At 41.6% G+C, this 62,183-nt stretch overlaps 2 protein-coding genes and 1 pseudogene across 14 annotated transcripts; all 3 read right to left on the reverse strand.

The window, feature by feature from the left end:
- Positions 1-4,062, reverse strand: part of LOC118937793 — a 9,120-nt pseudogene extending 5,058 nt beyond the window's left edge.
- A 4,035-nt stretch (positions 4,063-8,097) lies between these two features.
- On the reverse strand, positions 8,098-17,764 carry LOC110513423 (zinc finger protein 664). Of its 2 annotated transcripts, none has more exons than XM_036939293.1 (3): positions 16,733-17,742; positions 10,114-10,291; positions 8,098-9,713 (listed from the first exon to the last, which is right to left on the reverse strand). In XM_036939293.1, the coding sequence occupies exons 1-3, from the start codon at positions 16,739-16,741 to the stop codon at positions 8,443-8,445; spliced, it is 1,458 nt and encodes a 485-aa protein (XP_036795188.1). In that variant the 5' UTR covers positions 16,742-17,742; the 3' UTR covers positions 8,098-8,442. The 2 variants fall into 2 exon arrangements, with proteins under 2 accessions (XP_036795188.1, XP_036795189.1); XM_036939294.1 differs by having other exon boundaries at positions 9,272-9,685; positions 16,733-17,764.
- Positions 17,765-20,568: 2,804 nt separating this feature from the next.
- Positions 20,569-60,380, reverse strand: LOC110485288 (zinc finger protein 239). Of its 12 annotated transcripts, XM_036939286.1 has the most exons (5): positions 37,518-38,743; positions 29,237-29,417; positions 28,212-28,840; positions 25,768-25,821; positions 20,569-22,297 (listed from the first exon to the last, which is right to left on the reverse strand). In XM_036939286.1, exons 1-5 carry the CDS (start codon positions 37,557-37,559, stop codon positions 22,160-22,162), a joined length of 1,044 nt encoding a protein of 347 aa, XP_036795181.1. In that variant the 5' UTR covers positions 37,560-38,743; the 3' UTR covers positions 20,569-22,159. The 12 variants fall into 12 exon arrangements, with proteins under 12 accessions (XP_036795181.1, XP_036795182.1, XP_036795175.1 ...); XM_036939287.1 differs by lacking the exon at positions 25,768-25,821 and having other exon boundaries at positions 20,570-22,297; positions 37,518-38,742; XM_036939280.1 differs by lacking the exons at positions 20,569-22,297; positions 25,768-25,821; positions 29,237-29,417; positions 37,518-38,743 and adding exons at positions 53,586-53,763; positions 60,228-60,380 and having other exon boundaries at positions 27,380-28,840.
- Positions 60,381-62,183: the final 1,803 nt, after the last annotated feature.

A 62,183-nucleotide genomic window follows, 5' to 3' on the forward strand; every position in this document is an offset into this window, starting at 1 on the left:
AGATCCTAATGGTGACAAGACCCTTGCTTTGACCCTTCACTCAGCTTAATGCGTTCTCCTGTTTGTGTGTTATCTAGGGTCAGCAGACTATGTGTCTCTTCTGTTTTTAGCATGCTCAGCTATACTAAAAATACTATACATTCCCCTTTCCTGTGGCCTGTGTTCATACCCTGTAATTAACTCCATGTGTCCCTTTTGGTGTCTTTCATCTCCTTTAGCTTTAGGGTGCCTAGCTGTTCTGGTCGCCTTCTCTTCATATGGTTGTCTAAGATCAAACAGACTTGTCTCCTGTGATGTGATTGATGTCTGTAATCCATCAATTGGTCCTTTGGCTGAACCCCCCGTCCTTAGATAACCTCTGATCTTTGTATGTCCAGCTGCCCTAGGTATTGCCCTCTCCCATGGCCCCACTCTGGCTTCCTGTCCTATACAATAGACAATGTACCTTACCAGAATGGCAAATGCATCCCTCTTTTATATAGGACAGTATATTTATCCATATATGTACCTAATTTCTCCCACACCAGTTACTCACTTATTGACATGGATCTGTGTGGAAGTACTGAGCTAGCCCTCCCTCTGACACCCAACCTTCCTCCATTGTCTGGTTTATCTCCAGAGGTTGTAGTCTTACAACTTCAAGGTGACATCCTTGATATTCGTCGGACTCAACAACATCTCCAAACTCTTATCCACCATAATTTCAAATGTCTGAGGGAAGAGCAACAGAGTGCCATGGAATTCAGAAACTCACTGAGCACTCTAACCCACATGCTGACAGAGCTCAGTGAGAGTGGAAGACGGGAAATGACTGGTGCCATGGACAGGCAGTTTGACTACCAACGAAACCAACTCACTGCCACTCTCCAATGGCGCCTGCAACATCATCACACTGAGGTCCTCAAGGACGTTAATTCTGTTTTTTTCTCCCATGGTTAACACTGTAGACCACTTGCAGACAGAACTCTCTAATTGTGTTAAAATGTTGGATGACGTGTCTGTGGACATGGCCTCCATTAGGCACAACTCCTTACACAGAGTTTCTCTGGTGTCCACTTCAGTTCAGACCACTGAGGGCCAAGCTGGCACCTCTGAACAGCCAAGACCAGGCCATGCTGCAGCCACCCCTTGCAGGATGCAATCCACCATGCATCCTGGTGTTCATTTTCATTGTCCGATAACGCCCCCCCCCCCCTACTTCCTCAATCCCTCCTAGCTCGTTTGTTCATGGTGAATTGAGTAGACGTCATGTGGGGGCGATGCCCATTAAATTGCAATTTCCCACCTTTGGGGAAAAAAAGATGACAGTCCTGAACCGCTAATGTATCTAGAAAGATGTCGAGACTTTCTTGCCCTCAATCCCTTGGCTGACGAAGAACTCCTTGCCACATTGAGGACTGTGTTGCATGGGACAGCTCGACTGGTGGGATGTGGCACGTCTCACCACTACCTCCTGGGCTGACTTTGAGGCCAAGTTTTCCTCTGCATTTCTGTCTGAGGACTACACAGATGAGCTGGCAGACAGAGTCAGGAATCGAGTGCAAAGCGAGAAAGAGTATCCGTGACTTTGCATACGGTTACCACTCCCTGTGCAGAAGGTGGAAACCTGGCATTGAGGAGGAAGAGGTTCTTCAAGATCAATTTAATGACATCAACCCACTACTAGCCAGTCAACTCCGAGAACGAGTCACCACTGTCGATGGACTGGTTCGCTTGGGACAGCAGTTTGAGAAGGACAGAGAATGCCAACAGCAATATGACCAGAGAAAGAAACAGACACCCTAACAGTTACCCAAGACAGACTATCAACAACAGCTAGAGTCTCCAGCCAAGACCCCTCTCATGTTCTGTTGGAGATGTAGCCAAAAGGGACATTCTTCAGCTACATGTCCAAGACCGTATCAAGTAAACCCTTCCAGAAACCAGAAATCACAACAGGCCAACACACCTAACTATTTTCACAGGAATCACCATCCTACTCTGGGTGCTTTAACCAGAGCTGAAACCCCAAGAGTCACTGCCTACGCCCCCCCCCCCCCATCGACATCCCCTTCCTTTCAGTTAATACCGCACCAACTGGTGTTACCCCTGTCCATAGGCCCATGGACAGGAAGAGCCATCTTGGATACCGGGTCATCCTACACACTGCTCAATGAGAAACTGTGGAAGGAGGTTAAAGGCCCACAATACAACTTGAAGCCGTGGACAGAAGGTCCACTCTCTGGCTGATGGTGAGGCTAGACGACCACTTGGATGGAGTGAGGTAGAGTTCCGCCTGTGTAACCGCTCCTATGTGATTCCTTTGGTTATCCTACAAACCAAGAACCTTGCTTTTCCTGACGTGTTGGGAATTGATTTCATGTACTTCAGTGGTGTCCAGATTGATATAGTGGAGGAAGCACCTGTTTCCTTTTCGACTTGCGGTAACTCTAAATCAATAGCTGTTTAGTATTCAGAAAACATTCACTTGCTCGACCATTCTGAAGGTCATGCAACTGTTACATGCAACATTTTTTGTGAATTTAACAGGACAGATGTTGCTCTCTAGTTTTATGATGTAACAAAGGTCTGGTTGAATGTATTCTGCCACTGTCTTCTTGTCTCAGCTGAGTCAAGGCATATGAACTAACAGGTTATAACAACGCAATGATCACAACATGTAATATGGCTATTTTTCTGGCTTTCTTCCCTGGTGATTTTTACCTACACACCACTACTGCAAGTTGTAGCTTTGCCCTTATTATTTCTCCATGGTTCTGACTTTACCTGCTCGTTGCGCATTGTCTTGTGTCAATCTGTGTGCTTTAGGCTAGTAGGCTACTTTGCTGAAGGACAAAATATCCCACGTGTTTATTACCACCATTGTTTATGAAACAGTATAACTTTAGACCGTCCCTCGCCCATACCCGGGCGCGAACCAGGGACTCTCTGCACACCCACGAAGCATCGTTACCCACAAAAGCCGCGGCCCTAGCAGAGCAAGGGGAACCACTACTTCAATGTCTCAGAGCAAGTGACGTCACCGATTGAAACGCTATTTGGCGCACACACCGCTAACTAAGCTAGCCGTTTCACATCCGTTACATTTATTTTGTTCAAATGGAACGAATGGATATGGAAGATCAAAGATGATTAAACTAGACATGTTATACACCACAGTAGGAAAACTGTTAATAAGTCGACATAACTTACCCGATCCATCGTTGAAGCCGTTCTTTCTTCAAAGTTTCTTCAAATAAAAAACGTGACAGTAAATCTGTAGCTAGCCTACACTAGTTACTTTATTTGTTACCGCGTTCAGATAAAGCTAGACCAGAACAAACGTAAATATAAATATCAACACTCGACTAACGTTGTGACAAATATATGTCTGATGTAGCCTAATCTTACTCCAGAAATATCCTGGATATGATTTGAATCTATTAAAGTAAATAAAACGTCCAACACCCTATTCACCAAAAATACTGTTGTTGTCTACCTCTACCCCAGAGTCTGTTGGAACAACGTCCTCTTCCGAGATTCCAGATAGTTTTAATTGTCTGAGGCCCAGTAAGTGTGGCCTAAAAAATACCAAATTACAAGCTATACGTGCTGCGAACCATGCAGCATTTACAGCAATGCAACCTCCGAAGTAGTCAGTGTGTTACAAGCATTTCGCTACACCCGCTATAACATCTGCTAAACACAAGTATGTGACCAATAAAATTGGATTGATTTATAATTCTTCCGCTTTACAGACCAGATCCAGAGATGTTGAGAAGGAAGTGGTCTTCTTCTTCTTTAGTGTTATGGCGGTCCGCAAAACAATGACTATTGGTGCACTTCCCCACCTAGTGTATTGGCTGTGTATCAGCCTACTATTCTGTAGTATGAATTCATTACACTTTGTGAAAAACCAACTAACCCTACACCCATTAAAACCTCATCATTATTCCACTACTTTGGCCCTCTAATTCAACACCAGGCCAGCATCCTGGGAGGACAGGATATTATCCTTCAAAACACCTTGTAAATATGCAGTAAAATATTATACACCCAAGTACTTCTCAACAGCTGCCACCACAACATCTAACCACTGTGTTTTACATTCTATTACTGTGGTACAGTTGACAACCATGGCCATGAACTTGGCCAAAACTTACTGAAGCATGTTATTCCTGTCACTCTCTATTGACCTCGGCCTAATTACAGAGACCCTCTCAGGATCCCTCACCCTGGACCCATCTCACTCTATTGACCTCGGCCTAATTACAGGGATCCTCTCAGGATCCCTCACCCTGGACCCATCTCACTCTATTGACCTCGGCCTAATTACAGAGACCCTCTCAGGATCCTTCACCCTGGACCCATCTCACTCTATTGACCTCGGCCTAATTACAGAGATGCTCTCAGGATCCCTCACCCTGGACCCATCTTCCTCTAGTGACCTCAGCCTAATCACAGAGATGCCCTCAGGATCCCTCACCCTGGACCCATCTTCCTCTACTACTTTCTTCACTGCATCAGCATACAACACCTTCTACACTACTGTGATCCTGGTAACCTCAACCTGTCTTTCTCTCACTGGACACATCTGATCTCCAGCACCATGTGTACCCCTACAGTTTATACACACAACTTTTTACATCAATACTACACATTCCTTTCTCTCAGGTTCTCCTGCACACTTCTCACATCTAGGAATGTCCCTGATACACACTGCTGGAAGGAAGTTGTCAAGGAAGGGAGTTTGTGTTTATACGGGAAGCACCGATACACTTACCGTCAACCAATCATGTCAATGTCGATTTAATACAGAGCTTTAAAGCTTGCCAGCTTGTAGTCTTGAAACTCGGACATTAGTTACCTTTGGCTCGTTCAGCCATCCCAATGGGAAAAATTAATGGGGGAAAATGAAGATTTTGGAACACCAAAAATAAGGTCAGCACAGGCTAAGGAGATCTTATACAGTACATTTTGTTCTATGAGATAATAGCAGACAGTTAATGTGAATTTTATGAATTATGAAGCCTTTGCAATTGTTGTGCTTTTTTATTACATGAATACTTCAAAATTCACAAGAAGTGATGTTAGCTGATACAGATTGTAGAACAAAACGCATAACATCTAAACCTGTGTTTTCAACAGACCTTCCGGCGCCTACAGAGATGGCCGCCTCGCTTTGCATTGCTAGGAAACTATGCAGTATCACAAGCATTTCGCTACACTCGCATTAACATCTGCTAACCATGTGTATGTGACAAATAACATTTGATTTGCTTATAGAGATGGCTCATTCATCACAAAGCCCACTGATATTGCAAACCACTTGAATTACTTTTTCATTGGCAAGATAAGAAAACTAAGGGATGACATGTCAGCAACAAACACTGACACGACACATCCAAGTATATTGGACCAAATTATGACAGACAAGAATTGTACTTTAGAATTCCATAAAATCAGTGTGGAAGAAGTGAATAAATGATTGTCTATCAACAATGACAAGCCACCGGGGTCTGACAATCTAGATGGAAAATTACTGAGGATAATAGCAGACGATATTGCCACTCCTATTTGCCACATCTTCAATTTAACCCTACTAGAGAGCGTGTGCCCTCAGGCCTGGAGAGAAGCCAAAGTCATTCTGCTACCCAAGAAGAGTAAAGCCCCTTTACTGGCTCAAATAGCCGACCAATCAGGCTGTTACCAACCCTTAGAAAAAATTGTGTTTGACCAGATACAATGCTATTTTACAGTAAACAAATTGACAACAGAATTTTAAGATATTAGCTCTTGTCACTTAGTATTTTAATGAATGCATAATGGTAAACCTAGACACTTGCCTCTTATAGTATTCTGAGTGGTGACTGAAGGCTCTCTACCTTGGCTAGATTCATTGATACAATTATGGGCTTGTAACATTAACATCATATTGGAGTCAGAGTCTAAATGTTCTTCACTCTTCACCTTCTTCTGGCAACGGTCCATACTTGATCCCTTACTCTTTTTAATTTGCTTCAATGATCTTCATCTTTTCCAAATGTATATTTTGGTCCTGTTTCATCCATCTGATAAATACATGACATTATCAAAGTATGTTTGTCTATTTTATGTTTCTATCTGAAAAGTCCTCTGAGGCGTGTAATGACTTCTCGGAGAAGTGGTGATCAGGGTGGAGGTGGTAGCACATGATGGCGTGGGGGTACGGTCGGGGGGCTCCCCACACGAAGCCTGGTCACTTTTTCAAGGTCATTTTTATGATGTTTCAGAACTACTTGTCAAAACAAGTTACAAATGTATAATTTTCTTTAAAAATAAATAACAGGTCATTCTGATGTGTATGATAGAACACATTTTCAACTCCAAGGACAAAACAAATCACTGAGACATTTTCACCCCAAGTGAGACAACCGAGCACCCTGGCTCATTGACTATAAGGTCTACAGATTCATTAAGTTTATTTTTTATCAATGTGTCTGTGTGTATATATATATATATATATATATATTTGATTGTACAGGTGTGTATATTTCAAGAATTCTAATCTTTTACTTTTAGATGTGTGTGTATTGTTGTATATTACTGCACTGTTGGAGCTAGGAACACAAGCATTTCTACACCCGCAATAACATCTGCTAAATATGTGTATGTGACCAATGATTAGAGTGTGTGTTTGTGTACGAGTACAAGGGCATAGGATTGTGTGTGTAGGTTTGTAATTGGTGGAGGGTGGTATGTGCATTAACATTAGTGAGGTAACACATAAAACATTGGTTTAGGTGTTATTACATTATTCATTAAAGTTGTATCTCACCTGATAAAGTAACTTATTACATTAAATGGAAAAAGTTATACTACAACAATTCAACATTTTATCATATTAACCAACAAGATATTACACATACCAGTTTTATTACATTATAAATCTATTACATTTACCGTTGTTACAAGACAGTATGCATAGTTATTACCTTGAACTCCTTGGAAATTATCCAATGTATTATTGATTAGATTTAGGATCATTTTAATCAATTTAGATATATAAAATACACCATTTAAGTGATAACTTCTTGTTTAGAAGATAATGGATTGAATGTATTGATCAATTGAATACATGAATATGTACCTATTGTTGAAACATTATTCTACATTATCCCCCCCCCCCCTTTTTTTGCAGCAATTACAGCTGCAAGTCTCTTGGGGTGTCTCTATTTTTGCTCATTCTTCAAGGCAAAACTGCTCCAGCTCCTTCAAGTTGGTTGGATTCCACTGGTATACATCAATCTTTAAGTCATACCACAGATTCTCAATTGGATTGCGGTCTGGGCTTTGACTAGGCCATTCCAAGACATTTAAATGTTTCCCCCTTAAACCACTCGAGTGTTGCTTTAGCAGTATGCTTAGGGCCATTTCCATTTTTTATGGATTTACTGGTGCTCCGTTGGATGTTCAAAGTTTCAGATATAATTTTTACAACTCAACCCTGATCTGTACTTCTCCACAACTTCGTCCCGGACCTGTTTGGAAAGCTCCTTCATCTTCATAGTGCTGCTTGTTTTGTGGTGCCCCTTGCTTAGTGGTGTTGCAGACTCTGGGGCCTTTCAGAACAGGTGTGTATATATATATACAGTGGGGAGAACAAGTATTTGATACACTGCCGATTTTGCAGGTTTTCCTACTCACAAAGCATGTAGAGGTCTGTAACTTTTTATCATAGGTGCACTTCAACTGTGAGAGACGGAATCTAAAACAAAAATCCAGAAAATCACATTGTATGATTTTTAAGTAATTAATTAGCATTTTATTGCCTGACATAAGTATTTGATCACCTACCAACTAGTAAGATTTCCAGCTCTCACAGACCAGTTTTAATTTAAGAAGCCCCCCCTGTTCTCCACTGATTACATGTATTAACTGCACCTGTTTGAACTCATTACCTGTATAAAAGACACTTAGATTGCACACAGGTGTACTTCATTTAGCTAATTATGTGACTTCTGAAGGTAATTGGTTGTACCAGATCATATTTAGAGGCTTCATAACAAAGGGGGTGAATACATAAGCACACACCACTTTTGTTTAATTTATTAGATTTTTTTTAAACAAGTAATATTTTTCATTTCACTTCACCAATTTGGACTATTTTGTGTATGCCCATTACATGAAATCCAAATAAAAATCAATTTAAATTACAGGTTGTAATACAACAAAATAGGAAAAATGCCAAAGGGCAGTGATACAATTATCAACATCCTCACAGGTTCACTATAACATTTCCTATGAGAACATTTATCCATTTAGATCAATGTGTGATATTACAGACACAGGGGAGACTTGATGCTAGATCAGAGCTGCATATTATGCTCCATAGAGGTTACCATGGTGATCAGACTAAATCAACTGTTTAAGAATGGGAGATGGATATGACTGTTCACTAGATATTTCCTATTGATCCTTTATTTAGTGTACTGGAACCGGTGACAGATAGGAGGGAGAGGAAATATGGCACATTTTTGTCTTCTGGTGTTTTTTCAATTGCCCTAAATAAGCAAAGCGCTTCCTACATAGACAAACATAGGGTTTCACTCCAGTGTGTGTTCGCTGGTGTGAATTTAGGGTCCCTGATTGACTGAAGCTCTTCCCACACTGATCACACCTATAAGGCTTCTCTCCTGTGTGTATGCGCTGGTGTATAGTAAGTTTTTCTGACACAGCAAAGCTCTTCCCACACTGATCACATCTAAAAGGTTTCTCTCCTGTGTGTTGTCTCTGGTGTATATTCAGGTGTACTGATTGAGCAAAGCTCTTGCCACACTGAGCACATCTATAAGGTTTCTCTCCAGTGTGTGTTCGCTGGTGTGAATTTAGTGTCCCTGATTGACTGAAGCTCTTGCCACACTTAACACAGGTAAAAGGTTTCTCTCTAGTGTGTGTTCGATGGTGTCTAGTCAGGGAGGAAGCTATAGCAAAGCTCTTCCCACACTGATCACATCTAAAAGGCTTCTCTCCAGTGTGTGTTAGCTGGTGTGTATTCAGGGTGGAAGCTAGAGCAAAGCTCTTCCCACATAGACAGACATAAGGTCTCTCTCCAGTGTGTGTTCGATGGTGTCTAGTCAGGGAGGAAGCTAGAGCAAAGTTCTTCCCACACTGATCACAGCTATAAGGTTTCTCTCCAGTGTGTGTTCGCTGGTGTGAATTTAGGGGCCCTGATTGACTGAAGCCCTTCCCACACTGATCACAGATATAAGATTTCTCTCCTGTGTGTATGCACTGGTGTATAGTTAGGGCATCTGATACAGCATAGCTCTTCCCACATTGATCACAGCTATAAGGCTTCACCCCAGTGTGTGTTAGCTTGTGTATGTTTAGGGCTCCCAAATATGAAAAGTTTTTCCCACAATCAAGGCAGGGGTAAGGCTTCTCCCCTGTATGAATTCTCAGATGATATTTTAAGGTGTTAGAAGCAGCGAAGCTCTTCCCACACTGTGAGCAGCAGTACGGTTTTTCTCCGGTGTGAATCCGCTGGTGAATAATGAAGTCACTCCGGTTTGTGAAACTCTTCCCACAGTCAGAGCAGCAGTGGTGAGGTTTCTTCCCTGTACGCCTCTGCTGATGTTTCTTGAGATGTTCTGATCTGGAAAGACACTTCGCTGTCTCGTTGGCAACATGTGGTTGAGGATCCCCAGAAGATAAGCACCTGCCACTGAGAGAACGACGGTTAGGGGTGTCCCCTGTGAAACAAAGACATTGAATAACTAGGTTTTGGAAACATGGGTCCATAAACAAACACTATAAAACATTTTTTAGTGTTATTTAGCAGACGATGTTATCCAGAGTGATTTACAGGAGCAATTAGGGTTTAGTATCTTGCTCAAGGGCACAGACAGATTTTCTACCAAGTCGGCTCAGAGATCCAAACAAGCAACCTTTCAATTTGTGGCCCAACGCTCTTAAAACACAAGACTACCTGCCTCTGTTATCATCAATATACACCCAGTTTATTAGGTACCCTCCATTCATGAAATTCTATTGACAATTAACTAGCCCCTGAGCGTTTTACTGTTTATAAATCAATAAACAGAAGTTGCAGAAGCAGATTGTGGTCTCATCCACACACCCCATTGTTCTTACTTGATGAAATCAAATCTCCATCCTCGTGTCCTTCTCTCACAGTTCGACTCTGCCCTGTTGTTTTCCTGCAGTCGACCAGCCGCACAAACACCCTCTTCAGATCCAGCAGTAAGGCGCTACCAGGAGAGTTGTGACCAGGGGACTCCGGCAGGGTGGAGGGGGACGGACTAGCTCTGTCCTGGTGACCACAGGAAGTATTGTACATAGAATATCATTAGACCAAACATTTGATTAGTCTAAATCTCTGATTGGTGCATCCTTATAAATACCTCCTTTCTCCTGAAGTGTGTAACTGTTCACTACTTTCCACAAATGTACAGTTTTCAAATCACTTTGGGACATTTCTCAAATGGAAGTGGTATATATTTTTTTACTAATGTAAAAACGTATAACACTTGTAATGCCCCTCTGTCTTATGTTCAGAACCTTTGAGTATTCATTGGAGTTGAACACATCTTTCACCCCTGAGTTAATCTAGGTTAACCCAGAACTAATGTCTCACGTAATTGGTCAGCCGCACAATTTAGTTCTGAGTTCATACGTGTTAGGATGAGAGCTTAACAGATGCTAGAATGAAGAGCTCCACCCTTCCCTCTCCAAAAAGTCGGCCAACACCTGCAAAATCGTTATTCGTCAAAATAACCAGAGGAAAAAGCAAAACACCTGAACTACTGCTGCTCATTATGATGTAGTATTTAGAGCCAATTCCATCAATTATTTGGTTTTACCTTCCACCCTAAATTAAATGAATGTAAATTTATACAGTTATCCCCATGTACAATAGAGCCACGTCTCTCTGGTGCCTTTAACAGCCTGTTTCTAGTCTAAAGTGTTGCAGAGTTATGCATCCTATACATTTATATAATCAGGGTTTGGGGGGCATTAGCCCCTCACCCACCCCAAGCTCCACTCCACTGGAATGAACGTAGATAAATATCCAACACAGGGCTGGTCCACCATCCAGATCAGAGCTGTAAATACAATCAAGCCTGTCTAATGGCAGAGTTGTTAGTTTGGCACTGTTGATAAGCACAGATTTGGCATGACCCTCTCCTTAGGACCATCTGGCAGAACGGCCAGAATATGTTCTATAAGTTAAGACAGGAGGCGGTGCCAGACACATGCTGGAACCAACCCTATGAACTATGACTATGTAACCTGTCTGTAACCAGTATATAAGAGATGTAGTGATACTGCCCTGAGGGAGCTACCTTCAGAACGGTACTTTATACTTCTAAGTTTGACCTCACCAGCATGCTGATAAAAAAAACTTCATTTAAGATTGAATTTGAGTGTCCCTGTGGTGAATTTCCACGAGAATCCCATCACATACACTACATTCCCAAAAGTATGTGGACACGTGCTCGTTGAACATCTCATTCCAAAATCATGAGCATTAATATGGAGTTGGTCTCCCCTTTGCTGCTATACAGCCTCCACTTCCGGGAAGTCTTTCCACTAGATGTTGGAACATTGCTGCGGGAACTTGCTTCAATTCAGCCACAAGTGCATTAGTGAGATAGGGCACTGATGTTGGGCAATTAGGCCTGGCTTGCGGTCTGCGTTCCAATTCATCCCAAAGGTGTTCGATGGGGTTGAGGTCAGGAGTCTCTGTGCAGGCCAGTCAAGTTCTTCCACACCAATCTCAACAAACTATTTATGTATGGACCTGGCTTTGTGCACGGGGCATTGTCATGCTGAAACAGGAAAGGGCGTTCCCCAAACTTAACACAAAGTTGGAAGCACAGAATCGTCTAAAATGTCATTGCATGCTGTAGCGTTAAGAATTCCCTTCACTGGAACTAAGGGACCTAGCCCGAACCATGAAAAACATCCCCAGACAAGTATTCCTCCTCCACCAAAACTTTACAGTTGGCACTGTGCATTGGAGCAGGTAGCTTTTCCTGGCATCTGCCAAACCCAGATTTGTCATTCGGGCGGTGAGCCTTACACCACTCCAGCCGACGCTTGGCATTGCGCATAGTGACCTTAGGCTTGTGTGCAGCTGCTCAGCTATTGAAAGCCATTTTCATGAAACTCCAGACGAACAGTTATTGTGCTGACGTTGCGTCTAGAGGCAGTTTGGAACTAGGTTGGGAGTGTGGCAACTGAGGACAGACAATTGTTATGCGCTACGTGCTTCAGTACTCGGTGGTCCCGTTCTGTGATCTTGTGTGTGGTTTACCACTTCTCAATTGAGCTGTTGTTGCTCCTAGACATTTCTACGTCACAATAACACCACTTACAGTTGACTGGTGAAATCGCTAGCAGGGCAGAAATTTGACATACTGACTTGTTGGAAAGGTGGCATCTTTGATGTTACCATGTTGAAAGTCACTGATCTCTTCAGTAAGGCCATTCTACTGCCAATGTGTGTCTATGGAGGTTGAATGGCTGTATGCTCAATTTTATACACCTGTCAGCAACGGGTGTGGCTGAAATAGCCAAATCCAATCATTTGAAGGGGTGTCCACATACTTATGAATGTACTGTATTTATAATCTGGACTAATATTAACAGATTTCTGAATTCCATTATGTTATTGTTGTGAATTATTAGATATTACGGCACTGTTGGAACTAGGAACACAATCAATTCACTCCACCCTCAATAAGATCTGATAAGTATGTGTATGGACCAATACAATTTGATTTGTTTTCTCAGCTAGTTTGAGTTGTGTCCTGTCTGACAGTGAAATATGGCTAGCGTTTACCGCAGCTTGGACTATGGAGTAGCTAGCTAGCGTTTACCATAGCTTGGACTATGGAGTAGCTAGCTAGCGTTTACCGCAGCTTGGACTATGGAGTAGCCTAGCTAGCGTTTACCGCAGCTTGGACTATGGAGTAGCTAGCTAGCGTTTACCATAGCTTGGACTATGGAGTAGCTAGCTAGCGTTTACCGCAGCTTGGACTATGGAGTAGCCTAGCTAGCGTTTACCGCAGCTTGGACTATGGAGTAGCTAGCTAGCATATTTTGTTTTGAACTGATGTAGTTAATGTAGTTCAATGCTGTGGCGCTTCCAGGCAGCTGCTCGACAGTAACGTGTTACAATGTTTGAGATGCTTGTTGGTGTTGTTTTTTCATTGTTTTGTGTCACACTGCATACTGTTCCTTGCTCTTTTAACGGATTAAGCATGGTTTTGACAACGATGAATTGTACAAACGTTGTTGAATACTCATCACATTTTCTACGGATTTACAAAAAATATGCACCTCCACTGGCACCGCATATCCGACACAAACTTCAGTGCCTCGGGATAATGCGCGTAAGAAGCAGGGTGAGATGGACTATATTCTAACTGAATTATGTGACGTCACAAATACGTCCCAGGATGCCCCAAGGACCCCGAATGTGCTGGTTTGTAATTCAAGATCATTGATGAACAAAGTGGATGAATTTGATCTGCTTCTTCATTGCAGTAAATGCAGACATTGGATGCGTCACTTAAACTTGGGCCCACGAAAATATCCCAGATGAATCTCTTTTCATATACAACTATCAGCTGTTCAGAAATGACAGGTCCAGAGAGAAGATGATGAGAGGAGGGGGTGTGGCTATGTACGTGAACCACAGTATGCAGGCAAAGAGAAGAACTGACCAGGAGAAAGAGGAATTTGAGTGTATGTGGCTTCAGCTCCACCCTAAACGACTCCCCAGCTCATTTTCAACTCTGTTCGTGGGACTACTCTATCATCCACCATGGGCAAATGAGAAAACACTTCGGTAGAACACAGTGTTATCTCATCAACACTGTCCATGTGATCAGGATGTCCTATACCTAAAGTGTCAAACCCATGTACAACGAGTGACTGGAGGCCCATCTCTCTAACGTCATGCCTTGGAAAAATCCTTCATTAAAAGAAAACTCAAGCCAACAGTTTTATCTGAGTGTACAAATCAGTAAGCCTACCTCTCAAACTCCAGCGATACTACCGCCCTTGTGAAAGCCACACACTCCTGGCTGACAACTACAGACTCCAAACATACCAACAATGGTGAGGGTGTTACTTGCTGATATGTCCAAAAGCCTTTGATCGAGTAGATCACACAAAGCTCCTGCAACATCTGTTTGACATTGAACTGTGTCCAAGGTTACTAGCCTGGCTCAGCAGCTACACCACAGGAAGAAGACAGAGGGTGATGGTTACTAGCCTGGCTCAGCAGCTACACCACAGGAAGAAGGCAGAGGGTGATGGTTACTAGCCTGGCTCCACAGCTACACCACAGGAAGAAGGCAGAGGGTGATGGTTACTAGCCTGGCTCCACAGCTACACCACAGGAAGAAGGCAGAGGGTGATGGTTACTAGCCTGGCTCCACAGCTACACCACAGGAAGAAGGCAGAGGGTGATGGTTACTAGCCTGGCTCCACAGCTACACCACAGGTAGCTGATAGCAGTGGGTATAAGAGTGGGGGGGGGGGGCGGACAAAAAAGCAATTTCAGAATGTGTGGGGGGGGGGGGGGGGGGGTCGTCATGTCACCCCGCCCCCAGTGAAAGTTGCGCTCCTGATTGTTTGTATATTTTAGTTGTCACTGTAGTAGACTAAGTATAGGTGATTAGAAAAAATATCAAGACTGTTTCAAGGACAGCTTTTTTTCCATCTACGTAACATCGCACAAAATCTGAAACTTTCTGTCCAAAAATGATGCAGAAAAATGTATCCATGCTTTTGTCACTTCTAGATTAGACTACTGCAATGCTCTACTTTCCGGCTACCCGGATAAAGCACTTAATAAACTTCAGTTAGTGCTAAACACGGCTGCTAGAATCCTGACTAGAACCAAAAGATGTGATCATATTACTCCAGTGCTAGCCTCCACACTGGCTTCCTGTCAAGGCAAGGGCTGATTTCAAGGTTTTACTGCTAACCTACAACGTATTACATGGGCTTGCTCCTATCCATCTTTCCGAATTCGTCCTGCCGTACATACCTACATGTACGCTCCGGTCACAAGACGCAGGCCTCCTTAGTGTCCCAAGAATTTCTAAGCAAACAGCTGGAGGCAGGGCTTTCTCCAAAAGAGCTCCATTTTTATGGAATGGTCTGCCTACCCATGTGAGAGACGCAGACTCGGTCATGACCTTTTTAAGTCTTTACTGAAGACTCATCTCTTCAGTGGGTCATATGATTGAGTGTAGTCTGGACAAGGGGTGTGAAGGTGAACAGAAAGGAGCGACGAATCGCCCTTGCTGTCTCTGCCTGGCCAGTTCCCCTTTCCACTGGGATTCTCTGCCTCTAACCCTATTACCTGAGCCACTGGCTTACTGGTGTTCTTCCATGCCTTCCCTAGGAGGGGTGCGTCACTTGAGTGGATTGAGTCACTGATGTGATCTTCCTGTCCGGGTTGGCGCCCCCCTCGGGTTCGCGCTGTGGGGGAGATCTTCGTGGGCTATGCAAGGCCTTGTCTCAGAGTAGTAGGATGGTGGCGGAAGATAGCCATCTAGTGGTGTGGGGGCTGTGCTTTGGTAAAGTGGGTGGGGTTAAATCCTGCCTGTTTGGCCCTGTCTGGGGGTATCGTCGGATGGGGTCACAGTGTCTCCTGACCCCTCCTATCTCAGACTCCAGTATTTATGCTGCAACAGTATATGTGTCAGGGGGCTAAGAGTCAGTTTGTTAGATCTGGAGTATTTCTTCTGTTTTATCCCGTGTGAATTTAAGTTCTCTCTGCCCTAAGACCATGCCTCAGGTCTCTCTCTCTCTCATTTACTCCTGAGGTGCTTGACCTGTTGCACCCGCTACAACCACTGTGATTATTATTATTTGTCCCTGCTGGTCATCTATAAACATTTGAACATCTTGGCCATGTACTGTTATAATATCCACCTGGCACAGCCAGAAGAGGACTGGCCACCCCTCAGAGCCTGGTTCCTCTCTAGGTTTCTACCTAGGTTCCTGCCTTTGTAGAGAGTGTTTTCTAGCCACCGTGCTTCTACATCTGCATTAATTGCGGTTTGGGGTTTTAGGCTGGGTTTCTGTACAGCACTTTGTGACATCGGCTGATATAAAAAAGGCTTTATAAATACATTTGATTGAATGATTAGATTATGTTGAAATGGTGCTTGAATAGTGGAGGCAAGGGATGATTTCAAGGTTTTATTGCTAACCTACAAAGTATTACATGGGCTTGCTCCGATCCATCTTTCCGAACTCGTCCTGCCGTACATACCTACATGTACGCTCCGGTCACAAGACGCAGGCCTCCTTAGTGTCCCAAGAATCAGCCCTTGTTTTCTTTGCGTTAACAATAATTCAATAGTTGTTGAGTAGTCTGAAAGCATCCGAAACATTCACTTGCTTGACCATTCTGTAGGTCATGTAACTGTTAGTTACATGCAACATATTTGGTTAACTTCACCGGAAAGACGTTGCACTCCGGTTTTATGATTACACAAAAAGGTGTGGCTGAATTTATTCTGCCACTGTCTACTTGTCACGGCTGTGTCAAGGCATATGAACGAACAGGTTAGAGCAAACAAAATATCCCAAGTTTTTAATTACCATCATAGTTTAATTTGTCCAGCTGTTCAAATGTAAATGGATGATCAAAGATGACGAAAATAGGCCTAGACATGTTATACACCACAGTAAGCATACTGTAAAATAAAACTAAACTTACCCGATCCATCGTTGAAGCTATTTTTTCTTCAACATTTCTTCAAATAAAAAAAACGTGACAGTAAATCTGTAGCTAGCCCCCACTATAGTTACTTTCTTTGTTACAGCGTTCAGATAAAGAAACAGCTATACCAGAGCCATCAAACGTCCTTTTAAATATCAAAACTAGATTTAATTTGTGACAATAAAATGTCTGATGTAGGCTAACCTAACTTCAGAAAGATCCTGGATAAGATCTTACCTGATCTATTAAAGTCAGGAAAACGTTCAACACCCTATTCACCAAGAATCATGCTGTCTGTTATCGTCTAACTCTATACGAGTCTGTTGGAACAACGTCCTCTTCGGGAGTCCAGATAGTTTTAAATGTCTGAGGCCCAGTAAGGGAAGCCTATATAATACCAGACTGATTACCGCTGCGCTATCCGTGCAGCGAACCAGTAAAACCCAAAGTATGTTCAATCCGAAGTCTGCAGTTGTCATGCAGCACTTAACAGCAATGCAATCTCCGCAGTTGTCAATGTACTTATACTTCCGTTTCACCGAGCAGCCTCGAAGCAGTTGAGAAGGAAGTGGTCTTCTTCTTCTTTGGTATTATGGCGGTCCGCCATAAACAATTGTTATAGGTTCATACCTCCAGCAAGTGTATTGGCTGTGTATCAGTCTACTATTCTGTAGTATTAATTCATTGCACTTTGTGAAAAACCAACTAAACCTACACCCATTAAAACGTAATTATTCCACTACTTTGGCCCTCTGATTCAACACCAGGCCAGCAGCCTGGGAGGACAGGATAGTATCGTTCAAAACACATTATAACTCTGCAGTAAAATATTGTACACCCAAGTACTTCTCTACAGCTGCCATCACAACATCTATCCACTGTGTTTTACATTCTACACCTGCGGTACAGTTGACAACCATGGCTATGAACGCCCAAAAATTGTTGGTGTTTTTTCTTTTCTTTTTTGTGTCGCACTGCATACTGTTCCTTGCTCTTTTAACGGATTAATTAAGCATGGCTTTGACAACGATGAATTGTACAAACATTGTAGAATACTCATCACTGCTGGAAGGAAGTAGTCAAGAGACGACGTTTGTGTTTATACAGGAAGTACCGCCCCCACTTACCGTCAACCAATCATGTCAATGTTGAGCTAAACAGAGCTTCAGATCTCGCCAGCTTGTAGAATTATAACAATGAAATTAGTTACCTTTGGCTCGTTCAGCCATCCTAATGGGAAAAATAGGGTCAGCACAGGCTAAGGAGATCTTATACGTTTGTTCTATGAGATAATAGCAGTCAGTTAGTATTACCTTTATTAATAATGAAGCCTTTATGTGATGTAAATCCTTTTTTTTTATTGCATAATTGACATTAGCTAATAAAGATTGATGAACAAAACGAACAAGATCTACTAAACCTGTGTTTACAACAGTCCTTATTTTCAGCATTTATCCAAAACCATGCAAAACCGCCATTAATTTTCCCCATAGTCTTTGTCCAGCGAACCATGGCAAAATTAGTGCCTATAGAAAGGTGCCATTACTATTTCTCTCTATAGAGCCCCACAGTGGACGAGTCATAATACCCTTAAAACCAAATGGTCAAACTAGGAAATGGTTCCAATTGCTTTCCACCATTTCACTTTACCCATAGGGGATTTTCATAGATTTACCCTGGAGAGACATTTTGAGAATCATTTCAATCTCTCTCGGACAAGGTGACTTTTATCAATATAATCGTCTCTATTTACACTCATATTTCGTAAACGCTAATTAGGATAAAAGTAGACATCATGCAAAACTACAAACCCTTAAAAGCTCCTGCACATCATCTCCAGCTGACACCTTTGCTAACCTTTGCTAGCTATTGTCATTTCAAATCTTGCCCATGACAGGTCACAGAATTGTCCATTTTAAAAAGGTCATTGATTGCAAGATATTAGCTGTTGTCCCTTAGTCTTTTAATGAATGCATAACGGTAAACCTAGACACTTGCCTCTTATAGTATTCTGAGGGGTGACTCATGGCTTGCTACCTTGGTTAGATTCATTGATACAATTATGGGCTTGTAGCATTAACATCATATTGGAGTCAGAGTCAAAATGTTCTTCACATTCTTCTGGCAACAGTCCATACTTGATCCCTTACTCTTTTTAATTTGCTTCAATGATCTTCTCCTTTTCCTAATGTGTATTTTGGTCCTGTTTCATCCAACTGACAACACATTACATTATCAAAGTATTTTTGTCTATTTTATGTTTCTGTCTGAACATATTTTTCACTCATACAGTCTTCTGACGTTGACAACAAGTCCTCTGAGGCGTGGGGTGGGGGTCCGGTCAGGGGTTCTCCCCGCCCGAGGCCTGGACACTTTTTTGAAAGGTAATTTATGACGTTTCAGAATCAATTGTCAAACAAAGTTTAAATGTATAATTTTGTTTTAAAAGCTATGACAGCTCATTTTGATATGTATACTAGAGGTCAAATATCAACTTTCTGTCAATCTGAACATTCTGAAGATGTGTGTGATGGACAGCTATGAATCTAATATTCCCAATGATATATGATTAAAGGGTAAACATGAGTAATAACCTGATGTACTGTATGCTGACGTTGTCATAGGGGTTTTACCCTATGGGAAAACTGAAAGGGATGGAGGGATGAATAGAAATAGTGATAAACACACAAAGGTACCATTGCTGCTGTGATAGAATACATGTTCAACTCCAGGGACATGGCCCTTCCAAAAAAACCCTATGAGACATGTTCAACCCGAGGTGAGCCCCACCGAGCACCCTGGCTCATTGACTATAAGGCCTGCAGATTCATTCAGATTATTTTTTGATCAATGTGTGTGTATGAATGTATATGTGTGTACATTTTAAGAATTCCATTATTTTACTTTTGTGTTTGTGAGTATTGTTGTATTTTGTTAGATATAACTGCACTGTTGGAGCTAGGAACACAAGCATTTCTACACACGCAATAACATCTGCTAAACATGTGTATGTGACAAAGACAAGAGTGTGTGTTTGTGTGAGTACAGGTGCATAGGTTTGTGTGTGAGTACAGGTGCATAGGTTTGTGTGTGAGTACAGGTGCATAGGTTTGTGTGTGAGTACAGGTGCATAGGTTTGTGTGTGAGTACAGGTGCATAGGTTTGTGTGTGAGTACAGGTGCATAGGTTTGTGTGTGAGTGCAGGTGCATAGGTTTGTGTGTGAGTACAGGTGCATAGGTTTGTGTGTGAGTACAGGTGCATAGGTTTGTGTGTGAGTACAGGTGCATAGGTTTGTGTGTGAGTACAGGTGTATAGGTTTGTGTGTGAGTACAGGTGCATAGGTTTGTGTGTGAGTACAGGTGCATAGGTTTGTGTGTGAGTACAGGTGCATAGGTTTGTGTGTGAGTACAGGTGCATAGGTTTGTGTGTGAGTGCAGGTGCATAGGTTTGTGTGTGTGAGTACAGGTGCATAGGTTTGTGTGTGTGAGTACAGGTGCATAGGTTTGTGTGTGAGTACAGGTGCATAGGTTTGTGTGTGAGTGCAGGTGCATAGGTTTGTGTGTGAGTGCAGGTGCATAGGTTTGTGTGTGAGTACAGGTGCATAGGTTTGTGTGTGAGTACAGGTGCATAGGTTTGTGTGTGAGTACAGGTGCATAGGTTTGTGTGAGTACAGGTGCATAGGTTTGTGTGTGAGTACAGGTGCATAGGTTTGTGTGTGAGTACATGTGCATAGGTTTGTGTGTGAGTGCAGGTGCATAGGTTTGTGTGTGAGTGCAGGTGCATAGGTTTGTGTGTGAGTACAGGTGCATAGGTTTGTGTGTGAGTACAGGTGCATAGGTTTGTGTGTGAGTGCAGGTGCATAGGTTTGTGTGTGAGTACAGGTGCATAGGTTTGTGTGTGAGTACAGGTGCATAGGTTTGTGTGTGAGTACAAGTGCATAGGTTTGTGTGTGAGTACAGGTGCATAGGTTTGTGTGTGAGTACAGGTGCATAGGTTTGTGTGTGAGTACAGGTGCATAGGTTTGTGTGTGAGTACAGGTGCATAGGTTTGTGTGTGAGTACAGGTGCATAGGTTTGTGTGTTAGTACAGGTGCATAGGTTTGTAATTGGTGGAGGGTGGTATGTGCATTAACATTGGCGAAGTAACACATAAAACATTGGTTTAGGTGTTATTACATTATTATTATTTAGGTGTTATTACATTATTCACATTATTCAAGTTGTAACTCACCTGATAATGTAACTTATTACATTAAATGGAGTAATTTATTACTACAATTCAACATGTTATCATATTAACCAACAAGACATTACATTTACCAGTTTTATTACATAAATCTAAAAGTTATTATATTAACCATTGTTACAAGAGACAGTATGCATAGTTATTACCTGGACCTCATGGATATTATTATCCAATGTATTATTGATCATTTTAAAGGAGCATTTTAATCAATTTAGATATTATTATAAAAATATAAAGTCATAACATCTTGTTCAGAAGATAATGGATTGAATGTATTGATTAATTGAATACATGAACATACACCTATTGTTGAAACATTATTCTACATAATGTCATTTAATAATAGTATCATGAGTATATGAAAGAAGATAATTATCACCCCCCCCTCCAACACACAGGTTCACTATAACATTTTCTATGATAACATTTATCCATTTAGATCAATGTGTGATATTACATAGACACAGGGGAGACCTGATCCTAGATCAGAGCTGCATATTATGCTGCACAGAGGTTACCATGGTGATCAGACTAAAGCAACTGTTTAAGAATGGGAGATGGATATGACTGTTCACTAGATGTTTTCTATAGATACTTTATTTAGGGATCTGAAACTGGTGTTGGATAGATGGGAGATGAAATAAGCCATGTTTGTGCTTTTTGGTGTTGTCTCATTGGTCCTAAATTAACAAAGCTCTTCCCACATATATCCAAGGTGTCTCTCCAGTGTGGTGTCTATTCAGGATGGAAGCTACAGCATAAGTCTTCCCACACTTATCACAGCTATAAGGCTTCTCCTGTGTGTCTCCTGTGTGTGTCAGGTGGCCTGACTGATTGAAGCTCTTCCCACACTGATCACAGCTATAAGGCTTCACTCCAGTGTGTAAGCAAAGCTTTTCCCACAATCAAGGCAAGGCCTCTCCCCTGTTTGAATTCTCAGATGCAATTTTAAGGTTTGAGAAGCAGGGAAACTCTTCCCACACTCTGAGCATCTGTAAGGCTTCTCTCCTGTACGGATTCTTTGTTGTACTTTAAGACTTCCTGGACAGGTGAAACTCTCCCAGACTGAGAGCAGCAGTACGATTTCTCTCGGGTGTGAATACGCTGGTGAATAATGAAGCCACTCTGGCTTGTGAAACTCTTCCCACAGTCAGAGCAGCAGTGGTGAGGTTTCTTCCCTATACGTCTCTGCTGGTGTTTCTTGAGGTGTTCTGATCTGGAGACACTCTTCTCTGTCTCGTCAACAACATGATGTGGTTGAAGCGCCCCAGATGATAAGCCCCTCCCACTGAGAGCGCGACGGTTAGGAGAGTCCCCTGTGAAACAAAGACATTGAATAGATGTGGGTCCATAAACAAATACGATAACACGTTTTTTAACTGTTTTGTTATTTAGCAGAAGCTCTTATTCAGAGCTACTTACAGGAGCAATTAGGGTTATTAAGTACCTTGCTCAAGGTGCACAGACAGATTTTTCACCTAGTCGGCTCAAAGATTCGAACCAGCAACCTTTCGATTAGTGGCCCAACGCTCTTAACCACTAGACTACCTGCCACCCTTATCAATCTACACTCAGTGGCCAGTTTATTAGGTAAACAGATGGTTTAACAGATGGTAGAACAAGGAGAAGATCCGTAACGAGGAGCTCGACCCGCTCTTTCATGATACGGGCTGAATGTCCCCTTCCAACGTGTGAAAGATGGTAACACCTGCTAAATCATGACTTGTTCAAATAACCAGTGATGAAAAACCTAAACACCAGAACTACTGCTGCTAGTTATCCCACTTGGAGCATGTTGAGAAAAATGTCAGTCTCATAGTTTCAGTATCCATATACAGTACATACATAGAATAAACCATCAGTTATGGGGGTATTGTAACATGTAGTAGAAGACTACAGTAAAAGGTATGGATGTAGCCTGGTGCAATTTCTGCCCCATGCAACATTGCTCAAGATTCACTTGTCAATGTGACTTGTTACTGTAACAGCATCCTCATCTAAAATCATCAGTTTACAGTGTTTTCAATCTCAAGGCCATCAGACTGCTAAACAGCAATCACTAACTCCGAGAGGCTGCTGCCTACATTGAGACCCAATCACTAGTCACTTTAAACAATGCCACTTTAAACAATGCCACTTTAATAAATGTTTACATATCTTACATTACTCCTATCACGTGTGTATACTGTATTTTATACCATCTATTGCACCTTACCTATGCCGCTTGGCCATTGCTCATCTATACATTTATATGTACATATTCTCATTCACCCCTTTAGAATTGTGTGTGTTAGGTAGTTGTTGGGGAATTGTTAGATTACTTGTTAGATGTTACTGCACTGTCAGAACTAGAAGCACAAGCATTTCTCTACACTCGCATTAACATCTGCCAACCATGTGTATGTGACCAATAAAATGTGATTTTTAGTGGAGAGAGGAAGAGAGGAAAGTGGAGAGAGGAAGAGAGGAAAGTGGAGAGAGAGGAAGAGAGGAAAGTGGAGAGAGAGGAAAGTGGAGAGAGGTGAAAACAACACACTGGAGACGATAAATTATTTTAACTACAGAAACAATTAACGTTAATAAATGGGATTATAGATATACAGATGGTAGCAAGCAAGGTTAGCTAAACAGGTGAGTGGGTCCAGCATTTGATACACGGGATTGGAAATAATCATAAAACGAATGACTGTGGTGTTTGTTTTGAAGCCAGAAAGACATCCACTAAAAAAAATCTAATTTGTCAATGTGGGGTCAGGGGGAAAATGGAGTCCCTAGAGAAAGTACAAGATGGGTGTCAGGGATGGAGCGGCAGTATTATCATAAGGTGTACTTGGAAAATGGAGGAGGAATGGAGGGAAAAAGAGAGGGAGAAAGAGGTCTAAGAGAGTGAGGGAAGAGGGTGAGCTCGAGTTGGATAAAAACGGTGGGGAAAAAGAGAGGGAGAAGAGGTCTAAGAGTGAGGGAAGAGGGTGAGCTCGAGTCAGAAAAATGGTGGGGGGAAAAGGGAGATGGTTTGTCAAAGAAGAATGGTAGAAAGTGTAAGCAGAGGGAGCTGAAGACAGAAGAAATGGAAGTGAATGAGGGTGAAGTATCGGAAGTGGAAGGAGCAGTAAAGTTATCGGAGACCGAGGATGAGGAAGAGTCTGACAGTAGGAGTGAAGTTTATGGAAAAAGTGGACTCTTGCCTTTTGGCTGATCCATTTGTGGTTTCACAGTGGGTGAAAAAAGAGTTGGGTCATGTGGAATCGGAGGGGGTAACTAGAAGTTGTCTAGTGATAATTGTTTGTACTACTTTTGGGCAGAAAGGTGTTCCTATGTGGCAGCAGTGTGTAGTAGGGAGGGTCCAAGGTGTTCCTATGTGGCAGTAGTGTGTAGGAGGGAGGTTCCAAGGTGTTCCTATGTGGCAGTAGTGTGCAGGAGGGAGGGTCCAAGGTGTTCCTATGTGGCAGCAGTTTGTAGTAGGGAGGGTCCAAGGTGTTCCTATGTGGCAGTAGTGTGTAGGAGGGAGGGTCCAAGGTGTTCCTATGTGGCAGCAGTTTGTAGTAGGGAGGGTCCAAGGTGTTCCTATGTGGCAGTAGTGTGTAGTAGGGAGGGTCCAAGGTGTTCCTATGTGGCAGTAGTGTGTAGGAGGGAGGGTCCAAGGTGTTCCTATGTGGCAGCAGTGTGTAGTAGGGAGGGTCCAAGGTGTTCCTATGTGGCAGCAGTTTGTAGTAGGGAGGGTCCAAGGTGTGAGAAGTGTGCAGAAGGGCATGAGACAAAGGAATGTGTAGCATTGGGGAAAGTAGTGGAATGTGTTAATTGTAGGGGTGCCCATGGAGCTGGGGATCAGAAATGTCCCGTGCGAGAGAGGCGGGTTGAGGTTTCCAGGGTTAGAGTAGAGCAGAAGTTGTCATATGCTGAGGCAGTGAAGAAAGTAAAGGAAGATGGGTTAAGGGGGAGGAGTGGTGAGAGTAGAGATATACCAGTACAGAGGGATAGGCCAAAAAGTGGATACTTTACTCTACAGTAGTAGGTGTTTTCAATCACGTAACATGTGACACACACATTTAATTGCACCACCAACCAACTCTACCATTATTTCAGAATATATATATTTTTTATATATATATATATATATATTTTGACATCTCAAAACATCTATTAACTCTTCTGCAGTAAAATCTTGTACACCCAGGTACTTTTCAGCAGCTGCCCCTACTTTTCAGCAGCTGCCCCTACACACGACCCCAAAACACACGACCCCATGTCAGTTCATGCTGCAAGAGGTCTGATAGGTTGGAGGACGTCCTCCAGAAGTTGTAATAATTACTGTGTAAGTCTATGGATGGGGGTGAGAACCATGAGCCTCCTAGGTTTTGTATTGAAGTCATTGTACCCAGAGGAGGACGGAGCTAGCTGTCTTCCAGCTACACCATGGTGCTACCCTACAGAGTGCTGATGAGGCTACTGTAGACCTTCATTGCAAAATAGTATGTTTTAATACATTACTTGGTAACATGATTATATTTAGTATAGTTTTTTATCTAAAAAGGATAACTTAAAATGTTTTTAATTTTTTTTTTCTGAAAAGTCACTGAGGATGATGCTTCTCTCCCCCCCCCCCACACCAGTCAGTCACCCACATAATCCCCTCCTTACTAATACCTAACGAGCTTGCAAAGTTACAAATCACATAGCCAGATAACAGCTGGCTAATTACATTGATATGCTTTGGAATGTCTAGCCAGTGTATCAGGAAAGCTAGCTAGATATTGGTTTAGATATACAAATGTAGTTCGTTAGGTACCTCAGATTGTCCTCTTTTCTGCTGTGCTGATGTTAGCTGACTGGATGCCTTCATCTTTGAGATGAAAGAGAGGAAAAAAATAATTTGATAGAATAGAATCACTTTTCAACGTTCACCCGACATGGCAACCCCAAGAGTTGAGAATTCAGTTCTGTTTCAAAATCCTCTAGTTGAAAGTGATGGCTACAAACATACATTTTTCTCACATCAACTGGATAAACCTTCACAGGGCGGTTCTCCAAGTCCTGAAATCGCTATGAATTCTGGATATTGTGATTTGCTTACAACCAGAAAATGTAGCAAGCCCGTTTCTACAAGTGAGATACAGAAACACTCATAGTTACATGTAGTGAGGAATTTCAACATTTTTATGACACAATATATTCATAACATATTAATGGACATACACTGAGTGGACAAAACATTAGGAACACCTGCTCTTTCCATGACATAGACTGAACAGGTGAATCCAAGTGAAAGATGTGATCACTTATGGATGTCACTTGTTAAAGCCACTTCAAATCAATGTAGATGAAGGGGAGGAGACAGGTTAAAAATGGATTTTTAAGCCTCGAGACAAATGAGATTAAGGCAGTTTATACAATTAAAAAAATTATTACAAAATATTAACAGATTTCACAACACACTGTGTGCCATCAGGGCCCTACTCCACCACTGCCACATATCTACAGTACTAAATCCGTGTGTATGTTATCGTGTGTGTATGTTATCGTGTGTGTATGTTATCGCCTGTGTGTGTTATCGCGTGTCTGTGTTATCGCGTGTCTGTGTTATCGCGTGTCTGTGTTATCGCGTGTCTGTTATCGTGTGTGTATGTTATCGCCTGTGTGTGTTATTGCGTGTCTGTGTTATTGCGTGTCTGTGTTATCGCGTGTCTGTGTTATCGCGTGTCTGTTATCGTGTGTGTGTATGTTATCGCGTGTCTGTGTTATCGCGTGTCTGTGTTATCGCGTGTCTGTGTTATCGCGTGTCTGTGTTTTCGCGTGTGTATTTATCGCGTGTCTGTGTTATCGCGTGTCTGTGTTATCGTGTGTGTATGTTATCGCGTGTCTGTGTTATCGTGTGTGTGTTATCGTGTGTCTGTGTTGCTTTAATCTGCTTTTTAAATCTAATTTTACTGCATCAGTTATTTGATGTGGAATAGAGTTCTATGTAGTCATGGCTCTATGTAGTACTGTGGAATAGAGTTCTATGTAGTCATGGCTCTATGTAGTACTGTGGAATAGAGTTCTATGTAGTCATGGCTCTATGTAGTACTGTGGAATAGAGTTCTATGTAGTCATGGCTCTATGTAGTACTGTGGAATAGAGTTCTATGTAGTCATGGCTCTATGTAGTACTGTGCGCTTCCCATAGTCTGTTCTGGACTTGCGGACTGTGAAGAGACCTCCTGTGGCATGTCTTGTAAGGTATGCATGGGTGTCCGAGCTGTGTGCCAGTAGTTCAAACAGACAGCTCGGTGCATTTAACATGTTAATACCTCTCATAAATACAAGCAGTGAGGAAGTCAATCTCTCCTCCACTTTGAGCAAGGAGAGATTGATATGCATATTATTAATATTATCTCTCTGTGTACATCTAAGGGTCAGCCGTGCTGCCCTGTTCTGAGCCAAATGCAATTTTCCTAAGTCCTTTTTAGTGGCATCTCACCACACGACTGAACAGTGGTCAAGGTGCGACAAAACTAGGGCCTGTAGGACCTGCCTTGTTCAGTGTTAAGAAAGCAGAGCAAGAAAGAGATGGATATGACTGTTCAATATATGTTTTCTATTGATCCTTTATTTAGGGATCTGGAACCGGTGTCAGATAGGAGGGAGAGGAAATATGGCACATTTTAGCTTTCTGATGTTTTTTCATTGGCCCTAAATGAGCAAAGCTCTTCCCACAAAAACAGACATGGGGTTTCTCTCCAGTGTGTGTTCGCTGGTGTGAATTTAGGCTCCCTGATTGACTGAAACTCTTTCCACAATGCTCACAGCTGTAAGGTTTCTCTCCTGTGTGTGTTCGCTGGTGTGAATTCAGGTGTACTGATTGACTGAAGCTCTTCCCACACTGATCACAGCTATAAGGATTCTCTCCTGTGTGTGTTCGCTGGTGTGTATTCAGGTGTACTGATTGACTGAAGCTCTTCCCACACTGATCACAGCTATAAGGCTTTTCTCCTGTGTGTGTTCGCTGGTGTATAGTTAGTTTTTCTGATACAGCAAAGCTCTTCCCACACTGATCACAGCTATAAGGCTTTTCTCCAGTATGTGTTCGCTGATGTGTAGTCAGGGTGGAAGCTAGAGCAAAGCTCTTCCCACATAGACAGACAAAAGTTCTCTCTCCAGTGTGTGTTGCCTGGTGTCTAATCAGGGAGGAAACTACAGAGAAGCTCTTCCCACAGTGATCACAGCTATAAGGCTTAACTCCTGTGTGTGTTACCTGGTGTCTATTCAGTGTGGAAGCTACAGCAAAGCTCTTCCCACACTGATCACAGCTGTAAGGCTTCACTCCAGTGTGTGCTAGCTTGTGTGTGGTCAGGTGGACTGCCTGATTGAAGCTCTTCCCACACTGATCACAGCTATAAGGCTTCACTCCAGTGTGTGTTAGCTTGTGTGTCGTCAGGTTGCATGACTGGTTGAAGCTCTTTCCACAATCAAGGCAGGGGTAAGGCCGCTCCCCTGTATGAATTCGCAAATGATATTTGAAGGCGTTAGAAGCAGTAAAACACTTCCCACATTCTGGGCAGCTGTAAGGCTTCTCTCCAGTATGGATTCTTTGGTGTACTTTAAGACCTCCTGCACAGGTGAAACACTTCCCACACTGAGAGCAGCAGTACGGTTTCTCTCGGGTGTGAATCCGCTGGTGCATAATGAAGCCACTCTGGCTTGTGAAACTCTTTCCACAGTCAGAGCAGTAGTGGTGAGGTTTCTTCCCTCTACATCTCTGCTGGTGTTTCTTGAGGTGTTCTGATCTGGAGAGACTCTTCTCTGTCACGTCAGTAACATGTTGTTGAGGCTCCCCAGATGATAAGCTCCTCCCACTGAGAGAATGACGGTTAGGGGTGTCACCTGTGAAACAAAGACACTGAATAATAGGTTTTGGAAATATGGGCCATAAACACTTTCTTTTTGTTATTTAGCAGACGCTTTTCTCTAGAGCGACTTTACAGGAGCATTTAGGGTTTTGTACCTTTCTCAAGGGCACACAGACAGATTTTTTTACCTAGTTGGCTCAGAGATTTTAACAAGCAACTTTTCGATTAGTGGCCCAATGCTTTTAACTACTAGACAACCTGCTGTCTTTATCATCAATATACACTCATTGGTCAGTTTATTAGGTACACCCCCTCCATTCACAAAACGATCGATAATTTACTGGCCACTGAGTGTTTACTGTTTATGAATGAATTAACAGAAGTTGCAGAATCAGATTGTAGTTTCATCCACACACCCCATTGTTCTTACTTGATGAAATCAAATCTCCCTCCTCCTCGTGTCCTTCTCTCACAGTTCCACTCTGCCCTGCTGTTTTCCTGCAGTCGACCAGCCACACAGACACCCTCTTCAGATCCAGCAGTAAGGCGCTACCAGGAGAGTTGTGACCAGGGGACTCCGGCAGGTTGGAGGGGGACGGACTAGCTTTGTCCTGGTGACCACAGGAAGTATTGTACATGGAATATCATTAGACCAAACATTTTATTACTTTAGTCTGAATCTCTGATTGATTGGTGCATACTTGTAATATCGCATTTCTCCTGAAGGGCATCACTGATCACTACTTTCCACAACATTTTCAATCACTTTGGCAGATTTTTCATATGGAAGTGGTATATATACAGTGGGGCAAAAAAGTATTTAGTCAGCCACCAATTGTGCAAGCTCTCCCACTTAAAAAGGGGCCTGTAATTTTCATCATAGGTACACTTCAACTATGACAGACAAAATGAGGGGAAAAAAATCCAGAAAATCACATTGTAGGATTTTTTATGAATTTATTTGCAAATTATGGTGGAAAATAAGTATTTGGTCACCTACAAACAAGCAAGATTTCCATCCACACAGACAGTGTGGTGAAGAAGACTGAACAGCACCTCTTCAACCTCAGGAGGCTGAAGAAATTCAGCTTGGCCCCTAAGACCCACAAACTTTTACAGATGCACCATTGAGAGCATCTTGTCTGGCTGAATCACCGCCTGGTATGGTAACTGCACCATTCACAACTTCAGGGCTCTCCAGAGGGTGGTGCGGTCTGCCCAATGCATCACCGGGGCACAATGCCTGCCCTCCAAGACACTGACAGCACCCAATGTCACAGGTTGGCCAAAAAGATCATCACGTTCATCAACCACCCGAGCCACCGCCTGTTCACACCACTATCATCCAGAAGGCGAGGTCAGTACAGCTTCTCTCTCAAGGCCATCAAACTGTTATATAGCCATCACTAGCCGGCCTCCACCCAGTACCCTGCCCTGAACTTGTCACTAGCTGACTACCACCCGGTTGCGCTACCATGCACCTTAGAGACTGCTGCGATTTGTACATAGACATGGAACACTGGTCACTTTAATAATGTTTACATCCTGTTTTACCCACTTCATATGTATATACTGTATTCTAGTCAGGTCCATCCTATTCAACTAGTCCTGTATATACTGTATTCTAGTCAAGTCCATCCTATTCAACTAGTCCTGTATATACTGTATTCTAGTCCATCCTATTCAACTAGTCCTGTATATACTGTATTCTAGTCAAGTCCATCCTATTCAACTAGTCCTGTATATACTGTATTCTAGTCAAGTCCATCCTATTCAACTAGTCCTGTATATACTGTATTCTAGTCAAGTCCATCCTATTCAACTAGTCCTGTATATACTGTATTCTAGTGAAGTCCATCCTATTCAACTAGTCCTGTATATACTGTATTCTAGTCAAGTCCATCCTATTCAACTATAGCTGTATATACTGTATTCTAGTCCATCCTATTCAACTAGTCCTGTATATACTGTATTCTAGTCAAGTCCATCCTATTCAACCAGTCCTGTATTCTAGTCAAGTCCATCCTATTCAACTAGTCCTGTATATACTGTATTCTAGTCAAGTCCATCCTATTCAACCAGTCCTGTATTCTAGTCAAGTCCATCCTATTCAACTAGTCCTGTATATACTGTATTCTAGTCAAGTCCATCCTATTCAACTAGTCCTGTATATACTGTATTCTAGTCCATCCTATTCAACTAGTCCTGCATTCTAGTCAAGGCCATCCTATTCAACTAGTCCTGTATTCTAGTCAAGGCCATCCTATTCAACTAGTCCTGTATTCTAGTCAAGTCCATCCTATTCAACTAGTCCTGTATATACTGTATTCTAGTCAAGGCCATCCTATTCAACTAGTCCTGTATATACTGCATTCTAGTCAAGGCCATCCTATTCAACTAGTCCTGTATTCTAGTCAAGGCCATCCTATTCAACTAGTCCTGTATATACTGTATTCTAGTCAAGGCCATCCTATTCAACCAGTCCTGTATATACTGTATTCTAGTCAAGTCCATCCTATTCAACTAGTCCTGTATTCTAGTCAAGTCCATCCTATTCAACTAGTCCTGTATATACTGTATTCTAGTCAAGTCCATCCTATTCAACTAGTCCTGTATATACTGTATTCTAGTGAAGTCCATCCTATTCAACTAGTCCTGTATATACTGTATTCTAGTCCATCCTATTCAACTAGTCCTGTATATACTGTATTCTAGTCCATCCTATTCAACTAGTCCTGTATATACTGTATTCTAGTCCATCCTATTCAACTAGTCCTGTATATACTGTATTCTAGTCCATCCTATTCAACTAGTCCTGTATTCTAGTCAAGTCCATCCTATTCAACTAGTCCTGTATTCTAGTCAAGTCCATCCTATTCAACTAGTCCTGTATTCTAGTCAAGTCCATCCTATTCAACTAGTCCTGTATATATACTGTGCTGTGAAAAAGTATTTGCCCCCTTCCTGATTTCTTATTTTTTTGTCACACTTAAATGTTTCAGATCAAACTAATTGTAATATTATACAAAGATAACCCAAGTAAACACAAAATTCAGTTTAAGTGATCATTTTATTTACTAAGGGAAAAAAGCTATCCGAACTCTCATGGCTCTATGTGACAAAGTAATTGCCCCCATTAGTTACATCATGAATTAACTGTGGTTAATCACATTGGAAAGCTGAGTTAAATTTCACGAGCCACACCCAGGCCTGATTACTGCCAGACCTGTTGAATCAATAAATCACTTCAATAGAACCTGTCTGACAAAGTGAAGTAGGTCAAAAGATCTCAAAAAGTAAGACATCATGCCGCGATCCAAAGAAATTCAGGAACAGATGAGAAACAAAGTCATTGACATCTATCAGTCTGGAAAGGGTTACAAAGCCATTTCTAAAGCTGTGGGACTCCAGCGAACCACGGTGAGAGACATTATTCACACATGGAGAATTTGGAACAGTGGTGTACCTTCCCAGGAGTGGCCAGCCTTCCAAAATTACCCCAAGAGCGCAGCGACGACTCATCCAAGAGGTCACAAAAGGACCCACATCAACATCTAAAAGAACTGCAGGCCTCACTTTCCTCAGTTATGGTTGAGTCATGAACACTGACCTTAAGAAAGACACTGGGCAAAAATAGCATCCATGGCAGTGTCATGACTTTGCCCTCTTTGGACACAGCTCTGCACCATCCCCCTAACAGCACCATCCCCCTGCCAGCACCACCCCCCCTGCCAGCACCACCCCCCCTGCCAGCACCACCCCCCCTGCCAGCACCACCCCCCCTGCCAGCACCACCCCCCCTGCCAGCACCACCCCCCTGCCAGCACCACCCCCTTGCCAGCACCACCCCCCCTGCCAGCACCACCCCCCCTGCCAGCACCACCCCCCTGCCAGCACCACCCCCCCTGCCAGCACCACCCCCCCTGCCAGCACCACCCCCCTGCCAGCACCACCCCCCCTGCCAGCACCACCCCCCCTGCCAGCACCACCCCCTTGCCAGCACCACCCCCTTGCCAGCACCACCCCCCTGCCAGCACCACCCCCCTGCCAGCACCACCCCCCCTGCCAGCACCACCCCCCCTGCCAGCACCATCCCCCTGCCAGCACCATCCCCCTGCCAGCACCATCCCCCTCTCTCTGTCTCCTACAACTAGGCTGCTGTGGTCAGAGAGGTCGTAAATTCCTGGAGGAGATTATCTTCTCATGGCCACAGTATAGAGAGAGAGAGTGAATTTTCATAGAGAGAACAAAGGAATTTCTTTTGTATAAAGAATATAAAAGATCGGTGAAGAATCCAGCTACGAACTGGTCCATAATGGTACAATTTTGTGAAACAATACGGCCACATTACCATAACGCTGTTTATACAATAGCCTCAGATATGAGACTTACATCTAATTGTTGTATAAGATGAATGAGTGAGGATGATACTGTTTGTGAAATTGTGTAATGTGATTTTGGACTGTTTAATGAAGGAAACTCCAAATCCCTTTGGAGTTTAACTAAATCAGAGGAAGTCCATCTCTGAATGGCTTAAAAAAACAAAAATGAAGGTTTTGGAGTGGCCCACTCAAAGTCCGGACTTGAATCCGATTGAGATGCTGTGGCGTGACCTTAAATGCGGTTCATGCTAAAAAACCCTCCAATGTGGCTGAATTAAAACAATTCTGCAAAGAAGAGTAGGCCAAAATTCCTCCACAACGATGTGAAAGACTCATTGCCAGTTATCTCAAATGCTTGATTGCAGTTGTTGCTGCCGAGGGTGGCATAACCAATTATTAGGTTTAGGGGGCAATTGCTTTTTCACATAAGCCATGAAGGTTCGCATAGCTTTTTTCCCTTAATAAATGAAATCATCACTTAAAATGCATTTTGTGTTTACTTGGGTTATTTGTGTAATATTTAAAGTTGTTTGATGATCTGAAACATTTAAGTGTGACAAATGTGCAAAAAAATAAGAAATCAGGAAGGGGGCAAATACGTTTTCACAGCACTGCGCACACACACACTATTAGATCCTACGTATTCTACAGATATAGTAAATATTCCATCCACATAATGTCTCTACGTCCTGTGATGGAAAATGTTATCATGTGAAGAGAAAATGTTCATATTTTCTAAATGTTAAATAATCCTTGGTTCCTGCCAATTATTCCTCCTCCACCAAACTTCACAGTTGGCAATATGTATTACAGCAGGCAGCATTCTCCCCCCTGCCAAACCCAGATTTGTCGTTCGGCGGTGAGCCTTACACCACTCCAGCCGACGCTTGGCATTGCGCATGGTGATTTTAGGCTTGTGTGCAGCTGCTCAGCTATGGAAAGCCATTTCATGAAACTCCAGACGAACAGTTATTGTGCTGACGTTGCGTCCAGAGGCAGTTTGGAACTCGGTAGGGAGGGTTGCAAAAGAGATGATTTTTACAGGCTATGCGCTTTAGTCCTCGGCGGTCAGACTCAGATATTGTGTGGCGTACCAGTTCTCCATGGAGCCAGTGTTAATCCTCGATGTTTCTACGTCACAATAACAGCACTTACAGTTAACCGGGGAAGCTCTAGCAGGGCAGAAATTTGGCATACTGACATGTTGGACAGGTGGCATCCTATGGTGATGCCACGTTGAAAGTCACCGAGGTCTTCAGTAAGGCCATTCTACTGCCAATATTTGTCTATGGAGATTGCATGGCTGTGTGCTCAATTTTATTCACCTGTCAGCAACGGGTGTGGCTGAAATAGCCAAATCCAATAATTTGAAGGGGTGTCCACATACTTATGAATGTACTGTATTTATACTCTGGACTGATATTTATATATTTCTGAATTCCATTCCTTTAGATGTGTAACGTTATTGTTGTGAATTGTTAGATGTTACTGCACTGTTGGAACTAGGAACACAAGGATTTAACTACACCCTCAATAAGATCTGATAAGTATGTGCATGGACCAATACAATCTGACTTGATTTGTTTTCTCAGCTACAGTTTGAGTTATGTCCTGTCTGACAGTGAAAAATGGCAAGATCTTACCATAGCTTGGACTATGGAGTAGCTAGCTAGCGTTTACCATAGCTTGGACTATGGAGTAGCTAGCTAGTGTTTGTGGTATAAATTACAACATTGTTATTCAAATGACCTTTTATTAGAATATTCTTCAATTAGTACTTTCACACTGTCTGTTGGCCTGAGAGGAGCCTCTGAGGCTTAATGCTGGCAGTTGATTTATGATGCCTTGGTGATAAGACCTAAAGACTACATTCCACTGCATGATTGGTGTCTGTGTGAAATGCTGGTCTGCCAGGGCCAGGGGAACTCTCCCTCCAGTTTCTCTTCCACATCGCAAATGGACACTGGACTTCATCTGTTGTGGGAAGGACCCAGTGTCCCATGTTTATACATAAATTATAATACGACAAGCAGTAAATGACCGAGACAGACATTTGGCGCCATGTAAATCTTGCTGTCTGTTACTGTCTGTACCCTTGTGTAATTTCACAAATCTGTTACTTATGAGGACTCAGGAGGACTATAAAAAGTAGTAACCTAACCCTGCTTATTTGGGCTTTTTGCTCTATACCATCTGGTGACCCTTAACCCTCCATTACTGCAGTAATTATTAATAAAGTTGGATGTTTTTGTAGAAATATAAAAGTCTCTCCTTTTGATTAGAATAATTACCACGACATGTTGAAAAAGTCCATGGAATGCATTATAAGGTAGCTGCATGACAATTTTGTTTAACTGATGTAGCTAGCTAATTATGTTTTGTGGAGAAAAAAAATGTAACGTTAGGACTGCCGTTTAGACATGAACTAGCTATTGTTGTCACCAGTTCTTGTCTGCTGGCTAACTAATGGCTGAAGTCATTTGTGTAACAAACCTTCAATAAACAATTACAGTTAGTTACCTTTCTTTGCCTGTTCGTTAGCTACAGAGGCTAGCTGCTGGACTTTGGACAAGAAAGCTAACGTTTGCTAATAGCAGCTGTATTGTTACCAAGCAACCAAGTTGCTGACCCTTTAGATAGAACTGAGATATTACTAATTTATTTTCAGCTACATCAGAAATGCTACAAAAAGGGTAGCACAACGTAACCAAGACTAAAGAGATGATTGTGGACTACAGGAAAAGGAGGACCGAGCACGTCCCCATTCTCATCGACGGGGCTGTAGTGGAGCAGGTTGAGAGCTTCAAGTTCCTTGGTGTCCACATCAACAAACTAGAATGGTCCAAACACACCAAGACAGTCGTGAAGAGGGCACGACAAAGCCTATTTCCCCTCAGCAAACTAAAGATTTGGCATGGGTCCTCAGATCCTCAAAAGGTTCTACAGCTGCAACATCGAGAGTATCCTGACAGGTTGCATCACTGCCTGGCACGGCAATTGCTCGGCCTCCGACCGCAAGGCACTACAGAGGATAGTGCATACGGCCCAGTACATCATTGGGGCAAAGCTGCCTGCCATCCAGGACCTCTACACCAGGCAGTGTCAGAAAAAGGCCATAAAAATAGTCAAAGACCCCAGCCACCCCAGTCATAGAGTGTTCTCTCTGCTACCGCATGGCAAGCAGTACCGGAGTGCCAAGTCTACGACAAAAAGGCTTCTCAACAGTTTTTACCCAAAAGCCAATAGACTCCTGAACAGGTAATCAAATGGCAACCTGGACTATTTACATTGTGTGCCCCCAACCCCTCTTTTACGCTGCTGCTACTCTGTTTATCTTATATGCATAGTCACTTGAACTATACATTCATGTACATACGACCTCAATTGGCCTGACCAACCAGTGCTCCCGCACATTGGCTACCCAGACTATCTGCATTGTGTCCCTCCACCCACCAACCCCTCCTTTACGCTACTGCCACTCTCTGTTCATCATATCTGCATAGCCACTTAACCATATCTACATGAACATTCTACCTCAAATCAGCCTGACTAACCAGTGTCTGTATATAGCCTTGCTACTGTTATTTTCAACTGTCTTTTTACTGTTGTTTTATTTACCTATTGTTCACCTAATATTTTGGCTAGAGCCTGTAAGTAAGCATTTCATTGTATTGTCTACACCTGTTGTATTTGGCGCACGTGACAAATAAACTTTGATTTGACATCATTGGTTCGTAATGGACAGAAATGTGCACCTGAGGTAGTGCAGGCAGCCCGTTTTCTTTGTGACTTGCGGTAACTAAATCAATAGTTATTTAGTAGTTCGAAAATGTCGGAAACATTAATTGGCTTGACCATGCTGTAGGTCATGCAACTGTTTGTTAAATACAAAATGTTTTGTGGGTTTCACCGGTTTTATGATTGAAAAGGTTGTGGTTGAATTTATTCTGCCACTGTATTCTTGTCTCGGCTGTGTCAAGGCATATGAACTAACAGGTTATAGAGCAAACACAATTATCACAACACACAGGTTGTAATATGGCTATTTTTCTGCCTTGGCTTCCCGGTGACTTTACCCACACACCGTTACTGCAAGATGTAGGCTCATTTCTCCATGGTTCTGACTTAACCTGCCATTGCCTTGTATCAATCTGTGTGCTTTAGGCTAAGACAAAATATCCCTCGTTTTCCACAATTTCCACAATTGTTTATTTTGTCCAGCTGTTCAAATGAAACACATGGATTTGGAAGGTCAGAAGATGACAACTAGGCCTAGACATGTTATACACCACAGTAAGCAAATTGTTAATAAAAGTAAACCAAACTTACCCGATCCATCGTGGAAGCTATTCTTTCTTCAAATAAAAACATGACAGTAAATCTGTAGCTAGCCTACACTACAGTTACTTTCTTTGTTGCAGAATTCAGATTTTTTAAAAAAAAACAGCCAGATCAGAGCGATCAGACGTCCTTTTCAATATCAAAACTTTAGTGGTGACAAATAAATGTGATGTAGGCTAATCTCACATAGATTTGACCTGATCTATTAAAGTAAAAACGTTTAAAGCCCTATTCACCAAGAATCCTGTTATCTGTTATCGTCTAACTCTACCCGAGAGTCTGTTGGAACAACGTCCTCTTCAAGAGTCCAGATAGACAATTAAAACTAAGGTCCAGTAAAGGAAGCCTATAAAATACCAGACTGATTACAGCAGCGCTATCCGTGCAGCGAACCAGTAAAACCCAATGTATGTTCAATCCGACGTCCTCAGTGGAATTTTACAGCAATGCAACCGTGCTAGATGTTAGGGCATTCACACTTCCTGCGAGAAGGGCTGTTGAAAAGCAACAAAACGTCTTCTTCTTCGGTATTATGGCGGTTTGCATACAATTATTATTGGTGCATGCTGCCACCTACTGATTTGTCTTTTTTATCAGCTTACTATTTTCATTACACTTCGTGACAAATTGCCCAGCCAACTAACCCTACACCCATTAAAACTTCATAATTATTCCACATCTTTGGCCCTCTGATCCTACACCAGGCCAACAGCCTGGGAGGATGGGATATTATCCTTCAAAACACCTTGTAACTCTGCAGTAAAATATTGTACACCCAAGTACTTCTCAACAGCTGCCACCACAACATCTATCCACTCTGTTTTACATTCTATTACTGTGGTACAGTTGACAACCATGGCTATTAAAACAAAACAACCTTTCTGTAGCATGTCATTCCTATCACTCTCTATTGACCTCCGCCTAATCACAGGTATCCTCTCAGGATCCTTCACCCTGGACCCATCTTCCTCTGCTACTCTCTTCACTGCCTCAGCATACAACACCTTCTACACTACTGTGATCCTGGTAACCTCAACCTGTCTTTCTCTCACCGGACACATCTGATCTCCAGCACCATGTGTACCCCTACAGTTTATACACACAACTTTTTACATCAATACTACACATTCCTTTCTCTCAGGTCCTCCTGCACACTTCTCACATCTAGGAATGTCCCTGATACACACTGCTGGAAGGAAGTAGTCAAGGAAGGGAGCTTGTGTTTATACGGGAAGTACCTCCCCCCATCAAATGCTAACTAGCATAACAGCAGACATCATGCAAGACAACAACTCCTTAAAAGCTCCTGCACATCATCTCCAGCTGACAGGTATTGTCATTTCAAATCTTGCCCATGACAGGTCACAGAATTGTCAATTTAAAGAAATGTAGCCAATTTATTCATTACTACAATTAGCTAATATTAGATAGTTAATCCAGAGATTCTTACCTTTAATGCTAGATTATTGATTGCAAGATATTAGCTCTTGTCCCTTTAGTCTTTTAATAAATGCATAATGGTAAACCTAGACACTTGCATATTATAGTATTCTGAGTGGTGACTCAAGGCTTGTTACCTTGACTAGATTCATTGATACAATTATGGGTCTTTAGCATCACGTAATATTGGAGTCAGAGTCAAAATGTTCTTCACTCTTCACATTCTTCTGGCAACAGTCCATACTTGATCCCTTACTCTTTTTAATTTGCTTCAATGATCTTCTCATTTTCCAAATGTGTATTTTTGTCTTGTTTCGTCAATCTGATAAATACATTACATTATCAAAGTATGTTTGTCTATTTGAATCTTTTTCTCGCTCTTATGTTGACATCAAAGTCCTGAGGCATGGAGTGACCTCTGAAGAGTGGAGATCAGGGTGGAGGTGGTAGCCAATGATGGGGTGGGGGTGCGGTTTGGGGTTCTCCCCGTCCGAGGCCTGGCCACTTTTTAAAGGTAATTTTTATGGCGTTTCAGAACCACTTGTCAAATCAAGTTAAAAATGTATCATTTTTATTTTTAAAGCAATGACAGGCAATTCTGATATGCATCCTAGATTTAAAAGTTCACATTTCTGTTGATTTGAACATTCTGAAGATGTGTCTGATGGACAGCTATGAATCTAATATTTCTAATGATATATGATTAAAGGGTAAACATGAGTAATAACCTGATGTACTGTATGCTGACGTTGTCATAGGGGTTTTACCCTATGGGCAAACTGAGGGATGGAGGGATGAATAGAAATAGTGATAAACACACAGAAAAGGTACCATTGCTGCAATGATAGAACACATTTTACACTCCAGGGACACAGTGATTCATTTTATTTTAAGGTCTATGAGACATTTTCACCCCGACTGAGCCCCCTGGCTCATTGACCATAAGGCCTACAGATTAATTCAGTAAAAATAAAAGATAATTGTGTGTGATTGTGATTGTGCAGTTGTGTACATTTCAATAACTCCTTTCTTTTAATTTTAGATGTGTGTATTTTTGTGTATTGTTAGATATAACTGCAATGTTGGAGCTAGGGACACAAGCATTCATACATCTGCAATAACATCTGCTAAATATGTGTATGTGACCAATAACATCTGCTAAATATGTGCATGTGACCAATACAACTTGATGATGAAACTGTGTATTTGTGTGTGAGTACAGGTGCATAGGTTTGTGTGTGTGGGTTTGTAATTGGTGGAGGGTGGTATGTGTATAGTATACACATTAGTGAAGTAACACATTAAACATTGGTTTAGGTGTTATTACATGATCGGTTGAAGTTATTACATTTTTCATATAAAGTACATTAAATAGAAAAGTTATTACTATAACAATTTAACATTGTATCATATTAACCAACAAGATGTTACATTTACCGGTTTTATTACATTATAAATCTAAAAGTTATTACATTAACCGTTGTCACAAGACACAGTACACATAGATCTTACCTGGACCTCATGAATATTATTATTCAATGCGTCATTGATTAGTTTTAGGAGTACGTAAACACACACGTTGACTATGACATTCTATGATAACATTTATCCATTCAAATCCCAATGTGCGATATTACAGACACAGGGGAGACCTGATCCGAGATCAGAGTTGCATATTATGCTCCAGAGGTTACCATGGTGATCAGACTAAGGCAACTGTCTAAGAATAGGAGATGGATATGACTGTTCACTAGATGTTTTCTATTGATCCTTTATTTAGTGATCTGGATCCAGTGTCAGATAGGAGGGAGAGGAAATATGGCACATTTCTGCTTTCTGGTGTTTTTTCATTGGCCCTAAATGAGCAAAGCTCTTTCCACATAGACAGACATAAGGTTTCTCTCCGGTGTGTGTTCGTTGGTGTGTATTTAGGGTCCATGATAGACTGAAACTCTTCCCACACTGATCACAGCTATAAGGTTTCTCTCCAGTGTGTGTTCGCTGGTGTCTATTCAGGTGTTCTGATAGCGCAAAGCTCTTCCCACACTGATCACAGCTATAAGGTTTCTCTCCAGTGTGTGTTCGCTGGTGTCTATTCAGGTGTCCTGATAGAGCAAAGCTCTTCCCACATAGACAGACATAAGGCTTCTCTCCAGTGTGTGTTACCAGGTGTGTAGTCAGCTCTCCTGACCGAGCAAAGCTCTTCCCACACTGATTACAGCTATAAGGCTTCTCTCCAGTGTGTACACGCTGGTGTATGGTTAGAATTCCCGTGTTAGCAAAGCTTTTACCACAATCAAGGCAGGGGTAAGGCTTCTCCCCTGTATGCATTCTCAGATGAGATTTGAACGTGCTAGAAGCAGCAAAACTCTTCCCACACTGTGAGCATATGTAAGGTTTCTCTCCTGTATGAATTCTCAGATGAGATTTGAAGGCGTTAGAAGCAGCAAAACTCTTCCCACACTGAGAGCAGCAGTACGGTTTCTCTCCGGTGTGACTCCGTTGGTGCATTATGAAACCACTCCTGCTAGTGAAACTCTTCCCACAGTCAGAGCAGCAGTGGTGAGGTTTCTTCCCTGTATGTCTGTGCTTTTTGAGGTGTTCTGATCGGGAGAGACTCTTCTCTATCTTGTCACAAACATGTTGTTGAGGCTCCCCAAATAAGTCCCTACCATTGAGAGAGCGATAGTTTAGGGTGTCCCCTGCAAAACAAAGACATTGAATGAATAGTTTTTGGAAATATGGGTCCATAAACATATCACCATCAATCTACACTCAGTAGCCAGTTTATTAGGTACACTACCCCGTTCATGAAAATAGACCAATCCTAGAGACAGTGTCACGCGGCTGTGGCTTGCTATATAAAGCAGGTAGACAGGCATTCAGTTCCTGTTTGATTGAACATTAGAATTGGCAAAACAAGTGACGTAAGCGACCTGAGTGTCGATGCCAAGTGAGCTGGATCCAGAATCTCAGAAACGTCCGACCTCCTGGACTTTTCACGCACGACAGTGTCTAGGGTTTACCAAGAACGGTGCCACAAACAAAAAACATCCAGTCAGAGGTAGTGCTGTGGGGGAAAACAGCTCGTTGACGAGAGAGGTCGAAGGAGAATGGCAAGAATTGTGCAAAAAAATAACGGCGCAGTACAACCGTGGTGTGCATCTTGGAACGCACAACTCATCGATCCTCGTCACTGATGAGCTATTTCAGCAGACGACTACACTGTTCCACTACTATCAGCTAAAAACAAGAAGAAGCTACTCCAGTAAGAACGCAATCACCAACACTGGACAATTAAGGAGTGTAAAAACATTACCTGGTCCGGCGAATCCCAGTTCCTGTTGTGTCATGCTGATAAGAGTCAGGACTGGGTGTAATCAGGATGAGTTCATGGCACAGCCGGTTGTCAATGATACAGGATGTTGGTGATGGTGTACTGGTGTGGGGAATGTTTTTCCTGGCACAAGTTAGGTCCCTTGATACCAATTCAGCAACATTTTAACGCCACAGTGCTGACTAAACCCAATAGAGTATCTTTGGGATGAGATGGAACGGACTGTTGGCAGCACGAATGTGCCACCGTCCAATCTGCAGCAACTGTGTGATTCCATTGCGTCAGCATGGACCAATATCACCGGGGAATGTTTCCGACACCTTGTAGAATCCATACCCTGAAGAATTCAGGATGTTCTGGAGGAAAAGGGGGGTCCGATCAGGTACTAGATAAATAAACTATAATAAACTGGCCAATGAGTATATATTGTTTATCAATCAATTAACAGAAGTTGCAGAAACAGATTGCAGTCTAATCCACACACACCATTGTTCTTACTCGGTGAAATGAAGTCTTCCTCCTCGTGCCCCCCTCTCAAAGTTCCACTCTGCCCTGGTGTTTTCCTGCAGTCGACCAGCCGCACAGACAGGCTCTTCAGACCCAGCAGTAAGGCGATATCAGGAGAGTTGCGACCAGGGGACTCCGGCAGGCTGGAGGGGGACGGGCTAGCTCTGTCCTGGTGACCACAGGAAGAATTGTACATAGAATATCATTAGACCAAACATTTGATTAGTTTAGTCTAAATCTCTGATTGGTGCATCGTTATATCTCCTTTCTCTTTTAGTGTGTAATTGTTCACTACTTTCCACAAATGTACAGATGTTTTCAAACGGAAGTGGTTTATATATATTTTTTTACTCTTAGTACAAATGCCAAAACTGATGACACTTGGAATTCCCCATTTTATGTTCAGAACCTTGATTGAGCATTCATTGGAGTTGAACACATCTTTCACCCCTGAGTTAGTCTTGGTTAACCCAGAACTAAAGTCTCACGTAAATGGTCAGCCGCTCTATTCAGTTCTGGGTTCATACACGATAGGAGAGATTAGGAGATGTTAGAACGAGGAGTGGAACCGGAATGAGGAGCTCCCCAGTCTCTCTCAAGAATGTCCCCTCCCCTTCCGAAATGTGAAAGATGGTAACACCTGCTAAATCATGGTTTGTTCAAATAACCAGTGATGAAAAACCTAAACACCAGAACTACTGCTGCTAGTTATCCCACTTGGAGCATATTGAGAAAAATGTCAGTCTCATAGTTTCAGTATCCTTATACAGTACATACATAGAAGAAACCATCAGATATGGGGGTATTGTAACATGTAGTAGACACCTACAGTAAAAAGGTATTGTGTAGCCTGGTGAAATTTCTGCCCCATGCAACATTGTTCAAGATCCACTTTTCTATGTGACTTGTTACTGTAACAGCATCCTCATCTAAAATTGTTGGTTTACAGCGTATCAACAACATTCAGATAATGTCTTAACAAACAACAGGAAGATATTTTCAAAAGTAATCAACTGAAAATGGCCTAAGAGTTTTGAAACAGATTTTTGTGCTTAGAGTTGTGAAAATGTACCACATACTTGTGAAAATTGCACCAAAGACAATTGGCAGAGTCATGTGCTAGGGGGGAGTTTCCACCATATGTTTTATAACATACATTTCCTTTCAAATCAGTGAAGGAAAGTGAACAAGTACACAGTTAGGGAGGAAGGAAAGATAACTAGGGATTCCTTAACATATTATGTAGGTAGAAGTGGAGCTAGCGTGAGGGCCATGTAGGACTGTTCCTGCAGATACAAAGAAACCATTATTTAACACTATAAAATATTTATAGTGTTACATATAAAATATGATGTAACACTATAAAACATGTAACACTATGTGCCTTGTCAGCTCGGGGATTCGAACTTGCAACCTTTCGGTTACTAGTCCATCGCTCTAACCACTAGGCTACCCTGCCGCCCCCAAAAAATGACACTGAACAAGTACATAACGCCATTTCAAATATTTTAGTACACATGAGGTAATGATTCAGTTGAAATAACTTCATTAGGCCCTAATCTATGGATCCCACACGACTGAGAATACAAACATGCATCTGTTGGTTACAGCTACCTTAAAAAAAAAGGTCTTCACAATGGGCCTAAAGATCTCATCGCTGTATTTTTGTGCATTCAAATTGACAATCGATTAAATGCAATGGTGTTTGTTGTCCGTAGATAAGGCTGCCCATAACATAACCCCACCGCCACCATGGGGCACTCTGTTCACAATGTTGACATCAGCACGCCGCTCACCCGCAAAATACACATGGTCTGCAATTGTCAGGCCTGGTTGGAGGTACTGCCAAATTCTCTAAAACAACGTTAGAGGCGGCATATGGTAGAAATTAACAGTACATTTTCTGCCAACAGCGCTGCTCGACATTCTTGCAGTCAGCATGCCAATTACACGCTCACTCAAAACTAGGAGACATCTGTGGCATTGTTTTGTGTGACAAAACCGCACATTTTAGAGTGGCCTTTTATAACAACTTCTTGATATGCCACACCTGTCAAGTGGATGGATTATCTTGTAAAGGAGAAAGGCTCACTAACCGAGATGTAAACACATTTCTGCAAAAAAAAAAAAAAAAGAGAAATAAGCTTTTTGTGGGATCTTTTGTTTCAGCTCATGAAACATGGGACCAACACTTTACATGTTGCATTTATATTTTTGTTCAGTGTTTATGAAAGCAAGACCATCATGATTCATTGACCGGGCGTTTTTTTTCTTGTAGAAATGTGGAGCCTGCCTGTATTTCCTTAAACCTTTCGAGCAATACATGTCATTCAGAAGAAAAACAAATATTTCATAACATATTTTCTTGCCCTCATTAGCGCCTCACCACTAGAACGGCAGTGCAAATATCCAACACGTGGGCTAGTCCACCATCCAGATCAGAGTTGGAAAAATAATCAAGCCGGTCAAATGGCAGTTGTTCGTTTGGCACTGTTGATCTACACAGATGTGGATTAAAATGTCAGGAAGACGAGAGAAGGAGCATAATAGAATCTATTCTGGATGTTCGGAACTGGTGAGTTTGTCCTGATGTTAGCAGGCAAGCATTTGCTCACTGCAGTGGACAACATGCTCTTTGCATTCGTATTGTTTTCTCAGCTACAGTTTGACTTGTGTCCTGTCTGACAGTGAAATATGGCAAGATCTTACCGTAGCTTGGACTACAGAGTAGCTAGCTAGTGTTGTAAAAGCCAAATTGCATTGCAAGGTAGTATGGCTGAAGTTATTTGTGTAACAAATCTTCCGTAAACAAATATAGCTAGATACATTTATTTGCCTGTTCATTAGCTAGCTTTCAGCTGTTAGCTATTTGCAGAGGCTAGCTGTTGGACTTTGGACAAGCAAGCTAATGTTAGCTAATAGCAGCTGTGTTTTTGCAGAACAACAGTTTCTGACTCGTTCAGATAGAACTCTGAGATTCGGCTGAAATATGTCAGCATTGTCAAATGCTATAAAAAAAGGAGCTCATTGTTGGTTCCTAATGGACAGAATTATGCTTGTGAGAGCGATTATTTATAAAATGTAATAAAATCTGTTGAACCTACACATTTAGTCAATCCGACATTTTTTAAATGACATGGTCACTTTATGGTAGCTATATGCTTGTTTTAAATCTGACTTCTAGACTTGAGGCATGTGGGCGTAGAAAATACTCTGAAAACTCAATTGCTAAAGACCCTACTAGAAATCCGGTATATGGTACTCCGTAACGGCTGGACAGATCATGATGAGGTGGGGAGTGTGTTGTGTTTATCCAATCAAGCTAATTTGCGAGATTTCATCGACATTGGCGTCATAATGGCTTTGATATGATGGTAGGGAAATTGTACTTTATCATTGAGCTTCAACCAATGCATACTCAGCGTGACTACAACATAATGGAATAGAACTAAATAATATGAAAAATGTTGCAAAAGTGAGACGTAACATGCATCATTGGTGTAGCCTCTCAATGGCCAATACATATCATCAGCAATACAGAGTTTATATAAATCACTGGTGTAGCCTCTCAATGGCCAATACATTTCATCAGCAATACAGAGTTTATATAAATCACTGGTGTAGCCTCTCAATGGCCAATACATTTCATCAGCAATACAGAGTTTATATAAATCACTGGTGTAGCCTCTCAATGGCCAATACATAGCATCAGCAATACAGAGTTTATATAAATCACTGGTGTAGCCTCTCAATGGCCAATACATATCATCAGCAATACAGAGTTTATATAAATCACTGGTGTAGTCTATGCTTAATTATTTCTCCATGGTTCTGACTTAACCTGCTAAACATTGCTTGTATCATCAATGTGTGCGCGATTGACTAGTGGGCTACTTTGCTGAAATAACCACCCTGATTTATGTTGTCTAGACGTTCAACGGGAACGCATAGATGTGGAAGGTCAAAGGAAACGAGACCTAGACGTTGTATACACCACAGTAAGGACACTGTTGATAACAGTCAACCAAACTTACCCGATCCATTTTGGAAGCGATTCTTTCTTCAAATAAAAAAACATGAAAGTAAAGGTGTACGGTAGAGTTACGTTCCTTATCAAAGCGTTCAGATAAAGAACAGCGCAATCAAACGTCCTTTTAAATATCAAAACTGGATTTAAGTTGTCACAAACAAACGTCTCATTGAAACTAATTTTTACATCAGAACGACCCCGTGGAATTTTATTTGGTTTGAAAACTCGATAGACGGTAACAAAGTACTTCCTGTTGATGCTTTTCAGCTTCTTCTGTGGTGTTTGAGGTGCCGCCACCTACTGTACATAGTCAACACTTTCCTTCAAGCGGGTGAGGCGGTTCAGGGAGTATAATTTATTGCTAGAAAATAACTGTTTGTATTCCCTCATATATAGTATGTTAAATCAATGACAAATGTAGACTTTGTAGATTTTTGGTATAATCAGTATGTAATTAATCTATTTAAACTGTAAATTATTAGATGCATCACTTGGTCAATGATAGTAAATGCATTTTGTCCACGTGTGGTCTTATTGTTGGCAAATACAATAAAAATCACAAATCCTAAGGTATTTATATAAACAACTAAAATAGCTTGCAGCCTCTGACTGGCTGTGGTTTGCTGGAAGGTGGCAGGCTGAATATGAGATTAGAGAAATTCCTTGTTATTGTCTTTCAAACGGCAAGATGGCTTTCTATGGTTTATTTATTATGGATCCCCATTACTTCCTGCCAAGGCAGCAGCTACTCTTCCTGGGGTAAAGCAACATTAAGGCAGTTATATACAATTTAAAATATTACATGACAATTCATACCACTTTTCACAACACATTGTGTTCCCTCAGGCCACTTCTCTACTATCACATATCTATAATGCAAAATCAATGTGTACGTGTGTGTAGAGTGCGTGTTTAATGTGTATGTGCGTCTGTGCCTGTGTGTCTCTTCACAGTCCCTGCTGTTCCATAAGGTTTATTTGTATCTGTTTTTTTTATCTGATTCTACTGCTTGTATCAGTTACCTGATGTGGAATAGAGTTCCATGTAGCCAATGCTCTATGTAGTACTGTGCCACTCCAATAAGCTGTTCTGGACTTGGGGACTGTGAAGAGACCTTTGGTGGCATGTGTAGTGGGTTATGTGGTACATTCAGCTTGTCAAAACTTCTTACAAAACAAGTAGTGATGAAGACAATCTCTCCTCCACTTTGAGCCATGAGAGATTGACATGCATATTAATGTTAGCTCTCCATGTACATCTAAGGGCCAGCCATGCTGCCCTGTTCTGAGCCAATTTAAATTTTCCGAGGTCCCTACTAAACAGTAGTCCAGGTGTGACAGAACTAGAGCCTGTAGGACCTGCCACTATGATGTGATTTTCAATTGCATTTGATGTCAAACACTTATCATCAAGACAGTATCATGCTTTTAAAACTCACTTCACTGTGAAAATACATTTGAAGAAAGAAATTCAACAGCAGGTTGTTTCAAAGCCCAACACAACAAAATGGACAGCCTTTAAGGTGATGATTATTTCAAAACATCTATATGCATATTAGAGTTATGAGTCCAAGCCAACCCCCCCCCCCCACCCCCCCAAAAAAACGGTATAAAATGATGATTGTGCCTTTATACAATACTTAGCCTACCACATATTACACACGGCAGACAAACGTGAAAATAAATGTTAAAAATAAACATTTAAGATCTCTTGTGTGTTTGAGTGTGGATTGTATTATTATGCATACTAGATGAACTGATTACCTTTTGCTACATTCCAACATCTGTGAGGAAATGTATAGACCTAGGCGATGCGGTTGGTTCATTGATAGTGCAGGGCGGCTTACAGTTAGCCTACAATTATAGTGAATTTGTTTTTAGTAGGGACTTTTTTCTATTCATATTTTTATTTAATAGGATGACACATTGTATTTACCTCGCCACCATGGCCTTTTTGCCTTTACCTCCCTTATCTCACCTCATTTGCTCACATCGTATATAGACTTGTTTCTACTGTATTATTGACTGTATGTTTGTTTTACTCCATGTGTAACTCTGTGTCGTTGCATGTGTCGAACTGCTTTGCTTTATCTTGGCCAGGTCGCAATTGTAAATGAGAACTTGTTCTCAACTAGCCTACCTGGTTAAATAAAGGTGAAATAAAAAAATAAAATAAAAATTCCCTTTAGCTATTCAGAATATCTCAGTCCCATATGTTTCCATCTCCTCCTCTCTCTTTATTTATTTCCTGAGCGCCTTCGTCCTTCTTGATGTTCCCCAACAGATTTCACTTGTTTTCCCAAATGAAGCATTGGGTAGCTACAGGAACAGGGTTGGAGAGCCCATGGCATACAGTGTTTGGGGGGGGGGGGGGGGGGGGGGGTATAACTCCTGTTGCGCAGAGAGCACATGCTCCTCAAACAGTGGTTGATGTGTGGAGTGAAATAAGTGTTTTTATATGTATTTCTCAGCTGCTCATATTAAGCACATGCTCTGCAAAAAAGAAAGAAAGTAGCCTATCTGGTCGGTGTGCTGCCACCATTTGCTATTCAAGTGCGTAAGGATGACATGTCTGTTTCCCCTGTTCCTGTTCATTTGATAATGGGCCATTCTAAATCAGAACCAATTTTACACATTAGTAAAGAAAATATTAAATTGAGAATAGTCTGATGGGTGAAAATCTGACCACTTGATGTAAGACCAGCTGTGCAGCCTGAGGCAAGGAACAGAGCACAAGCTTCTTTTTTTTTTGTAACTTCCCAAAATCATCAATAGGCTACAATCGCATCATGCAGCCCATATAGAATGTCTTTGAAATCATAACATAAGGTTTATCATTTACAACTAAAGTTGCCAAATAACTCTAAAAGTAGTGTATAGGACCTTTTTTCAAATGATCACTTTTACATTCAACAAAGCCACTTCATATTCGCTCTGGAATGGGAAAAATATCCTATTTTATTCAGCTAAGATCAATTGTATTCTTCTTACTATGAAAATAATTTAATATAAAATAACGACATGGGCCTTATAAGCCTCTTTTGTCAGCTAAATGAACAAGCCTACAGCCTTTGCAGGAAGCATACCAGCCTGCATCCCACTGCTGGCTGGCTTCTGAAGCTAAGCAGGATTGGTCCTGGATGGGAGACCAGATGGTGCTGGAAGTGGTGTTGGAAGGCCAGTTAGGAGGCACTCTTTCCTCTGGTTACATTTTTTTATCCCAATGCCCCAGAGCAGTGATTTGGGACATTGCCCTGTATAGGGTGCTGTCTTACGGACTGGACGTTAAACGGGTGTCCTGACTATCTGGTCACGAAAATATCCCATGGCACGTATTGTAAGAGTAGGGGTGTTAACCCTGGTGTCCTGGCTAAATTCCCAATCTGGACCTCATATCATCACAGTCACCTAATCATCCCCGGCTTCCAAATAGCTCATTCATCCCCCCTCCTCTGCCCTGTAACTATTCCCCAGATCGTTGCTGTAAATGAGAATATGTTCTCAGTCTATTTACCTGGTAAAATAAGGGTTAAATAAACTATGGCATGGAGCATAGCCAGATAATATACAGCAGGCCAACTCATATTCTGTTCTTCTGAAATACATTTTCTTCATATCATAATATTTTGTTAGTCCTGACTAAAATAAATAATGGATTTTTTGTGATGGTGTATATTAAATAGATTTTAGACTTTTTTAATGTAGATGTTTCAAAGGTGTGAATCGGCAGCTTGTATGTGTGGAGACCTGGAGATGCTAAACATGCTCGTGTTAATGGTTAATAACTGTGAGACTGGCAGTCTGCATAACAATAACCGAATGACAAAATGTCACAGCCCTAAGTGGGACAACATTCCACAGCCCTAAGTGGGACAACATTCCACAGCCCTAAGTGGGACAACATTCCACAGCCCTAAGTGGGACAACATTCCACAGCCCTAAGTGGGACAACATTCCACAGGCCACAACAAATTTGCAACAAATCATGTTGCATGAGGCAAATGCGGGTCACACCAGATGCTGACTGTTTTTCTCATCCACTCCCCTAGGTTTTTTTAAGGTATCTGTGACCAACAGATGTATATCTGTATTCTCAGTCATGTGAAATTCATAGATTAGGACCGAATTAATTTATTTAAATTACTGATTTATTTACATGAACTGTAACTCAGTAAAATCTTTGAAATGGTTGCGTTTTATATTTTTGTTCAGAGCAGATGATCAGGACAGTGAAGAGTACTATTTGCCCGAATAAGTGAGGTCTTGCAATGAGCTATATGACTGTACTTCTGATTCTAATTCTCAAGAGGAAAGTTAAAACCCTCAGCCACAAGGTCACTGAGACGGACCAACAGGGGATCGTCTGAAAATAACTGACATGCAGGGATGGAATTGAAGGATTTTGGTCACTGGCCAGCAGACCGCAATTTCTACTAACCCGGGGCACATTTGGGACCTAAATCTGTGGCATTCGTTGTTGGTAAAGGCAACATTTCACTGCTGTGTCGGGCTAGTTTGGCACCTTTTCTACTAGCCTAATCTGAAAAGTACTAGCCTTGAGATAGCTTAATTTCCATCCCTGCTGACGTGTCTAACTGACTTCACAGGTCATTTGACTAATCATGTACAACAGAAGCACTCTGGAACAAAACCGATTTTGTAGTTTGTATTGGAAAAACATCGAGTCCACAAGTCCTTTGTGAGCTAGTTAGCCAACTAGTTAATGTTAGCTCACTGTTTGTGTAATCACACTTTTCCAAGTGGTGACATGTTAGCTAGCCCACCAAGGCAGGGATATTTAGCTAATGTTTAGCTAGCTAGCTATGTTAGTTAACATTAGCTCAACATTCGTGTAGTCCAATTTACGTGGTGACGTGCTAGCTAACTAACTACTGTTGCCCTGGTGCTGGGCTAAAGTTAGCAAGTCTGACTACACGAACGGCGAGTTAACGTTATCTAGCTGGCTAGCTCACAAAGGACTTGTCAATAATGACATGTCAGTCATTATGCTGTCCAATGATGGTTTTCTTTTTACCTGTAAGGAAGGTAACGTGCGTTACACACAACTAACGTTAGTCAGTGGCTTTCTAGCTAACGTACATTTTTTAGAAGCCCCTAGCTAGCCAACCACTGATCTTTGACACACCCAACATGGCTTGTTGGCAGCGATCAACAGGGCTTACCTGCACTGCATATCTATCTAATGTTTCTCTGCAGTGTGTGTTCGGTGGTGTCTAATCATGTTGTAAGCTACAGCAAAGCTTTTACCACATTGATCACAGCTATAAGGCTTCTCCCCAGTGTGTGTTCGCTGGTGTGTATTCAGAGTGGAAGCTACAGCAAAGCTTTTACCACATTGATCACAGCTATAAGGCTTCTCCCCAGTGTGTTTTCGATAGTGTCTAATCAGGGTGGAAGCTACAGCAAAGCCCTTTCCACACTGATAACAGCAATAAGGCTTCTCTCCAGTGTGTGTTCTCTGGTGTATAGTTCGTTTATCTGATAGAGCAAAGCTCTTCCCACACTGATCACAGCTATAAGGCTTCTCCCCAGTGTGTGTTCGCTTGTGTCTATTCAGGGTGGAAGCTCGAGCAAAGTTCATCCCACACTGACCACAGCTATAAGGCTTCACTCCAGTGTGTGTTAGCTTGTGTGTTGTCAGGTTGCCAGACTGATTGAAGCTTTTCCCACACTGACCACAGCTATAAGGCTTCTCTCCAGTGTGTATACGCTGGTGTATAGTTAGGGCTTTTGATAGAGCAAAGCTCTTCCCACACTGATCACAACTATAAGGCTTCTCTCCTGTGTGTGTTCGCAGGTGTCTAGTCAGCTCTCTTGACTGAGCAAATCTCTTTCCACACCGATCACAGTTATAAGGTTTCTCTCCAGTATGTGTTCGCTGGTGTGAATTTAAGGTCCCAGATTGACTGAAGCTCTTTCCACACTGATCACAGCTATAAGGCTTCTCTCCTGTGTGTGTTCGCAGGTGTATGTTTAAGGCTCCCAAATAAGAAAATCTTTTCCCACAATCAAGGCATGGGTAAGGCCTCTCCCCTTTATGAATTCTCAGATGAGATTTGAAGGTGTTAGAAGCAGCGAAACACTTCCCACACTGTGAGCAGCAGTACGGTTTCACTACGGTGTGAATAATGAAGCCACTCTGGCTTGTAAAACTCTTCCCACAGTCAGAGAAGCAGTGGTGAGGTTTCTTTCCTATACGTCTCTGCTGGTGTTTCTTGAGACGTTCTGATCTGGAGAGACTCTTCTCTGTCTTGTCAGCAACATGATATGGTTGAAGCGCCCCAGATGATAAGCCCCTCCCACTGTGGGAACGGCGGTTAGGGGTGTCCCCTGTGAAACAAAAACATTGAATAACTAGGTTTTGGAAATATGGATCGATAAACAAATACTATAACAATTTAAAATAATGTTTTTTAGCCAACGCTCTTATCCAGAGTGACTTACAGGACCAATTAGGGTTAAGTACCTTACTCAAGGGCAGACAGATTTTCCACCTAGTCGGCTCAGAGATCCAAACCGGCAAGCTTTCAATTTGTGGCCCAATGCTCTAAACCAAGACTACCTGCCTCTCTTATCATCAATACACTCAGTGGCCAGTTTATTAGGTATACCACCCTCCGTTCACAAAATTCAATCGACAATAAACTAGCAACTGAGTGTTTTACTGTTTATAAATCAATTGAGCAGATTGTAGTCTAATCCACACACCCCATTGTTCTTACTTGATGAAATCAAATCTCCCTCCTCGTGTCCTTCTCTCACAGTTCCACTCTGCCCTGCTGTTTTCCTGCAGTCGACCAGCCACACAGACACCCTCTTCAGACCCAGCAGTAAGGCTCTACCGGGAGAGTTGTATCCAGTGGACTCCGGCAGGGTGGAGGGGGACGGACTAGCTCTGTCCTGGTGACCACAGGAAGAATTGTACATAGAATATCATTAGACCAAACATTTGATTACTTTAGTCTAAATCTCTGATTGATTGGTGCATCCTTATAACTCCGTTCTCCTGAAGTGTGTTCACTACTTTACACAAATGTCTATTTTTTTTAAATCACTTTGGCAAATTTTTCAAATGGAACTTCTTATGTTAAGAGCCTTTGATTGAGCATTCATTGGCGTTGAACAAATTAGCCGCTCAATTTAGTTCATACGTGTTAGGAGAGCTTAAGAGTTTATGGAAAGAGGAGCTCCACCATCTTAAGAATGTCCCCTCCCCTTCCAAAATGTGAAAGATTGTAACACCTGCTAAATCACTATGCACCATAGGTATATTTCACTGGTCATCCCCAAAGCCAACACCTACTTTGGCTGCCTTTCCTTCCAGTTCTCTGCTGCCAATGACTGGAACAAAATGCAAAAATCACTGAAGTTGGAGACTTACATTTACCTCACTAACTTTAAGCGTCAGCTGTCAGAGAAGCTTACCGATCGCTGCAGCTCTACACAGCCCATCTGTAAATGGCCCATCCAACCAACTACCTACCTCATCCCCATATTTGTTTTTATTTTTCTGCTCTTTTGCACACCAGTATTTCTACTTGCACATCCTCATCTGCACATATCACTCCAGTATAAATTGCTAAATTGTAATTACTTCACCACTATTGCCCTATTTATTGCCTTACCTCCTTACTTCATTTGCACATACTGTGTACAGATTTTTCTATTGTGTTATTGACTTTGTTTATCCCATGTGTAACTGTGTTGTTGTTGTCACACTGCTTTGCTTGATCTTCCAACATAAATTAAAAGAATGTCAATTTATACAATTCTCAAACTGTACTTAAACTTGACACTATACAATTTGTTTAGTAGTTAAGTTTTGAGCAATTTGATTAAATTATAGTTAAATGTATTGTTTACAAATTACTGGAAAATATTTTTTCATGTAATTAATTGTAAATGGCCTTTGGAAACATGTGTTTAGAACTGTGAAAATGTACCACATACTTCAAAAATGCAAGAAAGTGATGGAAAAAAAACTTAACGGCATTGGATTGGTAGAAGCATGGGCTAGTGGGTGTTCACACCATATGCTTTATACAAATAATTTCCTTTCAAAATCAGTGAAGTGAGCAAGTGACGACGTTGGAAGGAAAGATAATTAGGAATTCCTTAACATGGTATCTAGCCTACCAAAAAACATGATGTAACACAATAAAACATGATGTAACACTATAGAACCTTATGTAACACTTACAAATATTATTTAAACGCCTATGCAGAAATGTCTCCACCATTTCCTGGTTGCTAAAATTGCTAAGAAGTGCACTGTAGAGATTTGTTGTACCACCTAAACCGCTGTGAAATATATTTTCCATAACCCAAAATATTGTATTTTCAGATGTTTGTAGCTGGTGCACAAAAACGAAAGTAAGACTGAAAAACAAAAGAAAAATGGGAAGCATAGAAATAACACACACAGAACAGATTTACTGATTCTTAGACTTGCTTTCAATGTGAATGACAGATCTATAACTGACATTGCTATGTGAATTCTCCCAAAAACAAACATATTGCAGCTTTAACACTTTCAAACATGATTTAACACTAAGACATAGCAACATTGATATACAGTGCCTTTAGAAAGTATTCACACCCCAGGACTTTCCACATTTTGTTGCGTTACAGCCTGAATTAAAAATTGATACAATTGAGATTTGTCGTCCCTGGCCTACACACAATACCCCATAATGTCAAAGGGGAGTTATGTTTTTCCATTTAATTTGTAATTTTTTACAAATGAACATATAGAACATTTGTGGGCATAACTGAAAAAGCATGTGCGAGCAAGGAGGCCTACAAACCTGACTCAGTTACACCAGCTCTGTCAAGAGGAATGGGCCAATATTCCACCAACTTATTGTGGGAAGCTTGTGGAAGGGCGACCTGAAATGTTTGACCCAAGTTAAATTATTTAAAGGCAATGCTACGAAATACTAATTGAGTGTATATAAACTTCTGACCCACTGGGAATGTGATGAAAAAAAAAAAAAAAAAAGCTGAAATAAATCCTTCTCTCTACTATTACTATAAGGTGTATGTAAACTTCTGACTTCAACGGTAGCCTCGCTACTGTTATTTTACTGCTGCTCTTTAATTATGTTATTTTTATTTTTTACTAAACATCTATTTTTCTTAAAAAACTGTATTGTTGGTTAAGGGCTTGTAAGTAAGGTTGTTGTATTCGGCGCATGGGACAAATACAATTTGATTCGATTTCAAGAAGACAACTAGCTTGATTGAGCCAAAGAGCAGGTGTTCTTAATCAAATCAAATTTGATTGGTCACATACACATATTTAGCAGATGTTATTGCAGATCTAGCGAAATGCTTGTGGTCCTACTCCAACAGTGCAGTAGTATCCAACAACTCATAACAAGACACACAAATCTAAAATAATGAATGGAATTAAGAAATGTATAGCATATCTGGACAAGCAATGTCAGTGGCATTGATTGAAATACAGTAGTATACAGTACATATGAAATTAGTAAAACAGTATGTCAACATTGTTAAAGTGACCAAGTGATTCCATGACTATGTACATTGGGCAGCAGCATCTAAGGTGCAGGGTTGAGTAACGGTGGTAGCCAGCTAGGGATGGCTATTTAACAGACTGATGGCCTTGAGATAGATGCTGTTTTTCAATCTCTCGGTCCCAGCTTTGATGCACCTGTACTGACCTCGCCTTCTGGATGATAGCGGAGTGAATGGGCCGTGGCTCGGGTGGTTGATGTCCTTGTGGTGATGCAACCCAACAGGATACTCTCAATGGTGCATCTGTAAAAGTTTGTGACGGTCTTAAGGGCCAAGCAGAATCTATGCAGCCTCCTGAGGTTGATGAGGCGCTGTTGCACCTTCTTCACCACGCTGTCTGTGTGGGTGGACCACTTCAGATTGTCAGTGATGTGTACACAAAGGAACTTGAAGCTTTTCACCTTCTTCACTGCGGTCCCGTTGATGTGGATACTGGTGTGCTCCCTCTGCTGTCTCCTGAAGTCCACCATCAGCTCCTTTGTTTTATTGAGGGAGGGGTTATTTTCCTGACACCACTCCACCCGGGGCCTCACCTCCTCTCTGTAGGCTGTCTCATCTTTGTTGGTAATCAGACCTACTACTGTTGTTGTCATCTGCATACTTGATGATTGAGTTGGAGGCGTTCGTGGCCACCCAGTCATGGGTGAACAGGGAGTACAGGAGGGGGCTGAGCACGCAACCTTATTGGGCCCAGTGTTGAGGATCAGCATAGTGGAGGTGTTGTTTCCTACCTTCACCACCTGGGGGCAGCCCATCAGGAAGTCCAGGGTCCCGTTGCACAGGTCAGGGTTCAGACCCAGGGCCCTGAGCTTAATGAGTTTGGAGGGTACTATGGTGTAGAAGGTTGATCTATAGTCAATGAACAGCATTCTTACATAGGTATTCCTCTCATCATATATGCATAGTCACTTTAACCATATCTACATGTACATACTACCTCAATCACTTTGACTAATCAGTGTCTGTATGTAGCCTCGCTACTGTTATTTTTCACTGTCTTTTTACTGTTGTTTTGTTTCCTTACTTACCCATTGTTCACCTTGTACCTTTTTTTGCACTTTTGGTTAGAGCCTGTAAGTAGGCATTTCATTGTATGGTCTACACCGGTTGTATTCGGCGCACGTGACAAATAAACTTTCGATTTGATTTGTCCAAATGGGATAGGGCATTGTCATGGCGATTACATCGCCTGCGGATCTGTTGGGGCGGTAAGCAAATTGAAGTGGGTCTAGGGTGTCAGGTAAGGTGGAGGTGATATGATCCTTAACTAGCCTCAAAGCACTTCATGATGACAGAAGTGTAATGTTTTGTATACTCAGTGAAATTGTCCATTCTCACAAAAAGTTTATTTCTTTCAAATTGTGTGCACAAATTTGTTTACATCCCCGTCAGTGAGCATTTCTCCTTTGCCAAGAATGCATCCACCTGACAGGTGTGGCATATCAAAAAGCTGATTAAACAGGATGATCATTACACAGTTGCGCCTTCTGCTAGACAATAAAAAGCCATCCTAAAATGTGCCGTTTTTCCACACAAAACAATGTGCCACAGATGTCTCAAGTTGAGGGAGAGTCCAGATGGAGCTGTAAATACAATCAAGCCTGTCTAATGGCAGAGTTGATCAGCACAGATATGGATCACAATGTCAAGAAGACAGGAGAAGGAGCATACTGGAATGTTTTCTGGATGTTTGAAACTGAGGAGTTTGTTCTGATACTAGCCAGCATACATTTGCTCACTGCACATGTTTAAATGTGCATTTGTTTTCTCAGCTACAGTTTGAGTTGTCTTGTCTTGACAGTGAAATATGGCTAGCTCTTACCGTAGCTTCGACTATAGTGTGTTGGAAAAGCCTACTTGTATTGCAAGGTAGCAACGTGACAATTTGCCCAACGTTTGGTGTTGGTTTGTTGAACCGATGTAGTTAGCTAGCTATGTTTTGAAAATATTTAGGACTGACGTTTGGAAGTGAACTAACGTTAGCTACCTTGTGTTAGCTGTTGTCTGGCCATAGCTAGCTAATGGTTGAAGTTGTGTAACAGACCTTACTTAAACAAATATAGCTAGCTACCTTAGCCTGTTCATTAGCTAGCTAGCATTCAACTGACTGGTGTTAGCTAGCTACAGAGGCTAGCTGCTGGACTTTGGACAAGCAAGCTAACTTTAGCTACTAGCAGCTGTGTTGTTGTAGAACAGTTGCTGACCCGTTTAGATAACTCTTGAGATGCGGCTAAAAATGTCAGAAATGCTACAAAAAGGAGCTCATTGTTGGTTCCTAATGGACAGAAATATGCATGTGAGAGCAATAAGTCATCAAATCTGTTGCACTTACAAATTGACTCAATCCAGACATTTAAATCAAATGGTCACTTTATGGTAGCTCTTTGCTCGTTTTCATTTGACTTACATAATTTGAGCTAGGTGGGAGTAAACTCTGACAACTCAATTGCTAAGGACCCTGTTAGAAGTTAAGAATATGTTACTCCGTAACGGCTGGACAGCTCCTGAGAGGTGGGGAGTGTTGTCAAGTTGATTTGCGAGATTCCAACGAGATTGGCTTCATAATGGCTTAGATATGATGGTAGGGAAATGTCAATTTGACATTGAGCTTCAACCAATGCATACTCAGCGTGACTACAACATAATGGAATAGAACTATAAAGTATGAAAATGTTTGCAAAAGTGAGATGTAACATGCATGATTGGTGTGGCCTCAATGGCCAATACATTTCATCAGCAATACAGAGTTTATATTCATCACTGGTGTAGCCTCTCAATGGCCAATACATTTCATCAGCAATACAGAGTTTATATTCATCACTGGTGTAGCCTCTCAATGGCCAATACACAGCATCAGCAATACAGAGTTTATATTCATCACTGGTGTAGCCTCTCAATGGCCAATACAGAGTTTATATACATTATTGGTGTAGCCTCTCAATGGCCAATACACAGCATCAGCAATACAGAGTTTATATTCATCACTGGTGTAGCCTCTCAATGGCCAATACAGAGTTTATATAAATCACTGGTGTAGCCTCTCAATGGCCAATACAGAGTTTATATTCATCACTGGTGTAGCCTCTCAATGGCCAATACATATCATCAGCAATACAGAGTTTATATTCATCATTGGTGTAGCCTCTCAATGGCCAATACATAGCATCAGCAATACAGAGTTTATATTCATCACTGGTGTAGCCTCTCAATGGCCAATACATATCATCAGCAATACAGAGTTTATATTCATCACTGGTGTAGCCTCTCAATGGCCAATACAGAGTTTATATAAATCACTGGTGTAGCCTCTCAATGGCCAATACAGAGTTTATATTCATCACTGGTGTAGCCTCTCAATGGCCAATACATATCATCAGCAATACAGAGTTTATATTCATCATTGGTGTAGCCTCTCAATGGCCAATACATATCATCAGCAATACAGAGTTTATATTCATCATTGGTGTAGCCTCTCAATGGCCAATACATATCATCAGCAATACAGAGTTTATATTCATCATTGGTGTAGCCTCTCAATGGCCAATACATATCATCAGCAAACCAGGATTTATAAAACATCACTGGTGTAGCCTATGCTTAATTATTTATTTTCGCTTCTGACTTGACCTGCTGGTTGCGCATTGCTTGTATCATCAATATGTGTGCGATTGACTAGTGGGCTACTTTGCTGAAATAACCACCCTGATTTATGTTGTCTAGACGTTCAACGGGAACGCATAGATGTGGAAGGTCAAAGGAAACGAGACCTAGACGTTGTATACACCACAGTAAGGAAACTGTTGATAACAGTCAACCAAACTTACCCGATCCATCTTGGAAGCGATTCTTTCTTCAAATAAAAAACCATGAAAGTAAATGTGTTCGCTAGAGTTACTTTCTTTGTCACGGCGTTCAGATAAAGAACAGTTAGACCAGCGCAATCAGACGTCCTTTTAAATATCAAAACTGGATTTAAATGGAGACAAATTTTTACATCAGAACGATCCTGTGGAATTTATTTTAATTTGAAAACGAGAGAGGACGGTAACAAAGAACTTCCTGTTGATGCTTTTCGGCTTCTGCTGAGGTGTTTACGAGGTGCCGCCACCTACCGCACATAGTCATCAACACTTCAAGTGCCTGAAGCGGTTTAGGGAGTGTCATTTATTGCTAGAAAATAACGGTATTCCCTCAAATATATAGTGTTAACTTAATGGCAAAAATGTAGGCTATTTTTGAATAGTGGAGGCAGCGCCTATTTTCTTTGACTTGCGGTAACTCTAAATCAATAGTTGTTAATTAAGTAGTCCGAAAACATTAACTTGCTTGACCATTCTGAAAGTCATGTAACTGTTACGTGCAACATTAACAGGACAGATGTTGCTCTCTAGTTTTATGATGTAACAAAGGTCTGGTTGAATGTATTCTGCCACTGTCTTCTTGTCTCAGCTGAGTCCAGGCATATGAACTAACAGGTTATCACAACGCAATTATCACCACATGTAATATGACTATTTTTCTGGCTTTCTTCCCTGGTGATTTTTACCTACACACCGCTACTGCAAGTTGTAGCTTTGCCCTCATTATTTCTCCATGGTTCTGACTTTACCTGCTCGTTGCGCATTGTCTTGTATCAATCTGTGTGCTTTAGGATAGTAGGCTACTTTGCTGAAGGACAAAATATCCCACGTGTTTATTACCACCATTGTTTATTTTGACCAGCTGTTCAAATGGAACGAATGGATATGGAAGATCAAAGATGATTAAACTAGACATGTTATACACCACAGTAGGGATAGTGTTAATAAGTCAAAATTTACCCGATCTATTGTTGACGCTATTAATCTTCAGCGTTTAAAAGTGACAGTAAATCTGTAGCTAGCCTACACTACAGTTACTTTCTTTGTTACAGCGTTCAGATAAAGAACCGCTAGACCAGAGCAATCAAACATCCTTTTAAATATCAAAACTCGACTCAAATTGTGAAAAATGTCTGATGTAGGCTTATCTAACTTCAGAAAGATCCCGGATAAGACTAATCTATTAACGTCAATTAAACGTTCAACACCCTATTCACCAAGAATACTGTTGTCTGTTATCGTCTAACTCTACCCGAGATCTACTTGAAACAACGTCCTCTGAGAGTCCAGATAGTTTTAATTGTCTGAGGCCCAGTAATGGACGCCTATAAAATACCAGACTGATTACAGCAGCGCTATCCGTGCAGCGAACCAGTAACACCTGATGTATGTTAAATCCGACGTCTGCAGTGTCCATGCAGCATTTACAACAATGCAATGTAGTCGGTGCATTAGAGAAATAATAGGGTTTTTGGAATAAATGCAGAAAATAAGTCCTATGGGGAACTTATAGGTTTTGTTCTATGAGATAGTATCAGTCACCTTAAAGAATTACAATATTTATTTATTACATAAATCCTTCAAAATTCAAAGTTACATTAGCTGATGAAGACTCTCATAGAACAAAACGTATCCCACAGACCTTTTATTTTTGGCATATATCCAAAAACGTGTCATAACACCCATAACACATGGTGGTCAAGCAGGGAAAAGGTTCCAATAGTTTTTCCACCATTACATTTTTCCCATAGGAGATTTTAGAAACACTGACAATAAGGGCTGTGTTTCGTGTAGGCTTACCCTGGCAAGACATGTAAATCGCTCTCAGACAAGGTGACTTTTAATCAATATAATATATAACATTTATCGCTTTAAATCACAATGTGTACATGGACACAGGGGAAACCTGCTCCTAGATCA

This window comes from Oncorhynchus mykiss, chromosome 12, assembly GCF_013265735.2.
Source record: "Oncorhynchus mykiss isolate Arlee chromosome 12, USDA_OmykA_1.1, whole genome shotgun sequence".
Classification (NCBI taxonomy): domain Eukaryota; kingdom Metazoa; phylum Chordata; class Actinopteri; order Salmoniformes; family Salmonidae; genus Oncorhynchus; species Oncorhynchus mykiss.

Coding starts and splice junctions, on each gene's coding strand:
- LOC110513423 (XM_036939293.1), bottom strand. Junction 9,714..10,113: donor TGGAGATTTGATTTCATCAA/GTAAGAACAATG, acceptor TTTGTTTCACAG/GGGACACCCCTAACCGTCGT.
- LOC110485288 (XM_036939279.1), bottom strand. CDS start 37,559: ATGTTTTTATTTGAAGAAAGAATAGCTTCCACGATGGATCGG. Junction 29,418..37,517: donor TAGCTTCCACGATGGATCGG/GTAAGTTTGGTT, acceptor TGTGGTCACCAG/GACAAAGCTAGTCCGTCCCC. Junction 28,841..29,236: donor GGGAGATTTGATTTCATCAA/GTAAGAACAATG, acceptor TTTGTTTCACAG/GTGACACCCCTAACCGTCAT.